Below are 72,089 nucleotides of genomic sequence, written 5' to 3'. Positions count from 1 at the left end.
ACTGCACACGTTTCTGTTGGTCATAGTATATGGACAATATGTGAGAAGTAGGGACTGTTAGTGTTTGCACATGTGTTGATAATTCAGCAAGGGACTGGATAACAGCATTGTTCGTTCTAAGGACAATTCCAAAAACTTTGTGAATGCACAAGTGGTGGTTATGGACTTGCTATATCATCCGCAAGACTCTTCAATGGTGATTGTGCACCTGCACAGTCACAACAGATGGCTGCTGGCTATCTCTACAAGGACTACAGTGGGTCTGCATCTTTGATGACCCACCAGTACCATTATCTCTACAAGGACTACAGTGGGTCTGCATCTATGATGACCCACCAACGCCATTATTTCTACAAGGACTACAGTGGGTCTGCATCTTTGATGACCCACCAATACCATTATCTCTACAAGGACTACAGTGGGTCTGCACCTCTGGTGGCCCACCAATACCATAATCTCTACCAGGACTCCAGTGGGTCTGCTCTGTGATGACCTAACTACCAATATTCTTCAAAACGTCGACTGACTCTGCTGTGGGTTTGCTCCATTGTGGCCCATTACCTGTCAGCATGTCAAGAGTCAGCACTGTCTTTCCGTTGGAAGGACAACACTACTTCTTCAAGACGGCATGGAAATCCACTACTTCTGTGTGCATTGTCTTTTACTGCTCAGACTTTGAGAAAAGAAACGGCAGTTTTACTGTGATGAATGATCAGGACTGTCTTTATAGACTGTGAGAAAATTTGAGCTTTTGACCAACATAATATCAATAAGTGTGTGCATTTGATTTCTTTGTTATTGTAATTATGAAAAATTTTATCAAATCATTATTGGCCACTGCCCAAAAAAAATTTGTAAAATTTTTTGTGGGGAGCATGGGGGCTATGTAAGTAGGCTGTTTATGTTTTCTCTATGTAAGTAGGCTGTTTATGTTTTCTTATTGGCAACATTACGTAGCGCTCAATATGAAAATCACTGGCTGTGCTGTGTGCAGTCTGTGGCTAGTTTGCATTGTTGTCTGCCATTGTAGTGTTGGGCAGCGGCAGCTGGATGTGAACAGCGCGTAGCGTTGCGCAGTTGGAGGTGAGCCGCCAGCAGTGGTGGATGTGGGGAGAGAGATGGCGGAGATTTGTAATTTGTCATGAACTGCTATATTTATACATGGTGATATCAAGGTAAATACATTGTTTGTTCTCTATTAATATCTTTCATTTGCTAACTATCCCTATCAGTAGTTAGTGCCTACCATAGTTTGAATCTTTTATTTAGCTGGCAGTAGTGGCGCTCGCTGTATTGCAGTAGCTTGAGCAGCGAAGATTTTTGTGAGGTAAGTGATTTGTGAAAGGTATAGTTTAATGTTAGTCAGGGCCATTCTTTTGTAGGGAATTTTGAAAGTCAGATTGCGTTGCGCTAACAAAATATTGTGTGTCAGTTTAAGGACAGTCGTGCACAATTGTTCAAAGGGGACGTTTCAATATTAATATTCAATGTTATCATTTTGGTAGTACATTAGGTACACCAAATAGTATAACCATAATAACATCTCCATTGTTCAAGGTGGTGGACAGCATGATGTGTCAACACCACACTCTTTCACCAACGTAGAATTAGTGCAAAAACCAAATATGGTGCTCCATGATCATAAGGATGGATAGGACAAACGGATATTGCAGTATTTTCTGGCAATTAGATCAGAAGGTGAAGGACATTAAATCTTATGCTAGTCATCATTGAGAATTACACTAGTCTATCAACCGATTTGAGTAATTGGTGGCACTCATTGCCTAGTTACTAGACATTTCTGTACTATGTATGAAGTATTACAGAATAATATCCATAAGCCATCTGATTACAGTGAACATTGGCACTCATTGGCCAGTTACAAACCATTTTTATGCATTATTCAAAAGTGATCATTCAAAACAAGAGTTAATTAATGGCATACCATTTACATAATCCATCTAGTTATAGTAATCATTGGCACTCATTGGCCAGTTACAAACCATCAGAAGTCATCATTCAAAACAGGAGCTAATGAGTGTAGCATCAAGCTACTGGTATTCATATACAATATCAAGTAAGTGACATAATACAAATTTAAAATATAAGAAACAGTGGCATTCATTGGCCAGTTACTAAACATATAGCAAGTAATGAATATTACAAAACATTTTTCATCATTCAAGTGACAAATGACATATTTAAAATAATTATTCACACTCATTGGCCAGTTACAAAGTATTCTTATATTTTTATAAAACATTATTCAGTATTATTCAGAAGTTATCATTCAAAATGAGAGTTAACTATTAGCATAGCATTTATAGAGTATAACAAAATATCATTTACAGAAATTATTGGCATAGTGTTTATGCATTATTACAAAACATCATTCAGTGTTACTCAGAACTCATCATTCAAGTGACATAGGACATATTTAAAATGTAACACACTGTAACTATTACTCAAGGTCTGTGGTTAGAAAACATCATTCAGTATTACTCATAACTCTCTTAAACTGGTAGCATTATTTGGGACTGGTAATACATTTATTTTTTTTGTGCTAGCAATGCATTGTGCTGGGATCGATAATTAATTGCTGGCGGATGAAAATATTTGCTTTTGACTTATTGCTGTAAATAACAATTAGTAACGTCATTCGTCATCAGTCAGCTGTAGCAAGGTTATGAAACGAGTAGAGTATATGTGATCACATTCATGAATGACACACATAAATGGGTAAAAAAAAAAGCAATTACTAGAACAGGTTTAATAATTAACTGCTTATAGCACATTAATTTCATGAATAGTTTCTCCTGGAAAAAAATACAAAATGGATTATTAAGCTGAAAGAAGAAACGCATATTATGCTGAAAAGTAGTGAACTTCGAATTAACAGGTAATGAAATGTGTACTCAATACGTATGTACTCTAGCTGTCCTTTCCGAAACATTCAGTCATTATACCATGCGATATAAGACATACTGTCAAAACGAACTGCAACAAATACTTAAGTAACTACATAGCATTTCTTAACTAACAGTAAATATATAAACTTCTCTCATCTGCAAAGAAAAACGTCATTATTCATATTGCCATAACTTCATTACTATCATCACCTGCAAAGAAAAACTTCATTATTCCTATTAGCATATTCTTCATATAACTATTCATCATCATTCATTATCATCTGCAAAAAAGACACTCCATTATTCATTATTCATATTACCATTTACTTCATACAACTATTCATAGTATAGAGTTTCTAATTTCTAGCATATTTCATCACTAAAACTAAGATGTGTAGTTCGGTCTGACAGCCTGCATCAATCGCCTCGTATTCTGAAAGACTGCTATCATACGATGTGTATCGTATGTTCTTGTTAGTGTTTGTTAATTCTGATCCATTTACTCTTCGTGACAAGGTATTGCATCTTCTTTCGTTCATTCCAAAGGCGAAATTCCCATTTCATAGTAATCCACTGTGGTTTGTTTAATTTATTTCTTTTACACATTATTGCTTTCTGAAAATGTTGAGTAAGGATTAATGTCTTGCATTTAAATCATATACCCATTAAATAAAAACTGGTTTCTAGTGATATAATTAAGCATACAGCATAGCATGACAGAAAAACGTATTATGTCAAAAAACATAGACAGTTTTCAAGTGCAAAAATGTACACAGAGTATCGTAATGTAGTAGTAAAAAAAATGTAAATTAGTCACGATGTTGAGGTATCATAAGGCAGAAATGTCAAAGTCAACTGGTGTTTGTTACATCTTAAACATTTCATAGTGCATACAAACAAACAGGAAAACAATCATACGTACATGAAAAATGGAAAATGTGCACGGTCTGATATATAACGACAAGAAATGACTTTCTTTGTGTTCAGCTTGTATGTTGTGTAGTTGACAGAGGCGAGAGTTGAAGACTTTAATGGAGAAAGAATTTGATAAAATTAATATGTCACTAGATAGAATTGCATAATTGGTCATAAAATATGTAAGTTTATGTGGAAAAATGTGCACGGTCTGATGTGTAACGACAAGAAAAGCGACCTGCTAACTTTACCTTGCCGGGCACTTGCCAAAAAAAATATGATAATCATCAGTAAGTAGTCATAAAAATATAATTGCATCATTGGTCATATAAAAATCAAAAAATGACATTACAGTGTGATAAATCGTAAAGTATGTTCATTCAATAAAGGGTTTAATGTTGGAGAGATTGCGATTGCCTTTACTTTTTCTGGTTCTCAGAGTTTCGACGTGTACTACATTGGGTTGAGGAATGCTGCGAATTCGATATGGACCTGCGTATAGAAGCTCAAATTTACTACATCTATTCTTTCCTCTGTTGGATAGATAGTGAGTACGTTACTAATATCTTCTGTCCAATGTGAAAGTCACGGCGTGTACAAACCTGTTTTTGCTGTCTTCTCCGGCGCTCTGCGGCACGTTTGATGTTGTTCAGCGCAATGTCAATTATTTCATGGTGTCGTAGTCGACGAGATGTAGGAAAGGATACTAATTCTTTAATTTTGTTAGGTGGTTCAACGTTTTTCATTATAACAGTCGGAGATAGCGTAGTAGATTCATTTGGTATCTAGTTAATTACATCCTGGAATGACAGTATGTATGTATGCCAATCAATATGTTTTTTTATGGCAGTATATTCTACACAGTTTACCAATTTCTTTCATTAGACGTTCACAAGGGTTTGAGGAAGCGTGATACTTGGATATATAGATCGGAGAAATGTTTCTTGCTCGTAACATACGTGTCCATATAGCAGATCGAAACTGCGGTCCATTGTCGGAAATTACTTTCAATACATGTCCTACATGAAATAGAAAATGTTTTATAAATGCTTTCGAAACAGATTTAGCAGTAGCTTTGCGTAATGGAGTGAAGGTAACAAATTTCGAAGAGAGTTCAACTGCGACAAAGATGTAGCAAAAACCTCTATTAGTTCTGGGAATCGGACCAGAAATGTCTACAGCGGCCATGTGTCTCAGTTTAACAGGTACAGTGGGATGTAATGGAGGAATATGTGAAGTCGTGTCTGACTTAGGTTTCTGGCAGATTTTACATGTCGCTAAAACTCGTCGAATACGTTTCTCCATGTTGGCAAAATAACAGTTCTGTCTCAGTATAAGAAAACATTTTCCAGCTCCGTAATGTGCGTAACTGAAATGAGTATACCAAATTAATTTGTTAACAAGCTCGTCAGGAATACATAATAACCAATTGTTGCTGTCAGGGTGAGAGCGGCGAAACAGAATATTATTGCGTACAGTGTAATGGTTTCTAATGGTGACATTATTCCTATCTTGCCAAAGGTGTTTAATTTCTTTCCACACGTTGTCTTTACTCTGCTCTTGTGCTATGTCTCGTAATGACGACGAAATGAAATTTTCAAATGCAACTTGTTGAATATACATGACGCTGAAATTTGCTTTCCAGAAGTTGGTTGCGATGTCTTGCTGATTGTTGCTGAGGGAACGGGATAGTGCGTCTGCTACAATATTTTGTGTACCGGGAATGTGAACAATTGTAAAATTAAATTCCTGTAAATAAAGTTTCCATCTGCTTAACCTGTCGTGTGTAAATTTTGCTGAAAGTAAAAACTGTATAGCTCTATGATCTGTGTAAATGGTAGTGTGTCTTCCATAAAGAAAATGCCAAAATCTCGTAAATGCCCATACAACACATAATGTTTCAAGTTCTGTAACAGAATAATTGCGTTCAGCAGGTGACAGAATGCGACTCGCAAAGGCGATGTTTTTAATTACTGTAGTACCATCTTCTTCAATTTCCTGAAAAATGTGTACGCCTAAAGCGGTGTTAGAACTGTCGGTGGCAATGGAAAAATTTCTAGTAAGATCTGGATGTGATAAAAGTGGTGCAGTCAACAAAGCTTCTTTCAGATTCACAAATTCAGAATGTGCTTGGCTATCCCAGGACCAAATCCTGTTTTTACCCGTCAATTGACATAATATAGGGGTGTCTAAAGCAGAATAATGAATAAATTTACGAAAAAAGTTAATTAAACTCAAAAAGCTGCGTAGTTGTTTCTTCGACGTAGGAACAGTAATGTCACGTAAAGATTGAAGTTTTTCCGGGTCAGGCGCAATGCCTTCTGCTGAAATTACATGTCCAAGAAATTTTACAGAAGTTTTGCCAAAGTGCGATTTGCTAAGATTAACTGTGAGTCCTTGTGCACGAAAAGTTCGTAACAGTTGTTCAAGAATCAGATTGTGTTCAGACCAGTTAGCATCTGCAATAAGAATGTCGTCTACATACGTTGTGATTCTGTCTTTAAGTTCTGTCGGAAGTATACAATTCAAACCGCGAATAAATGCTGCTGAAGAAATAGTTAAACCGAACGGTAATTTGCAAAACTGGTAACAGTCACCAAAACAGAGAAAAGCCGTGTACTTTTTGCAGTCCGGATGGAGCTGAATTTGCCAAAATCCCGATTTCAAATCTAATGTGGAATAAATAGCAGTATAAAGAAATTTCAGTAGAAGTTCTTCTAGTGTTTGAGGGCGATCAGTTTCATTAATAATAATGTCATTGATGTGACGCGAATCAAGTACGAGACGAAGTGAACCATCCTTTTTCTTAACAATATGGAGCGGGTTTATGTACGGACTAACTGCCGGTTCGATAATTCCTTGGTCAAGCATAGCTTGCAATTCTTTCTTAACTTGTTCTCTGTGAATATACGGAATGGGATAATATTTGGCTTTAAATGTGTCGTGCTGTTTAACTTGAAATTCATACATAAAACCGGACATAGTACCAGGGACGTTGTCAAAAACTGGAGCTTGCTGTAAAAGAATTTTGCGTAGCTCTGAACGTTCGTCGTTTGTATTTGCACTGCTCTGTTTAATTTTATCAGAAATCATCTGTATAACTCATAGTCGGTTTCGTCTGGAGTATTATAGTTGTGTACGTACGTATCTGTGAACAATGTGGAATGACAGTCTATGTTACGTGATGCGGAAATGACCTCTGTACGATTAATTGTTTGTTCTTCTGCAGATAAAGAGTGCTGAAATTCTAAAGCCAGTTGTACATTTTCATCCTTTAACATTAAATAGTAATTTTGAAAGTCAATAATTGCGACGTGTTGTATCAGAAAATTCGTACCTAAAATAACGTCTGTTGTCAATAAGGGAACAATCGAAAAATTTGAGTGAAATGTATGACCTGCAACACAAAATGATAAATGTGTCTGTAATTTTACATCTACTCCTTTACCAGATACTGCACCTTTTACTTTAGTTTTGCCTAATGGTAACGTAGGATAGGTATTCTCTTTGTTACATTCGTTGGAAGTTTCCTCATTTATAACTGACATAGGTGATCCAGAATCGATTACTGCTGAAAATTTGGATGATCCAATCTTTACTTCAATGACAGGGTGAGAAATGGTTTTTTGAATAACTGGTCTTTCCTGCAAAAGAGTGTCTCGGATGTCGTCAAAAGTAATAACATTTTCGTGAACAAGATTCTGCGTGTCCAAAGTATTCCTTGCGTTGCTGGAAGATGCAACCTGTACTGTATCTAATCAAATTCTATCTGACGTGCTATCATTTACGGGAGGATTCTGTGGCATTTCGACTATTTGAATTGTTCTGTTATTTCGTCCTGACGTACTACGTTCGGGATGATATCTACTGTCTGGTTCATTCATGATAATTTGTTGTTGCGGATGATTCTGCTGCTGGTAAGACCGACTGTTATTAAACGTACGCTGAAAATTATGCTCATTACTTTTACGTCTGTCATGATAGTCATTTCTATACGGTGCATTGCATTATGAGTTGAAATGGTGTGTTTTCTGTGCGTAGTTATTTCTTTGTTGCTGTGCGTTAATATTTGGCGGAGCCGATGCTATACGTGCAGGCGGCGATACATTGAAGCTTGGTTGACCTTGCACATTACATTGTTGGTTGGTATGCTAACTGGCTGGCTTTGATGCTGTTGCGGAGAAAAACCTGTATTGTTACCAAAATGTGTTTGCGACTGCTGAAAATTTTGTACATACTGATGATTAAAATTTTGTTTGTTATTAAAATTACGGCGGTACTTGTCATTTAGTGAGTGTCTAAAGAAAACTGTCACTTTCGGTAAAATTTTTCATATCAGATTTCTTTACACATACGTAATCCTAGATAGATCGATAGTTGAAGAGCTGTTTTGATAGATATAAAGGATAGTAGAAGAGAAGGCAGCAGTACAGAAAACTAAAGATGAAATAGCACTACTACGGCTCGGGGCCCTGTGCACGCTACGGCACATATTTATCGAAGTGTGATGAATCCCCTGAGGTCACTTACGCGCTGCAAATAAATTTTAGTTTCTGTGTTACAGGCAATGCCGGTGAAAATTCAAAACCAAATTGTTGTATCCAGTCTAATGCTAGTTTCTGCTTTACAGGCAATGCTGATGAAAATACAAAAGCAAATTGTTGTATACAGTCCAAAGCGTGTACCTGTGCTCTGTCATTTTTAAATACCTTAAATTTTCTCACGGATAGAAAGAGTTTGTAATAAAAATTATCGTCTCTGTATGTCTTACCAGGTTCAGGATTGCATGAGAATCTGTTTGTCTGTGTCTCTTCGGATTCTAAGTCGCGTGGTCTCTGTAAATTACTTAAGTTATACTGGCTGTGTGAGTGTGGCAAATGTTCGGAATGTGGCGTATGCTGTGACGTGTTAGTGACTGAAACATTTTTCATTTCTGTCACTTTAAAACGTTCGTCAATTTGACTGTTCTGTTGTTCAAATTTCTTATCGACTTTCACATCCGAAGTGCGTGAAAGTTCTGCTGACATTAATTTAAACTCGTCTCGTAACTAGGTTGCTTTTTCAGAACATTGTTCAGTCACTGCACTTCTTTCATCTCTAAGTAATTTCGTTGTGGATACACGTGTATCACGTAACTCTTCGCTACTATTCCTAGCACAAACCTTAATTTCCTCACGTAATTATTCTTTAGTATCATGACATTGCGCGGCAACGGCTGCAATCTGTTCACTAAGTTGTTTGTTCTGCTCATTTAGGTTGTCGTGTTTTTCATTCAACTGTTTGAAATTTTCATTAAAGTTGTCTTGTGTTTCATTCAACTGTTTGAAATTTTCATTAAGGTTGTCTTGTTTTTCATTAAGTTGTTTGTTCGATTCATTAAGTCGTTTGAAATTGTCGTCTTGTTCTTTCTTAGACTGTATCAATACTGCCATAATTTGATCCAAGCCAAAATTAGCGACTCTGTTTTCTGTGCTGTGTGATGGCGTACCTGCAATTGTCACGTTTTGTGTAACCATTTGGTCATTCTGTGATTCTCGAAAAGGTTTGCCAATCGGGTGTGCACTAGTGGTCACTAAATCGGAATCAAACAAATCTGGCATATTTTGACTACATTGTTCACCTTTGTTAGAAGTAATAATCTGTTCACTGTGTAAATTTTGCAAATCAGGTGTGTTAAACGGGGCAGCGTTCATTGTAACAGAACGTGCCGCGTCATCAATTGTCGTTAAATTAACAGCGGACACAATTGAATTTGTTTGCTCATCATCTGGAATAAAATCATTACTAGTGGCCGGTACACACTGATTATCTGTAATTAGGGGATTATCACTATTACACTGAGTGTCGCAAATATTATCGGTCAAATTATTCGAGTCGGCTATTTCACTCATTGCACATCGCGATGTACTGTTAACAGTTTTTCGCGGCATTTTTCACAAATCAAAATTAAGCACAAAATGAAACAAAGACAAAGTAAAAATGGAACAAACACAATTACAACAAAGAGCAATAAATTGCCGATGATCTGTGAAAGAAAGAGTGACACTTGTATGCGCTGCCTGCGATATGTAAGCTATAAGAGAATCAGAGACCAAAGAGCAGTGTTGTATGCAGCAGGAACTGTGTGGTAGTAGCAGTAAGTTGTTTCTAGCGAGCAGTCTGGTGTATCGTGTTGGCTGGGCAGGTCGTGGTGCAGCGATGGCGGAGCCTGAGCGTTATAGTATAAGGTAAAAGCAGCCTCGCGCATATCTAGTAATGTTATGTGAACTCCCATGTAAATATTTTAAAAATGTCCTAATAATAATCTTTGTGATATAAAGTAATTTTTAATAAGCATTCATTTCAATTTAAAGAATTTACTAATTTCTCCAATCCATGATCATTCCGATTGTTGCAAAACAAAAATCAGTTGCTTCGTTTCATAAATGACAAATCTATCGGCCAGCATTGCACAGAGCTGTGCCGGAAAAAGTTATTGTAAGAGCAGATAGTTGGCGACTTTTTTGAGGTAAGAATTTTTGCTTTTTATTCAGAATGATCTTACAGGACCATGACGCAGCACTGCTGTCGTCCAAAATTTACCAGGTTACTGAATTTATTTTTTATTATGAGGTTTAGGAATTTTTCTGTTTCGAGCTTACATTAAATGAGAGAAGAATTTAGTGGGTACATTAAATGGGAAACAAATTTTGTGTGGAGGTTAAATGTGAATGAATTTCTGTAGGGAGGTTATAAATGGGAACCAATTTTGTTCTGAGGTTACACTAAAATTAGAATCATTAACCAAATAATATTTATTTATATTTTAATTTTTTCCGGCACAGCTCTGTGCAATGCTGGCCGATAGATTTGTCATTTATGAAACGAAGCAACTGAATTTTCTTTTGCAACAATCGGAGTGATCATGGATTGGAGAAATTAGTAAATTCTTTAAATTGAAATGAATGCTTGTTAAAAATTACTTTATATCACAAAGATTATTATTAGGACATTTTTAAAAGATTTACATGGGAGTTCACATAACATTACTAGATATGCGCGAGGCTGCTTTTACCTTATACTATAACGCTCAGACTCCGCCATCGCTGCACCACGACCGGCCTAGCCAACACGATACACCAGACTGCTCGCTAGCAACAACTTACTGCTACTACCACACAGTTCCTACAGCATACAACACTGCTCTTTGGTCTCAGATTCTCTTATAACTTACATATCACAGGCAGCGCATACCTCCTACACCAGAACAACCACGTCTGACCCTAATAACGGCCTTGATTCGCCTGGGAATCGAGTAAAACAGAGCTTGGATGGCGAGTATAGGTCCAGCCGCCCATGCAGCACGATACCACAGTTCATCAAGAGTAGTAGCTGGCGTATTATGATGAGCCAGTTGCTCGGCCACCATCGACGAGACTTTTCAATTAGTGAGAGTTCTGGAGAATGCGCTGGCCAGGGCAGCAGGACCTGCAACATGCGATCGTGCATTATCCTGCTGAAATCTAGGGTTTCGCAGGGATTGAATGAAGGGTAGAGCCACGGGTCGTAACATATCTGAAATTTAACGTCCACTGTTCAAAGTGCCGACAATGCGAACAAGAGGTGACCGAGACGTGTAACCAATGGCACCCCATACCATCACGCTGGGTGACACGCCAGTATGGCGATGACGAATACACGCTTCCAATGTGCGTTCACTGCAATGTTGCCAAACACGGATGTGACCATCATGATGCTGTACACAGAACCAGGATTCATCCGAAACAATGACGTTTTGCCATTCGTGCACCCAGGTTCGTCGTTGAGTACACCATCGCAGGCGCTCCTGTCGGTGATGCAGCGTCAAGGGTAACCGCAGCCATGGTCTCCGAGCTGATAGCCCATGCTGCTGCAAACGTCGTCGAACTGTTGCCGCAGATGGTTGTTGTCTTGCAACCGTCCCCATCTGTTGACTCAGGGATCGAGACGTGGCTGCACGATCCGTTAAAGCCATGCGCATAAGATGCCTGTCATCTCGACTGCTAGTGATACGAGGCCGTTGGGATCCAGCACGGCGTTTCGTATTACCCTCCTGAACCCACCGATTCCATATTCTGCTAATCGTCATTGCATCTCGACCAACGCGAGCAGCAATGTCGCGATATAATAAACCGTAATCGCGATAGGCTACAATCCGACTTTTATCAAAGTCGGAAACGTGATGGCACGCATTTCTCCTCCTTACAGAAGGCATCACACAACGCCGGTCCACTGCTGTTTGTGTATGAGAAATCGGTTGGAAACTTTCCTCATGTCAGCACGTTGTATGTGTCGCCACCGGTGCCAACCTTGTGTGAATGTTCTGAAAAGCTAACCATTTGCACATCACAGCATCTTCTTCCTGTCGGTTAAATTTCGCGCCTGTAGCACATCATCTTCGTGGTGCAGCTATTTTAATGGCCAGTAGTGTATTACCGTCTTTAGCTGCTGGTAATATTATTTATACAACCAGTTTCAGTCGTCTGGCCATCATCAGGTTCTCATGCAAAAATTTTCACACCGTCACGTAGTCGGCTTACAGTTTTAACAGGAACGAATGCAGTCTCTAGCACAGATTTTGTAGACTGACGACGTAATTTATATCGCGATGTGACAACTGAGTATGATTCATCTAATATGATTGTGTTAAAACTTTTATATGAGAACCTGACGATGATGAGGTGTCTGAAACTGGATGTAAAAGTAAAGTATTTCACCAGCACGTCAAGGCGGTAATACGACATCTTTCAAATATGCAAGAACTATGGAGCGCAACCTCCAGAAAGAAATTTCAAACTAGATGGAAGTCCAGAATCAATCACTAGCGATGCAAATGCCCCTATAACAGTAAAACGTGATGCCGAGGCCATAAACCTGGACTGCAGAGCAACGGAAGGAAGTTGTTTGATCGGACAAGTCTTGTTTCGCACTGTTTACAACTTTTGGCCGAGTTTACGTCCCAAGAGTGGAATATGGCACGGATTCGGTCATGATTTGGATAGCCATATCGTGGTATTCCATGAGCTCCATGAATAACCTCCAGGGTCACACTACCGCCAAGAATTACGTGATCGTTTTGGCTGGCCAGATCCACTGCGTGTTAAAATGTTTGTTCCCCAATTCTGATGATGTGTTCCAAGACGATAGGGGTTCCTGTTCATACAGCGCGCATCGTCAGTACCAGTTTCGTGAGTTCGAGGTCCAAATGTCGCATCTCCACTGCCCACCACTGTCACCAGATATCTATATTATTGGACATTTGTGGTCTACTTTGAAGAGTGGTGCTTTGATGGTTATCCATGTCTATCATTGACCTGAATTTGCCAATATATTGCAGGAATCATGGCATAAGATTCCATTGGAAACCATATGTGACTTGTATTTGTCCATTCCGAGAGTACTGGAAGCTCTTTTTGGCTTCAGTTAATTAATAAGAGTAAGGGTGTATTGTTTACCAATCTTACAGGTCGAAACTCACTGCAATATTTCGTTTCTTATTCTATTTATGGTTGATTGATTATATCAATACTTTTTGAATGCAACCCTAATGTTATAGTTAACTACAACCCTCTATTCTGCTCATGGTAAAGCCCCGTCAAACCTCAACGGTTTTCCTGCACCGTGTTAGGCATGTTTGTGATCTTTTCTTAGTTTTATCCACCCCCTGTACGTTCTGTAAGCGACCTCAGACTCATTTAAAGCTTTCGTTAAAATGAAGTCTTAAAAAGGAAATAAATAATCAACCTAAAGCCCGTAAGTTAAAGTACGTATTCCTACGAATTGTGACACGTTAATGATGGATGCGGGAAGTAGAAGAGGGCGTTGAAATTGTGCAAGTGGACTGCACGTAACAACATTACAGAGGAGAACTATGTAATATTTCTGCCTCTCTGGCACACAGTAACTGGCAGAGTGTCCGCCATTTCCGCAGAGGGTATATTCGACATAAAGTTTAACAACCCATAAACGAAGATTTGTTGTAAACTAAATTCCACGGTCATTTATATCGCTTTACAGGCAGACGCTGGTGTTAAACCTACTTTACGGCTCTCCAGAAGGACGATAACGCGAATGGCTTGTCGGCCGGGGTGGAGGTCCGTCCTGGCCACGCATCCTGCGAGTGAGAGCCGCGATAACAGAGGAGAAGACTGTGTGTGTGTTTGGCAGAGGACTAGCAGCTCCTACCGCGGTACTGCAGGGTTGCCAACTTACATCCACTTGCAGCTACAACTAAAGACGTGTCTGATCAGGACCGTATTCTTCAAAAAATTTCCTCCAAAATTTAGGTGCGTTTTATACTGGAAATTAATATAAAAATGTCTAGTTTAGATTTAAAATTCCCACCAGTTATTAATTGCCATATATTCGATGCCGCGGCAATCATATCTCATTCTGGCAACAATGGATTCAACTGGCAGCAGCAGTGCAACGATGCGACGAACATGAGTTGCGGGGTTTCACAAGCTTGCTAATACTGTCTCCTCCCGCCCCGTCATTACAAACCCAGGACCCTGTCCAGCCTACGATGCGTCATTGCAGTCTACGGTGCCAATGAACTTGAATTGAAAGTGATTTGTCTCATCGGTAATAGTACAATATTTTTGTAAGTAGCTACGGGGTGTTCAAAAAGTCTCTCCGCAGTGCCGTATGATTGTTAGGCGCGCGTGCCGTATGATTGTTTGCCTGCCTGGGTTACTTCCCTTCAAGCGGACTATCCCAACACTTCACTGTTTCGTTTATCTCAGCCAACGTCATTAGTATCGTTGGTGTGTGTCGTTACGTGTTGACGTGAACGTTTAAGTTTAGTTCCCTCGTTCGTTTGTTCCGTTTTTGTCACAATTAAAATGCTACGCACTGAAGAACGTGTGTTTTTAGTCGAACAATTGTTCTAAGCTGGCAGTAAATAACAGTTCGTCAAACATTTAATTCAATTTTCCCGGAGACAACACCCCCACATCGCGATACTGTACGAGATTTGATTACCAAATTTCGAAGTACGGGTTCAGTGACAGATGCACCGAGAAATGGTCATCCTAGCATTGTGTCTGAGGATAAACTACTCGATATTTCCGATAAAATGCCCATGAGTCCGAACAAGTCAGTAAGAAAACTCGCCCAGGAAATTGATGTTAGTGTCAGAACGGCCCACACAGGTGTAAGGAAAAAAATTAGAACTTTTCCCATACAAAGTGACAGTCGCGCAAGAACTGAAACATACTGATCATGACAAGAGACTACATTATTGCCTATGGTTCAAAATTTCGTTCAACAAAATGGAAGGGATATTCCTAATTAAACGTTTTTCACTGATGAGGCGTGGTTTCATTTATCTGGGTACATGAACTCGCAAAATTCTCGTATGTGGACTTCTGCAAATCCATAGTGTATTCATGAGGAACCACTTCATTCTGTGAATTTAGGAGTTTGGATTGCAATTTCTAGACGTCGGATTGTGGGTCCCATATTTTTCAACGAAACAAGAAACGAATGGTAATGAGATAGGGAGCTATTAATATCAGTGGGGGCTACTCTGGCAAGAAGGTAGAGCTGACAGAGGCTGCAAGTAAGATGGGGCTGGACGTTTTAGCTGTTAGTGACATTCGGGTAAGGGGTGAGAAAGAAGAGGAAGTGGGAGAATACAAGGTCTACCTGTCAGGAGTCAAAGCAGGAATAGCACAATGGGATGTAGGGCTGTACATCAGGAAAGAAATGGAACCCAGCGTAGTTGCAATAAGGTATGTAAACGAACGACTGATGAGGATAGATTTCACAGTGTCTAGCAAGAAAATTAGGATTGAGTCAGTATATTCGCATTGTGTAGGGACAGATCAAGATGAGATGGATAGTATTTATGGGGCACTCAGTGATGTAGTTGTTAGAGTAAAGGACAAGGACAGTGTTCTACTCATGGGTGATTTTAATGCCAGGATTGGAAATCGAACAGAAGGGTATGAAAAGGTTATGAGTAAATTTGGAGAGGATATGGAGGCCAACAGGAACGGGAAACAACTCTTGGATTTCTGTGCCAGTATGGGCTTAGTAATCACAAACTCCTTTTTTAAACATAAGAACATTCACCGGTATACTTGGGAAGGCAGGGGAACCAGATCTGTCATTGACTATATAATAACAGATCAGGAATTCAGGAAGGCTGTGAGGGACATGCGTGTATTCAGGGGATTCTTTGATGACACTGATCATTACTTAATCGGCAGTGAAATTGGGATTGTGAGGCCGAAAGTGCAGGAGGTCAGGTCCATATGTAGGAGGATAAGAGTGGAGAAATTTCAGGATAAGGAAATCAGGCACAAGTACATAACAGCGATCTCAGAAAGGTACCAGTTAGTTGAATGTAGTCAATTACAGTCATTGGAAAAGGAATGGACAAGGTACAGGGGCACAGTACTAAAAGTGGCTAAACAATGTCTTGGAACAGTAGTGTGTAAAAGTAGGATGAAGCAAACAGCTTGGTGGAATGACACAGTCAAGGCGGCCTGTAAAAGAAATGGCTACATACTAGAACTCAGGTAGACAGAGAAAGTTATGTTGAAGAAAGAAACAAAGCCAAACAGATAATTGCAGCATCCAAGAAGAAATCTTGGGAAAACTTTGGAAACAGGTTGGAGATTATGGGTCAAGCTGCTGGAAAACCATTCTGGAGTGTAATTAGCAGTCTTCGAAAGGGAGGTAAGAAGGAAATGACAAGTATTTTGGACAGGTCAGGAAAACTGCTGGTGAATCCTGTGGATGCCTTGGGCAGATGGAGGGAATATTTTGAAGAGTTGCTCAATGTAGGTGAAAATACGATCAGCAATGTTTCAGACTTCGAGGTAGAATGGGATAGGAATGATGTTGAGAGTAGGATCACATTTGAGGAAATGGAGAAAATGGTCAATAGATTGCAGTGCAATAAAGAAGCTGGGGTGGATGAAATTAAGTCGGAACTCATCAAATACAGTGGAATGTCAGGTCTTAAATGCCTACACAGGATAATTGAAATGGCCTGGGAGTCGGGACAGGTTCCATCAGACTGGACAAAAGCAGTCATCACACCAATCTTTAAACATGGAAACAGAAAAGATTGTAACAACTACAGAGGTATCTCTTTAATCAGAATTGTGGGTAAAATCTTCTCAGGTATTGTTGAAAGGAAAGTGCGAGTATTAGTTGAGGATCAATTGGATGAAAATCAGTGTGGGTTTAGGCCTCTTAGAGATTGACAGGACCAGATCTTTAGCTTACGGCAAATAATGGAGGAGTGTTATGAGTGGAACAGGGAATTGTGTCTATGCTTTATAGATCTAGAAAAGGCATATGACCGGGTTCCTAGGAGGAAGTTATTGTCTGTTCTACGAGATTATGGAATAGGAGGCAAACTTTTGCAAGCAATTAAAGGTCTTTACATGGGTAGTCAGGCAGCAGTTAGAGTTGACGGTAAATTGAGTTCATGGTCCAGAGTAGATTCAGGAGTAAGACAAGGCTGCAACCTGTCTCCACTGTTGTTCATATTATTTATGGATCATATGTTGAAAACAATAGACTGGCTGGGTGAGATTAAGATATGTGAACACAAAATAAGCAGTCTTGCATATGCGGATGACTTAGTTGTCATGGCAGATTCGATTGAAAGTTTGCAAAGTAATATTTCAGAGCTACATCAGAAATGTAAGGACTATGGTATGAAGATTAGCATCTCCAAAACGGAAGTAATGTCAGTGGGAAAGAAATATAAACCGATAGAGTGCCAAATAGGAGGAACAAAGTTAGAACAGGTGGACGGTTTCAAGTACTTAGGGTGCATATTCTCACAGGATGGCAACTTAGTGAAAGAACTGGAAGCGAGGTGTAGCAAAGCTAATGCAGTGAGCGCTCAGCTACGATCTACTCTGTTCTGCAAGAAGGGAGTCATAAGTTATCTGTGCACCGTTCAATCTTTCGACCAACTTTGTTGTATGGGAGCGAAAGCTGGGTTGATTCAGGTTACCTTATCAACAAGGTTGAGGTTACGGATATGAAAGTAGCTAGGATGATTGCAGGTACTAGTAGATGGGAACAATGGCAGGAGGGTGTCCACAATGAGGAAATCAAAGAAAAACTGGGAATGAACTCTATAGGTGTAGCAGTCAGGGCGAACAGGCTTAGATGGAGGGGTCATGTTACACGCATGGGAGAAGCAAGGTTACCCAAGAGACTCATGGGTTCAGCAGTAGAGGGTAGGAGGAATCGGGGCAGACCAAGGAGAAGGTACCTGTATTCCGTTAAGAATGATTTTGAAGTAATAGGTTTAAGATCAGAAGAGGCACCAATGTTAACACTGAATAGGGGATCATGGAGGAATTTTATAAGGGGGCTGTGCTCCAGACTGAACGCTGAAAGGCATAATCAGTCTTAAATGAAGATGATGATTATGATGATGATGATGATGACAATAAACGCAGTATCCATTCATAGAACTTGTGTTAAGTGAAACACTGAACGGTTATTTTCAACAAGATGGTGCAACCACGTATGCAGCTCGCTTTTTAATGTCACTGCTCGCTGATGTTTTTCGTGATCGCATAATTTCACAGGGACTTTGGCCTCCATGACCGCCTGACCTAACACCACCTAACTTTTTTTTCTGGGGTGCAGCGAAAGCAACTGTCTATAAAACCGTCCAAAATCCATCGATGAATTGAAAACTGCAATATCCACTTTCACTGCTTCTATTACAGAAGAAATGTTACAGGTTGTGTTTGGAAACATGGTTAGACGAATAGAATTGTGTATTCAACAACAGGGGGATACTTCAATATTTAATGCGAAAATTTGTAAGTAAAAATGAATATTCAATACATTAATAACCTGTATTTCACTGAGTTGCACTTCGGTATATTCACTGTGGCATACGGCACGCGCGGCTAACAATCATACGGCACTGCGGAGAGACTTTTTGAATACCCCGTAGTTCCGAAATGAAAAAAACTGAAAAGTATTCATATGATGAATGCTATAAACAGGAAAATCCATTCGTGATTGGCGGGCTAGTAAAGAAGAAATGAAAAAAAAGAGAAGACTAAATGTGCAAATACAGGACGGAAAACAAAGTGACCAAAACTAGAAGATAACAAATTCAAGTGGATTCAGGGACACCATCAAAGTGGCACTGGAATTAATACAAATATGTTTCATATACACTTTCATAAGCTAGCGCTACAGTGGAACTTAACAACAGATTTTAAGGGTGTAGCTGGTTGGTGCAACATGATTATGAAGCGTCATCGACTAAGCGTGCGAACCAAACACAAAATTTCTCAGAAAGCAAGAAAGAACAAATAAGGATTTTCAGGGATTTTAAAGGTCCATTCGGTTTTATAAACCAAACATTTTTTGTAATCTGGCTTTGCAATCTGATAACAAAAATGGTAAAAATGCTATTTTTTTAAAAAATTTCTTAAAAATTAAGGTGGATCTTGTAGTTCGTAGTGTCTTATATTCCATAATAAACGGTATGTTCAATGTGTAACACATTTGCTCTACAGCGTTTTCATGTCTACTACCGCTTGAGCCTCAGCGTCGAACAACTAGTAGTAGTTCACAAGCTTGCAGCAAGAGACCGCCAGCGAGCATCGTGTAACACACCCTTCTCGCCCTCCCTGTTGGCTGGTCCTAGCCCGCAGTAGCGTTCAACACAATAATAATACGCGATCACCTTGCCTGAAGTCCGCAAATTTTCCTTTATATTCATTACTAAAAGTCATTCATCTAATGAATTATGACTTGACAACTAAGAATTTTCCTCATGCTTGGTTTGTTGCATTTCAGGAAGATTAATCCGAATTCACAATATCATCTACATGCGGGCGGATTGATTCTCGGGGGCGGATTTTAAATTTCTCTTAGGATTACAAGGACTTTATTTTCTAAAGACCCTTCTAATTTTACAAGGGTGTATCTTTTACATTCAGGAACATACCGCCCGTCAGTCAAAAAACTTTCAAGACTGGAATAGTAGGTAATAGTCTCCCACTACCTCAGTACGACATGCAAAACGTTCATACGACCATGTGAAATCGCCAAAAAAGCGCTTTCATCTCCTGCATCACAGTGGCTTAAATGGCGTTTATGTCACCAAAGCGTTGACGCTTCATGTAAATTTCTACATTTTTTTTTCTTTTTGTGGTAGGTTCGTATTTATAAAACCAAGTTTCGTCACCAGTGATAATTTTTTTACAGAGAACCTTCCGGGTTTTGCATTTAAGTCAAGACGCGGCAGGTGCCTTTGCGTCGATATTTTGTAGGGAGTGAAGGTATGTGGGACAAACTTTGCACGTACTTTTCTCTTCTTCATATCATTCTGTGGAATTTCTCGATTTTTGTCGGTAGTGAAGGTATGTGGGACAAACTTTGCACATACTTCTATCTTCTTCAGAACATTCTGGGGAATTTCTCGAACACCTGATTCGGAACTGTTTCTCCATGGATACTTGTGACACAACAATGCTGACGTACCACAGTAGCACGTCCACAGCTTAACACTGCCTGCTCACAACGGAGTGGTCGGCTGCATATATTTTGTATTAATCTGGCAGAACGAGCTGCCACCGTAGATACTGTTGTGCTGTGTATCGTGGCAGGGGAGCGGAGGGCTATGTTTTATTGACTAACAGTCGTCTGAGCTGAATGTTCCTTTTGTTTCAATCTTTAACTAAAAATAAGTTCTCCTGTGACCTCTTCTTCTTCTGCGCCGGAGCCAAGGAGCCAGCCAAGCCGCAACTGCAAAACTTCTGCTCATCGAATGCATCCAGACACGATAAACGCTTTAGTCTGAAAAATATTTCAAAATGTCACGCTCTTTATGGCAATGTTGCTATATTGGCAGGTGGAACTATCTCAAGCAATCAGTGGCACTATAAAACAAGAAAGCGTCTATAAAAAGCAACGATTTTAATAACTAACTGTTCTTTTAATATTTTTTTTTAAAACGAGCACGTTTCCCTAAAACACCAGAGCGAATGCCTTTAGTTGGTCGGATAACTCACAATGACTTTACCATGTCTCCAGGTCTTAAAGTTACTGGTAAACTAACACCTCTGCCACAATTATTTGCTACTCTATGTCATAAGTAGTGCATATTCTACTGCACACATCAAACTATTCTTAACTAAATGTCGCTAAGTAGACTTCTGTGGGGACTTTTACGTAAGGTATCCGGTATTTTCCAGTTTATCTGATGCGGCGCTATCCCTATACTAAATATACCTTTGTTAACGGTGTTGACTACTGCCTCTCTTCCCACACAGGTACTAGTACGAGTCAATTAATTCTCAAAATACAATCGTAATTTGTAACCAGGCAGTGGACTGTCGCTATTTGCCATAAGCAAATTAGGTATCCAGAGGCGAAAAACAGTATCAGTTCGGCGACAAAACGGTTCAAATGGCTCTGAGCACTATGGGACTTAACATCTGAGGTCATCAGTCCCCTAGAACTTAGGACTACTAAAATCTAACTAACCTAAGGATATCACACACATCCATGCCCGTGGCAAGATTCGAACCAGCAACCTAGCTGTCGCGCGGTTCCGGTTCGAAAATGGCTCTGAGCACTATGGGACTTAACATCTATGGTCATCAGTCCCCTAGAACTTAGAACTACTTAAACCTAACTAACCTAAGGACAGCACACAACACCCAGCCATCACGAGGCAGAGAAAATCCCTGACCCCGCCGGGAATCGAACCCGGGAACCCGGGCGTGGGAAGCGAGAACGCTACCGCGAGACCACGAGATGCTGGCGCGCGGTTCCGGACTGAAGCGTCTAGAAGCGCTCGGCCACAACGGCCGGCAGTTAGGCGAAAAACTAAAAGGATAAAAAGAAGAGTAAAATTCCTCTGGAGGAAAGTCTGAAGGGTATACTGGTGAGGTTTGAACGCTTTTCAAAAACGAATAAATATTTACAAGGTACTCGTGCTGCAGAGTGGTTTTTTCGTTAAAGGTAGATGAAGGGTTCTTCTTTAAACTGTCCAAAATTTCTATTTCTTTCAATAAATTAAGAATGCGGCCTTTATAATGACGATGAAACATACTTAAATTGGTATTTATGTCACCAATAAAGTATTCATTGGCTTTCAAATGACAAGATAAAGTGGATTTAGAATTATTATTGTCCAGATGTTCCTTGAATCGGATATTTAAAGAGAGTGCAGTGTGACTGATGTAGAGGTATTGCCATTCATTACATTAAATTTAATGAAGGCCTGAAACCATGTGGCTTCAAGGCGTCTATAATGGAGACCAATTCTGTTAGGAATAAAAGACGCCGGTGCGGCAGCAGCATCTTTGAGCCATCTGCCCACCTGATCTGAAATAGTTTTTAAATACGGCATTTTACTTTATGAGTTACACGAGATGTCCTCATCGATGTGTGTCAAGGCAATCCCAGGTTCATGACTATAAGTTGGTGTATTTGACAGATAAGGGTGTCCACAGCTTGAATTGTGTAGCCATTAGAACTCGCAACGTAACTGATAATTTCAAGTTGTACATCGATGGCAATCTGCACAGCTGCATGCAATGCAGCTGTGCAGATTAGCAACGGATTATACTGTCAGTGATAATCTATTTTTTTAAAAATATACAGGTACTTGCAAAATCATTTACAAATACACACATCAAAAAAAGGTTTACATCACCTGGGTTCCGAGAGTTCCGGAGCCTGTACAGAAAACTGGAATAGAGATCAACATCATTTCGACCTTTTTACTGCTCATGAAAACCACACATTGCATGTTCTACCACCATACAGCCAGACCTTCAGAGGTGGTGGTCCAGACTGCTGTTCACACCGGTACCTCTAATACCCAGTAGCACGTCCTCTTGCATTGATGCATGCCTGTATTCGTCGTGGCAGTCTGTCCACAAGTTCATCAAGGCACTATTGGTCCAGATTGTCTCACTCCTCAACGGCGATTCGGCGTAGATCCCTCAGAGTGGTTGGTGGGTCACGTCGTCCATAAACAGCCCATTTCAATTTATCCCAGGCATGTTCGATAGTGTTCATGTCTGGAGACCATACTGGGCACTCTAGTCGAGAAAGTCATTCACAAGCCATTCACAAGATCTGCATGATGGGAGCGCGAATTGTCCATGAAGACGAATGTCTCGCCGATATGCTGCCGATATGGTTGCACTATCGGTCGGAGGGTGGCATTCACGTATCGTACAGCCGTTACGGCGCCTTCCACCCCAAAACAGTAGGGAACCTCCACCGCTCTGCACTCGTTGGACAGTGTGTCTAAGGCGTTCAGCCTGACCGGGTTGCCTCCAAACACGTCACCGACGACTGTCTCGTTGAAGGCATATGCGACACTCATCGGTGAAGAGAACGTGATGCTTATTCTTAGCGGTCCAAGCGGAATGTTGTTGGATCCACCTATTCCGCGCTGCATGGTGTCGTGGTTGCAAAGATGGACCTTGCCATGATGTCGGGAGTGAAGTTGCGCATCATGAAACCTATTGCGTACAGTTTGAGTCGTAATACGACGTCCTGTGGCTGCACGAAAAGCATCATTCAACATGGTGGCGTTGCTGTCAGGGTTCCTCCGAGCCACAATCCGTAGGTAGTGGTCATCAGTAGTAGCACTTGGGCGGCCTGAGCGAGGCATGTCATCAACAGTTCCTGTCTCTCTGTATCTCCTCCATGTCCGAACAACGTCGCTTTGTTTCACTCCGAGACGCCTGGACACTTTCCTTGTTGAGAGCCCTGCCTGGCACAAAGTAACAATGCGGACGCCATCGAACCGCAGTATTGATCGTCTAGGCATGGTTGAACTACAGACAAAACGAGCCGTGTACCTCCTTCCTGGTGGAATGACTGGAGCTGATCGGCTGTCTAATAGGCGCTGCTCATGCATGGTTGTTTACATCTTTGGGCACGTTTAGTAACATCTCTGAACAGTCAAAGGAACTGTGTCTGTGATACGATATCCACAGTCAACATCTGTCCTCAGGAGTTCTGGGAACCGGCTCATGCAAAACTTTTTTTGATGTGTGTATAAAAGCGGTAATGTAAAATTATTGTTGTGCTCTAACGTAAATTTTATATTAGGCTGCATCGTGTTCTAATCTTGGTGGAACTGCTGTACTTGTTGGTACCACTGTGGAGTGGGAAGGGGGATCCCGTATACAGTCCTGCCATCTGTTGGTTGGTAACTTTATTAAATTTAAAGTAATTGTGATCTAGATATATCTTTAGGACAGCGAGGAATTCATCAATTTTTTGGTTATCCAAGAATGTGTGTTGCTTTAAACTGGGTTCTATCATCGAAATTACTTCCTTTGTCGGAATGTTCGCACACATGTTAAAAAATATTGTGTACATAGCATATAAGTGAACCTAAGATGGTGAAATGCACATCGCCACAATACAAATAGGTGAAAATTAGATAACTTTCCGACTAGTCCGTCACCTCTTACCTCACTCGCCACTAGACGGCATCATTTTCTCTTGTAAGACGATTGCTAGTTTTCGTGCGTGGCTGGCTTCTATCACCGCGTCATTCCGAATCTCGACTTCATGTGCGACATTCACCAGCCTGCAGCCTAGTGTTCAGAGTGTGCGGCGGTCACGGGCCTCACGGTAGAAGTTGTCTTACGGTGTTCGCCGTTGCTCTGTAAGTATTGCCCTCCCTTTTCCTTCCTTTGACCGCTCACTTTCCCTAGGTAATTTTTTGGTTATCTGGTACGAGACCCGTGTTTTCATTCTGACCAGTCAGAACAAACCAACCTTATTTTTATATTTGGCCTATGAATTCTCTGTGTTATTATAACAAAAAAGTGTTAAGTCTCATACACTCTCTTGTTATTGCTTCTACATCCGTTTTGCAGTCTCGTCCCTTCTTCTTGTCAGTGGTTTCCGTGTATTCTTTTCCAAGCCGATTCTGCGGGGAACCACCTCACCCTTGCGCTATCAGTTCACCTAATTTTCTATATTCTTTTACAGCAATATGTCTGAAATTCTTCGCTCCTCTTCTGTTCCAATCTTCCCACCCTATCATTCAATGCTGCACTCCAAACGTACTTTCTCAGAAATTTCTTCCTCAAGATAAGGCCTATTTGATACTAGTGGACTTCAAATGGTTCAAATGGCTCTGAGCTCTATGGGACTTAACATCTGTGGTCATCAGTCCCTTAGAACTACATAAACCTAACTAACCTGAGGACATCACATACATCCATACCCGAGGCAGGATTCGAACCTGCGACTGTAGTAGCCGCGTGGCTCCGGACTGAGGCCCCTAGACCAGAGGACTTCCCTTGCCCAGGAATGCCGTTTTCACTAGTGCTACTCTGCAATTTATCACCTCATAGCTTTGTCCGTCATGGGTTATTTTGCTGCAGAATCACTAACTTCGTAGATTTCGTCATCTCAAATTCTGGTATTACGTTTCTCGGCGTTCTCATTTGTGCTACTTCTCATTACATTCGTCTTCCTGTGGATTGCTCAAAGTTCATATTCTGTACTCATTACGCTGTCCATTCCTCTCAACAGATCCTATACTACTTCTTCACTTTCACTCAGTATAGCAACGTCATCAGCTACTGTTATCATTGATATCCTTTCACCCTGACTCGTAAGCCCATTCTTGAACCTCTGTTCATTTTCCGCCAGTGGTTCTCGATGTATAGGTTGAACAGTAGGAGCGAAATAATATATATCTTGTCTTACACCCTTTTCATTCTGAGCATTCCCTCTTCGGTTTACCAGTCTTATTTTTCCCTTTTGGTTCTTGTACATACTATATATCACCCGTCTTTCCCTGTAATTTACCCATATTTTTCTCAGAATTTCAAAAATCATGCACCACTTTACATTGTTGAACTCTTTTTCCAGGTCTACAAATCCCATGAGAGTGTTGATTTCTCTTGAGCCATGCTTGCATTACCAAGCGCAACGTCAGAAAACGTCCGAAAACCAGACTGGTCGTCATTTAATAGAGGCTCAATATTTTGTTGATTCTTCTGTGCATTATTCTTGTCAGTAACTTAGATGCATGGACTGTTAATTCGCGGACTTATCGGCTCTTGCTATCTTCGGAAGCGTGTGGATGATGTTTTTCCGAAAATATGATTGTATATTACCAGACTTATATATTCTACACACCAACGAGAATGGTCGATTTGTTGCCAGTTCCTCCAATGATTTTAGAAATTCCAATAGAACGATATCTATCCCTTATCCCTAACTTCATATTATTTTAGTACCGGTTCCCGTACTCTTCCCTTCCGCCACACACCGTTGGGTGGCTTGCGGAGTATAAATGCAGATGTAGATGTAGACTCCTGTTTCTTCGCCTATGACGTCATCAAACATGTCCTAACCCTCATAGAGGCCTTCTGAACTCTTTCCATCCATCCGCTCCCTCCTCTACATTTAACATAGGAATTCCTATTGCTCTTTTTATGTTGCCGCCCTTGCTTTTAATTTCACGACAGGTTCGCTAAGTCGGTTCTTCCGACAGTAATTTCTTTTTCGATTTCTTTGCATTTTGCATGCGGACATTTCGCCTTATATTCTCAACTCTTCTATCGTATTTCTCTATTCCTGAATTTCTCTGAACATTTTTGTACTTCCTCCTTTCTTCAATGAATTGAAGTATTTCTTCTGTTACCCATAGTTTGTTCACCGTTACCTTCCTTTTACTCACGTTTTTCTTTCCAGCTTAAGTAATTGGCCTTCTTAGATATGCCCATTCTTCAACCGAAATACCTACCGAGATGTTCATTATCGTAATATGTATATAGCCTCAAAGAAATTCACTCATAACTCTTCATTCCTCAGTACTTCCGTATCCCACTTCTTTCAGCATCGATTCTTCCTGACTAGTCTCTTAAGCTTCAGCCTACTCATCATCACTATTAAATTGTTATCTGCGTCTTCATCTGCTTCTGGATACGCCTTATAATCCGGTATGTGATTTGAGAATCTCTGCCTGTCTGTGATTTAACCTAACAGGAATCTTCCCGTGTCTCCTGGCCTTTCCAAGTATACCAAATCATCTTGTAGTTCTGAAACAGAGTATTCGCTGTTACTAACTCAAATTCGTTCACAACACAGACGGTTACGTTTGGAGTGGTGTCGCCACCGTGAAGCATAGACTGCTGAAGAGTGGAGTCGCATAATGTTCAGCGATGAACTGCGATTCAGCACAATCTAAGGTGACCATCTTTGGCGTGAATGGAGTAAACATTGTGAGAGGTCTCATTTTTCCAACGTTTTTAAGAAGCACGGTGGTTCTGACTTTTGGCGCCATGGTGTGGTCAGCTGTGGGTACGACTTGCTGTGACGGCTGTGATTGAGGTACCTCTGTGGGCACAAGAGTATGTCATGGACATTCTACGCCCTCATGTGTTACCTCACACGTGACGCTATCGAGATGGCATTTCTCGACAGGACAATATCTGTGTACACATGGCAAGTGTCTCTATGAGCTGTGTGCTTGATGTTGAGGTATTCCCATCGCCAGCAAGGTCCCCTAGTCTGTTGATTATGAACATGTATGGGACCAGCTCAGACCTCAACTTGGTCCCAGTGCGATTATCCAGGATACCAAGGACCAACTACAACAATTATGAGCCATCTTGCCTCAGGAGAGGATTCAGCGTCTTTATGATACCCTTTCCAACAGAATCAGTGCATGAGTCCAGGCCTGTAGAGTTCCAAAATCATACTGATACGTAGCCTTATAATGCCAAGAGTTTTTTGTAAACATTGCTTGATTTTGTAGTCATTGCAAGAGCATCACATACCTTTCAACCCAAGAAGTTTCCTGATTTTTCCACTCTACTTTTGGACTTGTTATTGTCAGGCAGTGTATGCTGCTGTTAGTTAGATGCAGTTAGCTGGAGCAGTTAGCGGGAATGTGTTAGCGATGACTGTGGTATCAACTTATCGATATCATTTCACAGTCGTTCTACAGTTGATAACTGAATGGTAAGTTCCCGCTGAACGTCGCTAGTGGTCGTGCAGAAACGGGTGGACGCAGTAGACTACGACCACAGAGCTACGCCTCCTGCGGCTTTGGACTACGAGCGCCCTCTGCTGCCACGATGTAAGATGGCCGGCGACAGCTCACTCGCGATCGGAGCCACGTCTCTAAAGCCGTCGGCACACGGACCGTGCTGTCGAACGTCAACGTTGAGCGTGCCAAATTCAACGTGCTGCTGAACGCTCAGGAACGATGCGACTTGTGCACACAGTACGTGGGCCCCAACGTGGTGTACGCGATCGCAACGCACTCCAGCGGCAGTTCACGGATGTTTCTAGTTCGCAAATCACACTGATTACTCAACGGGCGCGCGCAAAATTCCCACGTTAGCTCTATTAAAACGCACATTTCCTCCATCGTCCACGAAAAGGGAAGTATCATGTCCTATCAATAAGGACATAGGCTACTAAAAGTTCCATTGTAAACAGTGCGGTACAAATTTGGAATAGTACTCCGCATAAGATAAACATTATTTCATCATTCCCACATTTTAGTAAAATCCCAAGGACAGTCTTACTTGATCACTGTTCCTACCCAGTAGCAGAATCTTTGCAACATGTGAATCACGAAGCGTAAAAGAAAAAGGAGCAAAATATCTTCATACAAGTAGCGCAAGTTTTCCTGTAGATTAAGTCAATCGAACAAAGTCACCCCTCAAAAAGAGGTGAAATTGTATTTACAAAACGTCAAATATTATAGTATATATTTATATTAAACTATTAATAAAGTATGAGAACCTAATAAAAACGCCAATAACAGGGAAAAAAAATCTTGTAATTGTCAAGACGCGAACCGCCGCCTCAAAAAACAACTGCATACAGGACACACTACTCATTAAGCTAAACCAACTACTCACTCCTTATGTCTGATCATATTATCTTACCCTGTGCTGAAAACCTTAATCGTAGATATGTTACTAATTGAAATTTAATTATGGCAAATTGTACCAAGAACAATGTGTTTTGGGTGGATCTTCAGTGTGTTGCTGCCTTCGAATAGCCTACTCTCATAATACGCAAGTTACAGTAATTCTTTTGCGACGAATATGATGTTTCTCATTATTTTATTGGAACAAATCACAAGTTAACAACCGGTTTTCCAGTGATTCTCAATTTGCTGATGCTCAGAAACGGCATATATACGTATAGGCTTGAAACGAATGCCAATATGGGGCCTCACAACTCTGTACTGAAGGTAGACGGCGTGCGTGTGACGTAGGTGGTGTTGTGACATCTCATTGGTCAACGCTCAGAATATCTGACATGCCAGATACTGCTTTGCACGTTCGGAAAGACTTCCGAACGTGCTATTCCACGCTATGACGTCAGAAACTCAGCACGCTCAACGCTCAACGTTCGGATGCACGGTCCATGAGCCAACGGCTTAAGTGTTGCCACGCAGACGCCGCCTGGCTCCATCGCTCATGCTATTGGTCGGAGAGTCTTTTCCATGTGAACGTTGATAGTTGTACTTTATTTTATTGCTGCATAAGTTGTAATAAGTCTTCGTTCACTTGGAGCAATTCAAGTAAATCTTCTGTTTGTGGCGATAACTTGTTCACTAATCACTTCTGCTCCTGTCCAGATTTTCTGCGGTGACAGCTGCCGGCACCTCTCTCCAGCCAACATCTCGTTACCGCTGTGTGCGATGTCGTACACAGCAGTAACCAACCAGTTAATGCATTTATTCTGGTCTGTGACTCAGAAGAAGGTACGGTGTCGAAAAGTAGCCTCCGCAGGCAGTCGTGATTCGTCATCCGCCGAGAAGTCCACGGCTGCCCGACTTATCTGCCGCTCCTCTGATTGATGTTCGCCGCCGGCAGACTGGCGCCCGCTATCCATCAGCGTCTCAGCCGCACAAGACGCCGCGCCGCACCGCGGACCCTGCAGCCTAATGGAGACGGATGGCGCGCGCCGTGCCTTGGACAAAGTGGCGGCCTTCTCTCCGCCCTAACCCCCTCCCCTCCAACCACACAGCGCAACATTCACGCACAACAACCCTGCTCACGAGACCGTTTGACCGCTAGTCACCAGACGTCTGTCACCAGTGGCGTACTGGCCGCGGGACGTCTGACTTTGGAGATGCTCTTTGTGGACGCATGCAGAACAGATGCATTAAAGAAAACGAAGTAAGGCCAGGATTTAATGTCAAGTTAATGATGGTATCGTTAGAGGCGGAACACAAGCTGAGATTGGGGTTGGATGGAAAAGGACCTCGGGCTGTGGCCTACCTTGTTATAAACAGACCCTCTGTAAATTTTTTAGAAGTTTTTAAGGATTACTGAGAGGCAGATAGAGTAAAACTTTATCAAACCATACAACTATTTCGGTCCCAGATATTGAATACACTTTGATTTGATAATTTTTTTTGTATAAAGCAGGACGTTTCTAACGAAGAAACGGAATGCAAAGTGTAAGACATTCACTCCTGGAAATTGAAATAAGAACACCGTGAATTCATTGTCCCAGGAAGGGGAAACTTTAATGACACATTCCTGGGGTCAGATACATCACATGATCACACTGACAGAACAACAGGCACGTAGACACAGGCAACAGAGCATGCACAATGTCGGCACTAGTACAGTGTATATCCACCTTTCGCAGCAATGCAGGCTGCTATTCTCCCATGGAGACGATCGTAGAGATGCTGGATGTAGTCCTGTGGAACGGCTTGCCATGCCATTTCCACCTGGCGCCTCAGTTGGACCAGCGTTCGTGCTGGACGTGCAGACCGCGTGAGACGACGCTTCATCCAGTCCCAAACATCCTCAATGGGGGACAGATCCGGAGATCTTGCTGGCCAGGGTAGTTGACTTACACCTTCTAGAGCACGTTGGGTGGCACGGGATACATGCGGACGTGCATTGTCCTGTTGGAACAGCAAGTTACCTTGCCGGTCTATGAATGGTAGAACTATGGGTTCGATGACGGTTTGGATGTACCGTGTGTAACCTCCCCACCGAATTTTAAAAAGGAAAAGAAAGGATGATACTAATTAGAAATGCTGATCGACATTGCTCTATGCGTAACCTGCCCACAATGAAATGTACTGACAATGGCAACAAAAATGTGAAATACGCAATCTGACTCAAATCTAAATTCTTCACAAAATTTAAAGTCCGTTCAGTGACAAAAAAATACAATTAAACCGAAATATCGGTCTTTGGCCCTGTATAAAACAATCAGAATTAAAGCCTTACCTCAGAATACATGGATGTCACATATCTGCTCTTGTTGTTGCGCACCGCTTGGAGGAACTGCATTGCGAATAATAATATTCTCTTTTTTTTTTTGTGATTCTAGTGAAATTTTTCTTCAAAAGAAGTGGAATGAAATGGGAAGTGCAACGAAATCTTTACTTCGATAAAAAAATAAAATTTTTGAAAAATGCTTTGAAACCAAAATTATTATTGGGGGACTTGTTAGAGATTGATTACAATAAATAAAATTTTTAATTATCTAATGATTATATTAATTAACAGTATACCTTATTCACCATCTTGACCAGTGTTGCCGACCGCCTACATCACGCAACCGCACTGGGCTGCTACTACTGACCGACCGCTCTGCATGACGACTACAGACTGAGTACTGTTCTCAACTAAACCGAGCTACAGACTCGCAACGACTGCTACTGACGGACTGAGAACCGCTCGCAATACTCGGGCGGTCAAGCGCATACTCTCTGGTCACAGATGCTACAATGCCTCGCCATCGCTGCTGCGTTACATACGTGTTTCATAACCCTCCACTGGGGGGGGGCAAAAATTTGGCAGCGATGGTGAGTCATTTGGACTTGCCAATCGCGGCAAATTTTTTTTTTTTTTTTAATTAACAAAATCCTACAACTCACAGAATATTTAAATGTTGTGCACACGCACTAAGTACAAAGTATATCAGACAAAGGCAAAATGTGAATACAAAACATAGTAGCAAATCAGAAAAATATATACAAATTATTTGACAGATAATAAAGTGCACAGGCACTGAAAAAATTCTTTAGCATATGCAGAACAAATAAACAGACTGGCAAGAATAATTAGATGTAGTACATAAAGTAAATGTTGTGCACACGCACTAAGTACAAAATATATCAGACAAAGACAAAATGTGAGTACAAAACATAGTAGCAAATCAGAAAAATATATACAAATTATTTGACAGATAATAAAGTGCACAGGCACTGAAAAAATTCTTTAGCATATGCAGAACAAATAAACAGACTGGCAAGAATAATTAGATGTAGTACATAAAGTATATGTTGTGCACACGCACTAAGTACAAAATATATCAGACAAAGACAAAATGTGAGTACAAAACATAGTAGCAAATCAGAAAAGTATATACAAATTATTTGACAGATAAAGTGCACAGGCACTGAAAAAATTCTTTAGCATATTCAGAACAAATGAACAGACTGGCAAAAATATTATGTTGACAAGTGACATAAGTGATGTGGCAAGAATCAGGATAGGAAAGGGAAGGATTGCATCATGGTTGTAGCACTTTAGATTGCACACAGCTGCTCTGAAAGTCCATATCTTTCCACAGAAGTACAACACCAAGTGACACAACTTGAAGATCTTTTCCCATCAGAATTTATCAGTGTAGCAAAGACACTGAACTGTCGTAGTAATGTTCCATGTTTTCATTTTGGCAGTACATTACGTACACCAAACAGTGGGACCATAATAATGTCTTCATTGCTCACGGTGGTGGACAGCATGTCGTGTCAACACCACACTCTTACAAGGCACACCAACGTAGAATTAGTGCAAAACCAAAGATAGTGCTCCATGATCACTAGGATAAACAGGACAAATGGACATTGCAGTAATTCAGGGTAGTTAGCTCATAAGGTGAAGGACATTAAGTCACATAATATTGTCAATTACAGTAGTAGTGTGCGGCATTCATAGCCCAGTTATTGAACATTTCTGTACCATGTATGTAGTATTACAGAAAAATGTTCATTAATTGTTTTACATAGAATCAGTAATCTTCTTTTCCTAGTTACAAAGCATTATTAAATAATCGCATTCTTTTCCAGTTACAGAGTATAATTAAGAATCATTAGCCTTTTCCTAATTACAGTTAATTAATCATTTGTCATTAATTAATCATTTGTCTAATTACAGTTAATTAATCATTTGTATAATTACAGTTAATTAATTAATCATTTGTAGCCTTAATTAATTACAAAGCATTATTAAACAGTACCATAGTTAATTAATTATGTGTCATTCCAATCTATTAAGAATCATTAGTCTTTTCCTAATTACAAAGCATTATGAAACAGTCACATTCATTTCCAACAACAAAGTATGGCATCGTTAATTAATCATTTGAAATTCCAATATATTAAGAATTATTAGCCTTCTCCTAATTACAAAGCATTATTAAACAGTCACATTCATTTCAAATTACAAAGTATCAACATTGGAAACAAGAGCTAATCAATGGCATAATTAATAACAATTCGTGGAGTGACATTAATTATTGGCACTCAGTGGCCAGCAAGTATTGAATAAAATCATCATTCAGTATTATTCAGATTATTACGAAGTCATTATTAAAAATCAGTTAATTACAGTCATAGCATTAATAATCATGGGCATTACAAGTACTCATTACAATAAACAGTCTTCCTCATTCAGTAGTATTCAGATCATTACAAAGGCATTATTAAAATCAGTTAATTACAGTCAAATCATTAGTAATCACAAGCATTATAAGTGGTAACATTACAATAAACAGTGTTCCTCCTTCAGTAGTATTCAGGCCATTACAAAGTCATTATTAAAATCAGTTAATTACAGTCAAATCATTAATAATCACAGGCATTATAAGTGGTATCATTACAATAAACAGTGGCAGTTATTAGCTAGTGACAAAGCATCATTTTGAATATAGTCTCATTAAGAGGTCATTAATCAAGTGACATGCTATTCAGAGTTGATCAGTATTATTCAGAATTATCATAAACTAGTGACATTATGTGGGACTGGTAATACATGTTTTTTGTTAGCAATGCATTGCGTTGGGATCGATAATTAATTGCTGAAACATAACACTATTTGCTTTTGACCTATTGCTGCAAATGAGGATAGGTAACGTCATTCGTCATGAGTCAGCTGTAGCAAGATTATGTAACAAGGCAGTACATGTGATCACATTTAGAAGTGATAAACACAAATGGGTAAAAAATAAAAATGCAAGTACTAGAACAGGTATAATAAGTAACAGGTTTAGTAAGTGTCATGAAAAACTTCTCCTGGAAAAAATACAAAAACGGATTATTGACCTGAAAGAAGAAACGCACACTATGCTGAAAAGTAGTGAACTTCGAATTAACAGGTAGTGAAATGTGTATAAAAATGTGTTCCATAGCTGTCCTTTCCAAAACTTTCCGTCATCCTACTATGCAATATAACACCTGCTGTCAAAGCAAACTGCAACAAATACTTAAATAACTACGTAGCATAAATACATAACTTCAACATTATCCTCATCTGTAAAGAAAAAACTTCATTATCCATATCATCATAACTTCACCATTATCATCACCTGTAAAGAAAAACTTCATTATTCATAATACCATATCCTTCATCATTATTCATCAGTATTCATTATCATCTGCAAAAAATCACTTCATTACTCATTACATAACTATTCCTTATCTCTAGCATATTTCATCACTAAAACTAAGATGTGTAGTTCTCTCTGACAGCCTGCATCAATCACCTTGTATTCTGAAAGAAAAAATTAGTTAAGACTGCTATTCTGTGATGAGTATTGTATATTCTTGTTAATGCCTGCCAATCCTGATCCATTTACTCTTCCTCATAAAGTTATTGCATCTTCTTTTGTTTATTCCCTAGGTGAAATTCCCATTTATGGTAAATTTATTTCTTAGAATCATCATTCCTTTCTGAAATTCATGAACAAAGATTAATGTCTTGCATTTAAATCATATACCCCCTAGATAATGACTGGTTTATGGTAACATAATTAACCCTACAGCATAACATGACAGAAAACGTAATATGTCAAAAACATTGACAGTGTTCAAAAACAAAATTATACACAGAATAATACAATGCAGCAGCAAAAAAAAAAAAAAAAAAAAAATGTGAAACAGTCACGATGTTGAGATGTCATAAGGCAAAAAAAAAAAAATGTCAAAGTCGACTGGTGTGTGTTATATCTTAACTATTTCATAGTGCATACAAACAAAACTGGAGTACAATCATACACACAAAAAAGTAGAAAATGTGCACGGTCTGATGTGTAACGACAAGAAAAGCGACCTGCTAACCTTACCTTGCCGGGCACTTGCCAAGAAAAAACACGATAATCATCAATAAGTAGTCACATAAATATAATTGCAAAAATAGTCATAAATGTGTAAATTCATCTGGAAAAATATGCACGGTCTGATGTGTAACGACAAGAAGAGCGACCTGCTAACCTTACCTTGCCGGGCACTTGCCAAGAAAAAATACGATAATCATCAGTAATTAGTCACGTGAAATAATTGCATTAGTAAATGGCATCATAGTGTGTTGAATCATACAGTGGTTTCACTCAATAAATGGTTTAATGTTTGAGATATGGTGATTGCCTTTCGATTTTCTGGTTCTCAAAGTTTCGACGTGTACAACATTGGGGTGAGGGATACTGCGAATCCGATATGGACCTGCGTATAGAAGTTCAAATTTACTGCACTTACCTTTTAATTTGCTGGATAAATAGTGTGTACGTACTAATATTTTCTGTCCAACGTGAAAGTCTCGGCGTCTACAAACCTGTTTTTGCTGTCTTCTCCGGCGCTCTGCGGCACTTTTGATGTTGTTCAGCGCAATGTTAATTATTTCGTGGTGTCGTAGGCGACGACTTTTGGGAAATTCTATTAATTCTTTAATTTTGTTCGGTGGTTCAACGTTTTTCAGTATAACAGTCGGAGATAGCATAGTGGATTCATTTGGAATGGAATTAATTACATCTTGGAATGAGAGTATGTGTGTATCCCAATCAATATGTCTTTTGTGGCAGTATATTCTACACAGTTTACCAATTTCCTTCATTAATCTTTCACAGGGGTTCGAAGAAGCGTGGTACTTGGATATATAGATCGGAGAAATGTTTCTAGCTCGTAACATGCGTGTCCATACACTACTACGAAATTGTGATCCATTGTCAGAAATTACTTTCATTACATGCCCTACATGAGATAGAAAATGTTTTACAAATGCTTTCGAAACAGTTTTAGCAGTAGCTTTGCGTAATGGAGTGAAAGTAACAAATTTTGAAGTGAGCTCAACAGCGACAAATATGTAGCAAAAACCTCTGTTAGTTCTGGGAATCGGACCAAAAATATCTACTGCGGCCATGTGTCTTAATTTAACAGGTATAATGGGATATAAAGGAGGAATATGTGAAGTGGTGTCTGATTTAGCTTTCTGGCAAATTTTACAAGACGCTAAAACTCGTCGTATACGTTTTTCCATGTTAGTAAAATAACAGTTCTGTCTCAGTATAAGAAAACATTTTCTTGCTCCGTAATGTGCGTAACTTAAATGAGTGTACCAGATTAATTTGTTAACCAGTTCGTCAGGAATGCATAATAACCAATTGTTGCTGTCAGGATGAGAGCGGCGAAACAGAATGTCATTGCGTACAGTGTAGTGGTTTCTAATCGTAACATTATTCTTATCTAGCCAAAGGTGTTTAATTTCTTTCCACACATTGTCTTTATTTTGTTCTTGCGCTATGTCCTGTAATGACGATGAAATAAAGTTTTCAAATGCAACTTGCTGAATGTACATGACACTGAAATTTGTTTTGCAGAAGTTGGTTGCTACGTCTTGCTGATTGTTGCCGAGAGAACGCGATAGTGCGTCTGCTATAACATTTTGCGTACCGGGAATGTGAACTATTGTGAAATTAAATTCCTGTAAATATAGTTTCCATCTGCTTAATCTGTCGTGCGTGAATTTGGCCGAAAGTAAAAATTGTATCGCTCTGTGATCTGTGTAAACTGTGGTATGTCTGCCATAAAGAAAGTGCCTAAATCTCATAAAAGCCCATACAACACATAATGTTTCAAGTTCTGTAACGGAGTAATTTCGCTCAGCAGGTGACAGAATGCGGCTTGCAAATGCGATGTTTTTGATTACTATTGAACCATCTTCTTCAATTTCCTGGAAAATATGTACGCCTAAAGCGGTGTTGGAACTGTCGGTAGCAATGGAAAAATTTCTAGTAAGATCTGGGTGCGATAACAGTGGAGCATTCAACAAAGCATGTTTCAGGTTCATGAATTCAGAGTGTGCTTGCTTATCCCAAGACCAAATACTGTTTTTACCTGTTAATTGGCATAATCTGGGTGTGTCTAAAGCAGAATGATGAATAAATTTACGAAAAAAGTTAATTAAGCCCAAAAAACTGCGTAGTTGTTTCTTCGTCGTAGGAACACTAATGTCACGTAGAGCTTGAAGTTTTTCCGGATCAGGTGCAATGCCTTCTGCTGAAATTACGTGTCCAAGAAATTTTATGGAAGTTTTGCCAAAATGCGATTTACTGAGGTTAACTGTAAGTCCTTGTGCATGAAAAGTTTGTAACAGTTGTTCAAGAATCAGATTGTGTTCAGACCAGTTAGCTTCTGCGATAAGAATGTCGTCTACATACGTCGTAATTCTGTCTTTAAGTTCTGTCGGAAGTATTGTGTTCAAACCGCGAATAAAAGCTGCAGAAGAAATAGTTAAGCCGAACGGTAGTTTGCAAAATTGATAACAGTCGCCGAAACAGAGAAAAGCTGTATATTTTCTACAATTCGGATGAAGTTGAATTTGCCAAAATCCCGATTTCAAATCTAATGTAGAATAAATAGCTGTACCGTGAAATTTCTGTAAAAGTTCCTCTAATGTCTGTGGCCGATCTGTTTCATTAATAATAATGTCATTAATGTGACGTGAATCAAGTACAAGGCGAAGTGAGCCATCTTTTTTCTTAACAATATGTAGTGGGTTTATGTACGGACTAACTGCTGGTTCTATAATTCCTTGGTCGAGCATATCCTGCAATTCTTTTTTAACCTGTTCTCTGTGAATGTATGGAATAGGATAATGCTTTGCTTTAAATGTGTCGTGCGGTTTGACTTGAAATTCATACATAAAGCCGGACATAGTACCAGGAATGTTGTCAAAAACTGGCGCTTGCTGTAAAAGAATTTTGTGTAATTGCGTTCGTTCGTCGTCTGTAGTTGCACTGCTCTCTTTAACTTTATCAGAAATTAACTGCATAACGTCGTAGTCAGCTTCGTCTGGAGTATTATAGTTATGTACGTACGTATTTGTGAACAATGTGGGATTACAGTCTATGTCACGTGTTGCGGAAATGACCTCTGTGCGGTTGATTGTTTGTTCTTCCGCAGATAAAGAGTGCTGAAACTCTAAAGCCAATTGTACATTTTCATCCTTTAGCATTAAATAAGAATTCTGAAAGTCAATAACTGCGTCGTGTTGTACCAGAAAATTCGTGCCTAAAATAATGTCTGTTGTCAATAAAGGAACAATCCAAAAATTAGAGTGGAAAGTATGACCTCCAATACAAAATGATAAATGCGTCTGTAGTTTAACGTCTACACCTTTACTCGATACTGCTCCTTTCACTTTTGTTTTGCCTAAAGGTAGTGTCGGATAGGTATTCTCTTTGTTGCACTCGTTGAAAGTCTCCTCATTAATTACTGATATAGGTGATCCGGAATCGATTACTGCTGAAAATTTCGATGAACCAATTTTAATTTCGATAACAGGATGTGAAATGGTTTTCTGAATAACTGGTCTTTCCTGTAAAAGAGTGTCTCTGATGTCGTCAAAAGTAATTACATTTTCGTGAACAACATTTTGCGTGTCAAAGGTAGTGCTTGTGTTATTAGAAGATGCGTCCTGTGCAGTATTTAGTCAGATTCTATCTGACGTGTTATTATTACTAGGAGGATTCTGTGGCATTTCGACTATTTGAACTGTCCTATTACTTCTTCCAGGCGTGTTACGCTCTGGATGGTACCTACTGTCGGGTTCATTCATGAGAATATGTTCTTGCGTATGATTTTGCTGTTGGTATGACCGACTGTTGTTAGATGTTCGCTGAAAATTGTCCTCATTATTTTTACGTCTGTCGTAATAGTCATTCCTATACGGTGCATTACGATAGGAATTGAAATACTGTCTTCTCTGTACGTAGTTGTTTCCTTGCTGACGTACGTTACTATTTATTGGACCAGGGGCTATACGTCCACGCGGCGAAACATTAAAGCCTGGTTGACCTTGTGTATTCCATTGTTGGTTAGGTATGTTAACCGGCTGGTTTTGATGTTGTTGTTGTGAAACACCTCTATTGTTACTAAAGTGTTGTTCCTGTTGCTGAAAATTTTGACGGTATTGATAATTAGAATTTTGCCTGTTATTAAAGTTTTGGTAGTTGTCGTTCCTAAAACGTCTGTTATCTTTCCGATTGGAATTACGTCCCTGATCATAATTGCAGTACTGCTGTTGACCTTGGTTGTTACTCAAAAAGTTTTTGTTTACAAAAGAATAATCAGATTGCTGTACTTCCAAGAGCTGTAAAAGATCTCTGAATGCTGAAATGTTTTCTTTTTGCTGGCCCGTTAGAAGTGACACTCGTAATGACCGTGGTAATTTAGAGATGCATAGTTGTATAAGTGCGGATTCACTGTACGGTTCACTTAAGTACTGGTTTTGTTGAACCATATGCTCAAAAAATTGCGTTACACTGGGAAAATTTGAGTTCTCGTAGTTTGGCAAACTAATTAGTTGGTCTTTAATTCCGCGCTGTGTCGTCTTCGACCAGTACGCTGACAGAAAAGCATTCTGAAATTCCTCTACCGAGTAACACTGTCTCGCGATCGGTCTCATACGAGTTGCCGGTTCGCCTTCCAAAAAACTGCAAATAAATTCAAGTTTATGTGTTACAGGCCAAGTCGGTGGAAGAGCAAAGCTAAACTGTTGAATCCAATCCAGTGGGTGAATCTGCGTTCTATCGTTTTTAAATATTTTGAACTTTCTTACTGACAGAAAATGTTTATAGTCGAAATTATCATCTCTGTGTAATGGAACAGGTTCAGGATCGTAAGAGTATCTATTGAACTGTGGTTGTTCGGAATCTAAGTCCCGTACTCTCTGCAGATTACCCAAATTATACGCGCTGCGTGAATCTGACACATGTTCATAAAGTGGCGTCTGTTGTGATATGTTATTAACTGAAATGTTTTTCATTTCTGTTACTTCTTGTTGTAAATTTGATAACTTCCGACGTAACGTATTGTTAGATGAATCGATTTCATTAATTGTCTGCTGTAAATTTTGAAATTCAGGTGTTTGGATAAAAGAAACCGGTGCAGTATCGTCTGATTTATTGTCATTAGTATTTTCGATAACATCAATACGACTGGCCAATTCATCACATTTTTCAGTCAGTATTTTAACCTGATCATCGGTTTTAGAATCAGACGCATTAATCTGTTTTTGCAACTTGCGTGTAGTTTCGCTCAGTTTTTTAACATCAGCTTTGATGACATCGCAATCCTGTGTTAGATCTAGTTGTTCGAATCTATCTGTCACTGTTTGAATATTTACTGTGTGTGTATCTGTTTTTGCTTTAAGATCAGAAATTTCATCCTGTAATTCCGCGTTCAATTGTTCTATGGTATTAATTTTGTCGGACACTGTAGTAATATTATTGTCTACATACGTCTTCGCTTTCGCGAATATTTTACGTTTGTCCTCTTGTCTCTGTGCAGTGATTGTTTCCATGACTTGTCGTTTTACTTTGTTTTGATCTTGAATAAATCTGCGGAAACGCGTATTACTGTTCTGTATGTGCTGACTAAAGCGCTCGTTAATCTGAGTGTACTGCTGTTCGAATTTCGCGTCTATCTTTGCGTCCATAGTGCGCGAAAGTTCTACCGTCATTGCTTTAAACTCGTCCCGTAATTGTGCAGCTTTTTCAGAGCATTGTTTAGCGACTCCGCTAATTTCGTCTCTGAGTGTTTCTGTTGCGACTGTTTGCATTTCTCTTAATTCTTGCGCAACAGATTTAATTTCTTCGCTATTTTTTTGTGAACACGCCTCAATTTCCGCGCGCAACTGTTCCTTAGTGTCATGACACTGCGCGGCAACAGCTTTAATTTGTTCACTAAGCTGCCTCGAATTGTCGTCAAATTTTTCATTTTGTTGTCTGACCTGTTCACTAAGTTGCTTGAGGTTTTCATTCTGTTGTTTGTTATCTTCCCTAAGTTGTTTGACCTCTTCATTAAGTTTGTCTTGTTTTTCGTCATTTTTATCAAATCTTTCATTTAAGTGTTTGTTATCTTCCCTAAGTTGTTTGAAATTTTCGTCATTTTTGTTCTTAGACTGTAGCATTATTGTCATAAATTGTTCCAAAGTAACATTACCTACTTTATTCTCACTACTGTTTGATTGTGTATCTACAATTGTCGCGTTTTGTGTGACCATTTGGTCATTCTGTAATTTACAAAAACGTTTATCAGTCGGATGTACATTGTCAGACACTGTTCCGGAATTAAATAAATCCGTCGTACTTTGTGTATCCTGATCACTTTCTTTAGACAAATTTGCCTGTACGTTACTTGAATTTTCCAAATCGGGTGTGTTAAGCTCTGCAGCGCTCATTACCATAGAGCATTCTGCGTCATCAATTGTCGTCAAGTTAACAGACGAGACAATTGAGTTCGTTTGTTCATCATTAAGGTGAAAGTCATCATTAGTGGTTGGAATGCACTGATTGTTAGTGAACGCAGGATTGTCATCATTACGTTGCGTATCACAATTACTATCGGTCACGTTGTTTAAGTCGGTAATTTCATTCACAATACTTCGCGATACACTATTCACAGTCTTTCGCGGCATTTTTACAATAGTCAAAATTTTTCACAAAACAAATAAGCACAATGCAAAAGCAACACAAAAATACAACAAAGCAACAAATTGCCGTTGACCTGTAGAGAGAAAGTCACAATCTTATTAAAAGCGTTGCGCTAAATCCTAATTATATCTAAGCAAACAAGAGCAGATATCTGACTGTCGCTCAAAAGACTCTCAACGAAATACGATCCTGGACTGGGTGTCGCCAAGTGTAACCTCCCCACCGAATTTTAAAAAGGAAAAGAAAGGATGATACTAATTAGAAATGCTGATCGACATTGCTCTATGCGTAACCTGCCCACAATGAAATGTACTGACAATGGCAACAAAAATGTGAAATACGCAATCTGACTCAAATCTAAATTCTTCACAAAATTTAAAGTCCGTTCAGTGACAAGAAAATACAATTAAACCGAAATATCGGTCTTTGGCCCTGTATAAAACAATCAGAATTAAAGCCTTACCTCAGAATACATGGATGTCACATATCTGCTCTTGTTGTTGCGCACCGCTTGGAGGAACTGCATTGCGAATAATAATATTCTCTTTTTTTGTTTTTTGTGATTCTAGTGAAATTTTTCTTCAAAAGAAGTGGAATGAAATGGGAAGTGCAACGAAATCTTTACTTCGATAAAAAAATAAAATTTTTGAAAAATGCTTTGAAACCAAAATTATTATTGGGGGACTTGTTAGAGATTGATTACAATAAATAAAATTTTTAATTATCTAATGATTATATTAATTAACAGTATACCTTATTCACCATCTTGACCAGTGTTGCCGACCGCCTACATCACGCAACCGCACTGGGCTGCTACTACTGACCGACCGCTCTGCATGACGACTACAGACTGAGTACTGTTCTCAACTAAACCGAGCTACAGACTCGCAACGACTGCTACTGACGGACTGAGAACCGCTCGCAATACTCGGGCGGTCAAGCGCATACTCTCTGGTCACAGATGCTACAATGCCTCGCCATCGCTGCTGCGTTACATACGTGTTTCGACTGACTGACTGAGAACCGCTCGCAACACTCGCGCGGTCAAGCGCATACTCTCTGGTCACAGATGCTACAATGCCTCGCCATCGCTGCTGCGTTACATACGTGTTTCATAACCCTCCACTGGGGGGGCAAAAATTTGGCAGCGATGGTGAGTCATTTGGACTTGCCAAGCGCGGCAAAATTTTTCTTTAATTAACAAAATTCTACAACTTACAGAATATTTAAATGTTGTGCACACGCACTAAGTACAAAATATATCAGACAAAGACAAAATGTGAGTACAAAACATAGTAGCAAATCAGAAAAGTATATACAAATTATTTGACAGATAATAAAGTGCACAGGCACTGAAAAAATTCTTTAGCATATTCAGAACAAATGAACAGACTGGCAAAAATATTATATTGACAAGTAACATAAGTGTATTCGCATTGGAGTTCAGCGAATCGAAAAATGTATAACCTATGAACTATGTGGCAAGAATCAGGATAGGAAAGGGAAGGATTGCATCATGGTTGTAGCACTTTAGATTGCACACAGCTGCTCTGAAAGTCCATATCTTTCCACAGAAGTACAACACCAAGTGACACAACTTGAAGTTCTTTTCCCATCAGAATTTATCAGTGTAGCCAAGACACTGAACTGTCGTAGTAATGTTCCATGTTTTCATTTTGGCAGTACATTACGTACACCAAACAGTGGGACCATAATAATGTCTTCATTGCTCACGGTGGTGGACAGCATGTCGTGTCAACACCACACTCTTACAAGGCACACCAACGTAGAATTAGTGCAAAACCAAATATAGTGCTCCATGATCACTGGGATAAACAGGACAAATGGACATTGCAGTAATTCAGGGTAGTCAGCTTATGAGGTGAAGGACATCAAGTCACATAATATTGACAATTACAGACTTAATTAGTAGTTTGTGGCATTCATAGCCCAGTTATTGAACATTTCTGTACCAAGTATGTAGTATTACAGAAAAATGTTCATTAATTGTTTTACATAGAATCAGTAGCCTTCTTTTCCTAGTTACAAAGCATTATTAAATAATCGCATTCTTTTCCAGTGACAGAGTATAATTAAGAATCATTAGCCTTTTCCTAATTACAGTTAATTAATCATTTGTCATTAATTAATCATTTGTCTAATTACAGTTAATTAATCATTTGTATAATTACAGGTAATTAATCATTTGTCGTTAATTAATCATTTGTCTAATTACAGTTAATTAATCATTTGTCGTTAATTAATCATTTGTCTAATTACAGTTAATTAATTAATCATTTGTCATTTCAATATACTAAGAATTATTAGCCTTAATTAATTACAAAGCATTATTAAACAGTACCATAGTTAATTAATTATGTCATTCCAATCTATTAAGAATCATTAGTCTTTTCCTAATTACAAAGCATTATGAAACAGTCACATTCATTTCCAACAACAAAGTATCAACATTGGAAACAAGAGCTAATCAATGGCATAATTAATAACAATTCGTGGAGTGACATTAATTATTGGCACTCAGTGGCCAGCAAGTATTGAATAAAATCATCATTCAGTATTATTCAGATTATTACGAAGTCATTATTAAAAATCAATTAATTACAGTCATAGCATTAATAATCATGGGCATTACAAGTACTCATTACAATAAACAGTGTTCCTCATTCAGTAGTATTCAGATCATTACAAAGGCATTATTAAAATCAGTTAATTACAGTCAAATCATTAGTAATCACAAGCATTATAAGTGGTAACATTACAATAAACAGTGTTCCTCCTTCAGTAGTATTCAGACCATTACAAAGTCATTATTAAAATCAGTTAATTACAGGCAAATCATTAATAATCACAGGCATTATACGTAGTATCATTATAATAGACAGTGGCAGTTATTAGCTAGTGACAAAGCATTATTTTGAATATAGTCTCATTAAGAGGTCATTACTCAAGTGACATGCTATTCAGAGTTGATCAGTATTATTCAGAATTTTCTCAAACTGGTATCACTATTTGGGACTGTTAATACATTTTATATTTTTTTTTTTTTTTTGTTAGCAATGCATTGCGTTGGGATCGATAATTAATTGCTGAAACATAACACTATTTGCTTTTGACCTATTGCAGCAAATGAGGATAGGTAACGTCATTCGTCATGAGTCAGCTGTAGCAAGATTATGTAACAAGGCAGTACATGTGATCACATTTAGAAGTGATAAACACAAATAGGTAAAATATAAAAATGCAAGTACTAGAACAGGTATAATAAGTAACAGGTTTAGTAAGTGTCATGAAAAACTTCTCCTGGAAAAAATACAAAAACGGATTATTGACCTGAAAGAAGAAACACACACTATGCTGAAAAGTAGTGAACTTCGAATTAACAAGTAGTGAAATGTGTATAAAATGTGTTCCATAGCTGTCCTTTCCAAAACTTTCCGTCATCCTACTATGCAATGTAACACCTGCTGTCAAAGCAAACTGCAACAAATACTTAAATAACTACGTAGCATAAATACATTACTTCAATATTATCCTCATCTGTAAAGAAAAAAAACTTCATTATCCATATCATCATAACTTCACCATTATCATCACCTGTAAAGAAAAACTTCATTATTCATAATACCATTTCCTTCATCATTATTCATCAGTATTCACTATCATCTGCAAAAAATCACTTCATTACTCATTACATAACTATTCCTTATCTCTAGCATATTTCATCACTAAAACTAAGATGTGTAGTTCAGTCTGACAGCCTGCATCAATCACCTTGTATTCTGAAAGAAAAAATTAGTTAAGACTGCTATTCTTCGATGAGTATAGTATATTCTTGTTAATGTTTGTTAATCCTGATCCATTTACTCTTCCTCATAAAGTTATTGCATCTCCTTTCGTTTATTCCGTAGGTGAAATTCCATTTATGTTAAATTTATTTCTTAGAATCATCATTCCTTTCTGAAATTGATGAACAAAGATTAATGTCCTGCATTTAAATCATATACCCACTAGATAATGACTGGTTTATGGTAACATAATTAACCCTACAGCATAACATGACAGAAAACGTAATATGTCAAAAACATTGACAGTGTTCAAAAACAAAGATATACACAGAATAATACAATGCAGCAGCAAAAAAAAAAAAAAAATGTGAAACAGTCACGATGTTGAGATGTCATAAGGCAAAAAAAAATGTCAAAGTCGACTGGTGTGTGTTATATCTTAACTATTTCATAGTCCATACAAACAAAACTGGAGTACAATCATATACACAAAAAAATGGAAAATGTGCACGGTCTGATGTGTAACGACAAGAAAAGCGACCTGCTAACCTTACCTTGCCGGGCACTTGCCAAGAAAAAATACGATAATCATCAATAAGTAGTCACATAAATATAATTGCAGAAATAGTCATAAATGTGTAAATTCATCTGGAAAATATGCATGGTCTGATGTGTGACGACAAGGAAAGCGACCTGCTAACCTTACCTTGCCGGGCACTTGCCAAGAAAAAATACGATAATCATCAATAATTAGTCACGTGAAATAATTGCATTAGTAAATGGCATCATAGTGTGTTGAATCATACAGTGGTTTCACTCAATAAACGGTTTAATGTTTGAGATATGGTGATTGCCTTTCGATTTTCTGGTTCTCAAAGTTTCGACGTGTACAACATTGGGGTGAGGGATGCTGCGAATCCGATATGGACCTGCGTATAGAAGTTCAAATTTACTGCACTTACCTTTTAATTTGCTGGATAAATAGTGTGTACGCACTAATATTTTCTGTCCAACGTGAAAGTCTCGGCGTTTACAAACCTGTTTTTGCTGTCTTCTCCGGCGCTCTGCGGCACGTTTGAGGTTGTTCAGCGCAATGTCAATTATTTCGTGGTGTCGTAGGCGACGACTTTTGGGAAATTCTATTAATTCTTTAATTTTGTTCGGTGGTTCAACGTTTTTCAGTATAACAGTCGGAGATAGCATAGTGGACTCATTTGGAATGGAATTAATTACATCTTGGAATGAGAGTATGTGTGTATCCCAATCAATATGTCTTTTGTGGCAGTATATTCTACACAGTTTACCAATTTCCTTCATTAATCTTTCACAAGGGTTCGAAGAAGCGTGGTACTTGGATATATAGATCGGAGAAATGTTTCTGGCTCGTAACATGCGTGTCCATACGCTACTACGAAATTGAGATCCATTGTCAGAAATTACTTTCATTACATGCCCTACATGAGATAGAAAATGTTTTACAAATGCTTTCGAAACAGTTTTAGCAGTAGCTTTGCGTAACGGAGTGAAAGTAACAAATTTTGAAGTGAGCTCAACAGCGACAAAAATGTAGCAAAAACCTCTGTTAGTTCTCGGAATCGGACCAAAAATGTCTACTGCGGCCATGTGTCTTAATTTAACACGTATAATGGGATATAATGGAGGAATATGTGAAGTGGTGTCTGATTTAGCTTTCTGGCAAATTTTACAAGACGCTAAAACTCGTCGTATACGTTTTTCCATGTTAGTAAAATAACAGTTGTGTCTCAGTATAAGAAAACATTTTCTTGCTCCGTAATGTGCGTAACTTAAATGAGTGTACCAAATTAGTTTGTTGACCAGTTCGTCAGGTATGCATAATAACCAATTGTTGCTATCAGGATGAGAGCGGCGAAACAGAATGTCATTGCGTACAGTGTAGTGGTTTCTAATCGTAACATTATTCTTATCTAGCCAAAGGTGTTTAATTTCTTTCCACACATTGTCTTTATTTTCCTCCTTTGCTATGTCCTGTAATGACGATGAAATAAAGTTTTCAAATGCAACTTGCTGAATGTACATGACACTGAAATTTGTTTTGCAGAAGTTGGTTGCTACGTCTTGCTGATTGTTGCCGAGAGAACGCGATAGTGCGTCTGCTATAACATTTTGTGTACCGGGAATGTGAACAATCGTAAAATTAAATTCTTGTAAATAAAGTTTCCATCTGCTTAATCTGTCATGAGTAAATTTAGCTGAAAGTAAAAATTGTATAGCTCTATGGTCTGTGTAAACGGTGGTATGTCTGCCATAAAGAAAGTGCCTAAATCTCATAAAAGCCCATACAACACATAATGTTTCAAGTTCTGTAACGGAGTAATTTCGTTCAGCAGGTGACAAAATGCGACTTGCAAATGCGATGTTTTTAATTACTGTAGAACCATCTTCTTCAATTTCCTGGAAAATATGTACGCCTAAAGCGGTATTGGAACTGTCGGTGGCAATGGAAAAATTTCTAGTAAGATCTGGGTGCGATAAAAGTGGTGCATTCAACAAAGCATGTTTCAAATAACATTCTCGTGAGCAAAATTCTGCGTGTCAAAAGTAATGTTTGCGTTAGTGTAATATGCAATCTGTGCTGTATCTGGTTAAAATTTATCGTACGTGTTATTCTTTACGGGAGAATGTTGTGGCATATCCATTATATGAACTGTTCTGTTATTTCTTACTGACGTGTTACGCTATAGATGACACCTATTGTCTGTTTCATTCATGATTATCCGTTGTTGCTGATGTTGTTGCTGCTCATAAAATCGACTGTTATTAAATGTACGCTGAAAATTGTGCTCATCATTTTTTTTTTACGCCTGTCATGATAGTAATTTCTATACGGCGCATTGTGATACGAGTTGAAATAGTGTGTTATCTGTACGTAGTTATTTCTTTGCTGCCATGCGTTACTATTTGTTGGAGCTGGGACTATACATGCACGCGGCGAAACATTAAAGTTTGGTTGACCTTGTAGACTGCATTGTTGGTTACGTATGCTAAGCGGCTGACTTTCATGCTGTTGTGGTGAAAAGGTCTATTGTTACCAAAAAATGTGGTTCCTGTTACTGATAATTTTACACATACTGATGATTACGATTTTATCTGTTATTAAAATTACGGCGGTAGTTGTCATTACGGGAGTGCCTACTGAAAATTGTCACATTCGGTAAAATATTTGTCATATCCGGTTTTCATTACATGTTTCTTAATACTAGGTAGAGCAATAGTTAAAGAGCAGTTTCGATAGATATAAAGGATAGTAGAAGAAAAGGCCGCAGTACAGAAAACTAAAGATGAAACAGCACTACTACAGCTCGGGGCCCTATGCTCGCTACGGCACATATTCATTAAAGCGTAATGAATCCCCTGAGGTCATTTACGCACTGCAAATAAATTTTAGCTTTTGCGTTGCAGGCAATGGCGGTAAAATTCCAAAAGTAAATCGCTGTATTCTTGCTAATTCCAGTTTCTGCCTTATAGGCAATGCTGATGAAAATGCAAAAATAAATTGTCGCATCTGGTTCAAAGCTAGTTTCTGCATTACACGCAATAGCGGTGAATGTACAAAGATAAATTGTCGTATACAGCTCAAAGCGTGTACCTGTACGCTGTCATTATTAAATTCCTTACATTTTCTTACAAATGCAAATTGCTCGAAATCTACGTTCTCGTCACTGAATTTGATAACACGCTCAGGCTTGGGTGTGAATCCGCTCGTCTGTGTCATTTCGTACTTTAAGTTGTGTAGCTTTTCAGATTTTAATTCGCGTGGCTTTTCGGATTTTAAGTCGCGTAGTTGCTGTAAATTGCTCACATTATACACGCTGCGTGACTCTGATAAATACTCGCAACGTGGCGAATTCTGTGACGTATTGGTGACTGAAATAATTGTTAATTCTGTTACTTTAATACTTTCGTCAATCTGGTTGTCGTGTCGTGCAAATTTCTCGTCATGTTCCGTATTCGGAGTGTGTGAAACTTCCACTGACTCTAAATTAATTTCGTCGCGAATCTGTACTGCGTTTTTAGGGCATTGTTCAGTGATTGCATTAATTTCGTGTATCTGTGTTTCGTTTGCTGAACATTGTTCGGTGACTGCAATAATCTCGTCTTTATGTGATTCTGTTGTGCCTACACGTGTACTACTTAATTCTTGTGCAACAGTGCCAACTTCTTCATTACTGTTATTAGCACAAGTCTTAGTATCTACACGTAATTGTACTTTATTGTCCCGACACTGCACGGTAATAGCTGTATTCCGTTCACTAACTTGTCTGCTCCGTTCGTTAAGGTTGACTTGTTTTTCGTTCGTCAGTTTGAAACTTTCCTTAATTGTTTCGCTAAGTTGTTTGTAATAGTTGTCAATTTTCTCACTTTGCTGTTGTAGCAATCTTGTCACAATTCGTACCAAGTCAGAGTTAACGTATATTGGTGGTGGATCTGGAATTGTCTCGCTTTCCGTGACCATTTGGTCATTCTGTAATTTACAAAAAGGATTATCAGTCGGCCCTACACTGTCACTCACTATTTCAGAATTAAATAAACCCGTCGTACTTTGTGTATCCTGTTCATTTTCATTAGACAAATTTGTCTGTTCGTTACTTGAGTTTTCCAAATCGGGTGTGCTAATCCGGGCAGCGCTCATTACAATAGAGCGTTCCGCGTCATCAATTGTCGTCAAATTAACAGATGAGACAATTGAGTTCGTTTGTTCATTATCAAGGTAAAAGTCATCACTAGTGGTTGGAATGCACTGATTGTTAGTGAACGCAGGATTGTCATCATTACACTGCGTGTCACAATTACTATCGGTCACGCTGTTTAAGTCGGTAATTTCATTCAAAATACCTCGCGATACACTATTCACAGTCTTTCGCGGCATTTTAACAATAGTCACAATATTCACAAAACAATAAGCACAAATGCAAAAGCAACACACATACAATAGAGCAACGAATTGCCGTTGACCTGTAGAAAAAAAAATTACAAGTTAATAAAAGCGTTGCGCCAAATCCTAATTATATCTAAGCAAACAAGAGCAGATATTTGACTGTTGTTCAAAAGACTCTCAACGAAATACGATCCTGGACTGGGTGTCGCCATATTTCGGTCTAGTTGAATTTTCTTGTCACTGAATGGACTTTAATTTTTTGAAGGATTTATATTTGAGTCAGATTGCGTATTTCACATTTTTGTTGCCATTGTCAGTACATTTCATTGTGGGCAGGTTACGCATAGAGCCATGTCCATCAGCATTTCTAATTAGTATCGTCTTTTCTTTAAAAATTTTGTGGGGAGGTTATACTTGGCTCCCATTTCTATTAAGTATTGTCTTTTCTTTCTTTAAAAAATTTCGGTGGGGAGGTTACACTTGGCGACCCTGCCAGGATCGTATTTCGTTGAGAGTCTTTTGAACAACAGTCAAATATCTGCTCTTGTTTGCTTAGATATAATTAGGATTTGGCGCAACGCTTTTATTAACTTGTAATTTTTTTTTCTACAGGTCAACGGCAATTCGTTGCTCTATTGTATGTGTGTTGCTTTTGCATTTGTGCTTATTGTTTTGTGAATATTGTGACTATTGTTAAAATGCCGCGAAAGACTGTGAATAGTGTATCGCGAGGTATTTTGAATGAAATTACCGACTTAAACAGCGTGACCGATAGTAATTGTGACACGCAGTGTAATGATGACAATCCTGCGTTCACTAACAATCAGTGCATTCCAACCACTAGTGATGACTTTTACCTTGATAATGAACAAACGAACTCAATTGTCTCATCTGTTAATTTGACGACAATTGATGACGCGGAACGCTCTATTGTAATGAGCGCTGCCCGGATTAGCACACCCGATTTGGAAAACTCAAGTAACGAACAGACAAATTTGTCTAATGAAAATGAACAGGATACACAAAGTACGACGGGTTTATTTAATTCTGAAATAGTGAGTGACAGTGTAGGGCCGACTGATAATCCTTTTTGTAAATTACAGAATGCCCAAATGGTCACGGAAAGCGAGACAATTCCAGATCCACCACCAATATACGTTAACTCTGACTTGGTACGAATTGTGACAAGATTGCTACAACAGCAAAGTGAGAAAATTGACAACTATTACAAACAACTTAGCGAAACAATTAAGGAAAGTTTCAAACTGACGAACGAAAAACAAGTCAACCTTAACGAACGGAGCAGACAAGTTAGTGAACAGAATACAGCTATTACCGTGCAGTGTCGGGACAATAAAGTACAATTACGTGTAGATACTAAGACTTGTGCTAATAACAGTAATGAAGAAGTTGGCACTGTTGCACAAGAATTAAGTAGTACACGTGTAGGCACAACAGAATCACATAAAGACGAGATTATTGCAGTCACCGAACAATGTTCAGCAAACGAAACACAGATACACGAAATTAATGCAATCACTGAACAATGCCCTAAAAACGCAGTACAGATTCGCGACGAAATTAATTTAGAGTCAGTGGAAGTTTCACACACTCCGAATACGGAAGATGACGAGAAATTTGCACGACACGACAACCAGATTGACGAAAGTATTAAAGTAACAGAATTAACAATTATTTCAGTCACCAATACGTCACAGAATTCGCCACGTTGCGAGTATTTATCAGAGTCACGCAGCGTGTATAATGTGAGCAATTTACAGCAACTACGCGACTTAAAATCCGAAAAGCCACGCGAATTAAAATCTGAAAAGCTACACAACTTAAAGTACGAAATGACACAGACGAGCGGATTCACACCCAAGCCTGAGCGTGTTATCAAATTCAGTGACGAGAACGTAGATTTCGAGCAATTTGCATTTGTAAGAAAATGTAAGGAATTTAATAATGACAGCGTACAGGTACACGCTTTGAGCTGTATACGACAATTTATCTTTGTACATTCACCGCTATTGCGTGTAATGCAGAAACTAGCTTTGAACCAGATGCGACAATTTATTTTTGCATTTTCATCAGCATTGCCTATAAGGCAGAAACTGGAATTAGCAAGAATACAGCGATTTACTTTTGGAATTTTACCGCCATTGCCTGCAACGCAAAAGCTAAAATTTATTTGCAGTGCGTAAATGACCTCAGGGGATTCATTACGCTTTAATGAATATGTGCCGTAGCGAGCATAGGGCCCCGAGCTGTAGTAGTGCTGTTTCATCTTTAGTTTTCTGCACTGCTGCCTTTTCTTCTACTATCCTTTATATCTATCGAAACTGCTTTTTAACTATTGCTCTACCTAGTATTAAGAAACATGTAATGAAAACCGGATATGACAAATATTTTACCGAATGTGACAATTTTCAGTAGGCACTCCCGTAATGACAACTACCGCCGTAATTTTAATAACAGATAAAATCGTAATCATCAGTATGTGTAAAATTATCAGTAACAGGAACCACATTTTTTGGTAACAATAGACCTTTTCACCACAACAGCATGAAAGTCAGCCGCTTAGCATACGTAACCAACAATGCAGTCTACAAGGTCAACCAAACTTTAATGTTTCGCCGCGTGCATGTATAGTCCCAGCTCCAACAAATAGTAACGCATGGCAGCAAAGAAATAACTACGTACAGATAACACACTATTTCAACTCGTATCACAATGCGCCGTATAGAAATTACTATCATGACAGGCGTAAAAAAAAAATGATGAGCACAATTTTCAGCGTACATTTAATAACAGTCGATTTTATGAGCAGCAACAACATCAGCAACAACGGATAATCATGAATGAAACAGACAATAGGTGTCATCTATAGCGTAACACGTCAGTAAGAAATAACAGAACAGTTCATATAATGGATATGCCACAACATTCTCCCGTAAAGAATAACACGTACGATAAATTTTAACCAGATACAGCACAGATTGCATATTACACTAACGCAAACATTACTTTTGACACGCAGAATTTTGCTCACGAGAATGTTATTTGAAACATGCTTTGTTGAATGCACCACTTTTATCGCACCCAGATCTTACTAGAAATTTTTCCATTGCCACCGACAGTTCCAATACCGCTTTAGGCGTACATATTTTCCAGGAAATTGAAGAAGATGGTTCTACAGTAATTAAAAACATCGCATTTGCAAGTCGCATTTTGTCACCTGCTGAACGAAATTACTCCGTTACAGAACTTGAAACATTATGTGTTGTATGGGCTTTTATGAGATTTAGGCACTTTCTTTATGGCAGACATACCACCGTTTACACAGACCATAGAGCTATACAATTTTTACTTTCAGCTAAATTTACTCATGACAGATTAAGCAGATGGAAACTTTATTTACAAGAATTTAATTTTACGATTGTTCACATTCCCGGTACACAAAATGTTATAGCAGACGCACTATCGCGTTCTCTCGGCAACAATCAGCAAGACGTAGCAACCAACTTCTGCAAAACAAATTTCAGTGTCATGTACATTCAGCAAGTTGCATTTGAAAACTTTATTTCATCGTCATTACAGGACATAGCAAAGGAGCAAAATAAAGACAATGTGTGGAAAGAAATTAAACACCTTTGGCTAGATAAGAATAATGTTACGATTAGAAACCACTACACTGTACGCAATGACATTCTGTTTCGCCGCTCTCATCCTGATAGCAACAATTGGTTATTATGCATACCTGACGAACTGGTCAACAAACTAATTTGGTACACTCATTTAAGTTACGCACATTACGGAGCAAGAAAATGTTTTCTTATACTGAGACAGAACTGTTATTTTACTAACATGGAAAAACGTATACGACGAGTTTTAGCGTCTTGTAAAATTTGCCAGAAAGCTAAATCAGACACCACTTCACATATTCCTCCTTTATATCCCATTATACCTGTTAAATTAAGACACATGGCCGCTGTAGATATTTTTGGTCCGATTCCGAGAACTAACAGAGGTTTTTGCTACATCTTTGTCGCTGTTGAGCTCACTTCAAAATTTGTTACTTTCACTCCATTACGCAAAGCTACTGCTAAAACTGTTTCGAAAGCATTTGTAAAACATTTTCTATCTCATGTAGGGCATGTAATGAAAGTAATTTCCGACAATGGATCACAATTTCGTAGTAGTGTATGGACACGCATGTTACGAGCCAGAAACATTTCTCCGATCTATATATCCAAGTACCACGCTTCTTCGAACCCTTGTGAAAGATTAATGAAAGAAATTGGTAAGCTGTGCCGAATATACTGCCACAAAAGACATATTGATTGGGATACACACACACTCTCATTCCAAGATGTAATTAATTCCATTCCAAATGAATCCACTATGCTATCTCCGACTGTTATACTGAAAAACGTTGAACCACCGAACAAAATTAAAGAATTAATAGAATTTCCCAAAAGTCGTCGCCTACGACACCACGAAATAATTGACATTGCGCTGAACAACATCAAACGTGCCGCAGAGCGCCGGAGAAGACAGCAAAAACAGGTTTGTAAACGCCGAGACTTTCACGTTGGACAGAAAATATTAGTGCGTACACACTATTTATCCAGCAAATTAAAAGGTAAGTGCAGTAAATTTGAACTTCTATACGCAGGTCCATATCGGATTCGCAGCATCCCTCACCCCAATGTTGTACACGTCGGAACTTTGAGAACCAGAAAATCGAAAGGCAATCACCATATATCAAACATTAAACCGTTTATTGAGTGAAACCACTGTATGATTCAACACACTATGATGCCATTTACTAATGCAATTATTTCACGTGACTAATTATTGATGATTATCGTATTTTTTCTTGGCAAGTGCCCGGCAAGGTAAGGTTAGCAGGTCGCTTTTCTTGTCGTTACACATCAGACCGTACATATTTTTCCAGATGAATTTACACATTTACGACTATTTCAGCAGTTATATTTATGTGACTACTTATTGATGATTATCGTATTTTTTCTTGGCAAGTGCCCGGCAAGGTAAGGTTAGCAGGTCGCTTTTCTTGTCGTTACACATCAGACCGTGCACATTTTCCATTTTTTTGTGTATATGATTGTACTCCAGTTTTGTTTGTATGGACTATGAAATAGTTAAGATATAACACACACCAGTCGACTTTGACATTTTTTTTTGCCTTATGACATCTCAACATCGTGACTGTTTCACATTTTTTTTTTTTTTTTTGCTGCTGCATTGTATTATTCTGTGTATATCTTTGTTTTTGAACACTGTCAATGTTTTTGACATATTACGTTTTCTGTCATGTTATGCTGTAGGGTTAATTATGTTACCATAAACCAGTCATTATCTAGTGGGTATATGATTTAAATGCAGGACATTAATCTTTGTTCATCAATTTCAGAAAGGAATGATGATTCTAAGAAATAAATTTAACATAAATGGAATTTCACCTACGGAATAAACGAAAGGAGATGCAATAACTTTATGAGGAAGAGTAAATGGATCAGGATTAACAAACATTAACAAGAATATACTATACTCATCGAAGAATAGCAGTCTTAACTAATTTTTTCTTTCAGAATACAAGGTGATTGATGCAGGCTGTCAGACTGAACTACACATCTTAGTTTTAGTGATGAAATATGCTAGAGATAAGGAATAGTTATGTAATGAGTAATGAAGTGATTTTTTGCAGATGATAGTGAATACTGATGAATAATGATGAAGGAAATGGTATTATGAATAATGAAGTTTTTCTTTACAGGTGATGATAATGGTGAAGTTATGATGATATGGATAATGAAGTTTTTTTTTCTTTACAGATGAGGATAATATTGAAGTAATGTATTTATGCTACGTAGTTATTTAAGTATTTGTTGCAGTTTGCTTTGACAGCAGGTGTTACATTGCATAGTAGGATGACGGAAAGTTTTGGAAAGGACAGCTATGGAACACATTTTATACACATTTCACTACTTGTTAATTCGAAGTTCACTACTTTTCAGCATAGTGTGCGTTTCTTCTTTCAGGTCAATAATCCGTTTTTGTATTTTTTCCAGGAGAAGTTTTTCATGACACTTACTAAACCTGTTACTTATTATACCTGTTCTAGTACTTGCATTTTTATATTTTACCTATTTGTGTTTATCACTTCTAAATGTGATCACATGTACTGCCTTGTTACATAATCTTGCTACAGCTGACTCATGACGAATGACGTTACCTATCCTCATTTGCTGCAATAGGTCAAAAGCAAATAGTGTTATGTTTCAGCAATTAATTATCGATCCCAACGCAATGCATTGCTAACAAAAAAAAAAAAATATAAAATGTATTAACAGTCCCAAATAGTGATACCAGTTTGAGAAAATTCTGAATAATACTGATCAACTCTGAATAGCATGTCACTTGAGTAATGACCTCTTAATGAGACTATATTCAAAATAATGCTTTGTCACTAGCTAATAACTGCCACTGTCTATTATAATGATACTATGTATAATGCCTGTGATTATTAATGATTTGCCTGTAATTAACTGATTTTAATAATGACTTTGTAATGGTCTGAATACTACTGAAGGAGGAACACTGTTTATTGTAATGTTACCACTTATAATGCTTGTGATTACTAATGATTTGACTGTAATTAACTGATTTTAATAATGCCTTTGTAATGATCTGAATACTACTGAATGAGGAACACTGTTTATTGTAATGAGTACTTGTAATGCCCATGATTATTAATGCTATGACTGTAATTAACTGATTTTTAATAATGACTTCGTAATAATCTGAATAATACTGAATGATGATTTTATTCAATACTTGCTGGCCACTGAGTGCCAATAATTAATGTCACTCCACAAATTGTTATTAATTATGCCATTGATTAGCTCTTGTTTCCAATGTTGATACTTTGTTGTTGGAAATGAATGTGACTGTTTCATAATGCTTTGTAATTAGGAAAAGACTAATGATTCTTAATAGATTGGAATGACATAATTAATTAACTATGGTACTGTTTAATAATGCTTTGTAATTAATTAAGGCTAATAATTCTTAGTATATTGAAATGACAAATGATTAATTAATTAACTGTAATTAGACAAATAATTAATTAACGACAAATGATTAATTAACTGTAATTAGACAAATGATTAATTAACGACAAATGATTAATTACCTGTAATTATACAAAGTGTAACCTCCCCACCGAAATTTTTTAAAGAAAGAAAAGACAATACTTAATAGAAATGGGAGCCAAGTATAACCTCCCCACAAAATTTTTAAAGAAAAGACGATACTAATTAGAAATGCTGATGGACATGGCTCTATGCGTAACCTGCCCACAATGAAATGTACTGACAATGGCAACAAAAATGTGAAATACGCAATCTGACTCAAATATAAATCCTTCAAAAAATTAAAGTCCATTCAGTGACAAGAAAATTCAACTAGACCGAAATATTGGTCTTTGGCCCTGTGTAAAACAATCAGAATTAAAGTCTTACCTCAGACTAAATGGATGTCACATATCTGCTCTTGTTGTAGCGCACCGCTTGGAGGAACTGCATTGCAAATAATACTATTCTCTTTTTTTGTGATTTTAGTGGAATTTTTCTTCAAAAGAAGTGGAATGAAATGGGAAGTGCAACGAAATCTTGAGTTCAATAAAAAATTAAATTTTTGAGAAAATGCTTTTGAAATAAAAAATTATTATTGAGAGACATGTTGGAGAATAATTACAATAAATAAAATTTTTATTATCTAATGATTATATTAATTAATAGTATACCTTATTCCTCATCTTGACCAGTGTTGCCGACCGCCTACATCACACAACCGCACTGGGCTGCTACTACTGACCGACCGCTCTGCATGACGACTACAGACTGAGTACTGCTCTCAACTAGACAGAGCTACAGACTCGCAACGACTACTGTACTGCACTGGCCTACAGCTACTAACAGACTGAACTACGACAACTGACTGAGAACCGCTCGCAACACTCGCGCGGTCAAGCGCATACTCTCTGGTCACAGATGCTACAATGCCTCGCCATCGCTGCTGCGTTACATACGTGTTTCATAACCCTCCACTGGGGGGGCAAAAATTTGGCAGCGATGGTGAGTCATTTGGACTTGCCAAGCGCGGCAAAATTTTTCTTTAATTAACAAAATTCTACAACTTACAGAATATTTAAATGTTGTGCACACGCACTAAGTACAAAATATATCAGACAAAGACAAAATGTGAGTACAAAACATAGTAGCAAATCAGAAAAGTATATACAAATTATTTGACAGATAATAAAGTGCACATGCACTGAAAAAATTCTTTAGCATATGCAGAACAAATAAACAGAATGGCAAGAATAATTAGATGTAGTACATAAAGTAAATGTTGTGCACACGCACTAAGTACAAAATATATCACGCGGTTCCTGGTGTGTCCGCTGTGCCGTGCGTGTGATCATTGCTTGTACAGCCCTCTCGCAGTGTCCGGAGCAAGTATGGTGGGTCTGACACACCGGTGTCAATGTGTTCTTTTTTCCATTTCCAGGAGTGTAGTTAATAATTCATGGTACAGGGTGGTCCATTGATCGTGACCGGGCCAAAATATCTCACGAAATAAGCATCAAACCAAAAAACTACAAAGAACGAAACTCGTCTAGCTTGAAGGGGGAAACCAGATGGCGCTGTGGTTGGACCGCTAAATGGCGCTGCCATAGGTCAAACGGATACCAACTGTGTTTTTTAAAAAACGAAACCCCATTTTCATAACATATTCGTGTACTGCAGACTTCAAGAAGAATATAATAATTCCAATCCCAAAGAAAGCAGGTGTTGACAGATGTGAAAATTACCGAACTATCAGTTTAATAAGTCACAGCTGCAAAATACTAACCCGAATTCCTTACAGACGAATGGAAAAAGTGGTAGAAGCCGACCTCGGGGAAGATCAGTTTGGATTCCGTAGAAATGTTGGAACACGTAAGGCAATACTGACTCTACGACTTATCTTAGAAGGAAGATTAAGGAAAGGCAAAACTACGTTTCTAGCATTTTTAGACTTAGAGAAAGCTTTTGATAATGTTGATTAGAATACTCTCTTTCAAATTCTGAAGGTGGCAGGGGTAAAATACAGGGAACGAAACGCTATTTACAATTTTTACAGAAAGCAGATGGTAGTTATAAGAGTCGAAGGACATGAAAAGGAAGCAGTGGTTGGGAAGGGAGTGAGACAGGGTTGTAGCCTCTCCCCAATGCTATTCAATCTGTAAATTGAGCAAGCAGTAAAGGAATCAAAAGAAAAGTTCGGAGTAGGTATTGAAATCCATGGAGAAGAAATAAAAACTTTGAGGTTCGCCGATGGCATTGTAATTTTGTCAGAGACAGCAAAGGGCTTGGAAGAGCAGTTGAACGGAATGGACAGTGACTTGAAAGGAGGCTATAAGATGAACGTCGACAAAAGCAAAACAAGGGTAATGGAATGTAGTCGAATTAAGTCGGGTGATGCTGAGGGAATTAGATTAGAAAATGAGACACTTTAAGTAGTAAAGCAGTTTTGCTATTTGGGGAGCAAAATAACTGATGATGGTCGAAGTAGAGAGGATATAAAACGTAGACTGGCAATGGCAAGGAAAGCGTTTCTGAAGAAGAAAAATTTGTTAACATCGAGTATTGATTTAAGTGTCAGGAAGTCGTTTCCGAAAGTATTTGTATGGGTGTAGCCACGTATGGAAGTGAAACATGGACGATAAATAGTTTAGACAAGAGGAGAACAGAAGCTTTCAAAATGTGGTGCTTCAGAAGAATGTTGAAGATTACATGGGTAGATCATATAACTAATGAGGTGGTATTTAATAGAATTGGAGAAAAGAGAAGTATGTGGCACAACTTGACCAAAAGAAGGGATCGGATGGTAGGACATGTTCTGAGGCATCAAAGGATCACCAATTTAGTACTGGAGAGTAGCGTGGAGGGTAAAAATCGTAGAGGGAGACCAAGAGATGAATACACTAAGCAGATTCAGAAGGATGTAGGCTGCAGTAGGTACTGGGAGATGAAGAAGCCTGCACAGGGTAGAGTAGCATTGAGAGCTGCATCAAACCAGTCACAAGACTGAAGACCACAACATCAACATTCGTGTAGCACGTAAAGAAATATGAATGTTTTACATGGACTACTTTTTTCGCTTTGTGATAGATGGCGCTGTAATAGTCACAAACGTATAAGTACGTGGAATCACGTAACATTCCGCCAGTGCGGTCGGTATTTGCTTCGTGATACATTACCCGTGTTAAAATGGAACGTTTACCAATTTCGGAAACGGTAGATATCGTGTTGATGTATGGCTATTGTGATCAAAATGCCCAACGGGCGTGTGCTATGTATGCTGCTCCGTATCCTGGACATCATCCAAGTGTCCGGACCGTTTGCCGGATAATTACGTTATTTAAGGAAACAGGAAGTGTTCAGCCAGATGAGAAACGTCAACCACGACCTGCAACAAATGATGATGCCCAAGTAGGTATTTTTAGCTGCTGTCGCGGCTAATTCGCACATCAGTAGCAGACAAATTGCGCGAGAATCAGGAACCTCAAAAACGTCGGTGTTAAGAATGCTACATCAACATCGATTGCACCCGTACCATATTTCTATGCACCAGAAATTGCATGGCGACGGCTTTGAACGTCGGGTACAGTTCTGCCACCTGGCACAAGAGAAATTATGGGACGATGACAGATCTTTTGCACGCGTTCTATTTAGCGACGAAGCGTCATTCACCAACAGCGGTAATGTAAACCGATGTAATATGCACTATTGGGCAACGGAAAATCCACGATGGCTGCGACAAGTGGAACATCAGCGACCTTGGCGGGTTAATATATGGTGCGGCATTATGGGAGGAAGGATAATTGCCCCCGTTTTATCGATGGCAGTCTAATGGTTCAAATGGCTCTGAGCACTATGGGACTTAACAGCTATGGTCATCAGTCCCCTAGAACATAGAACTACTTAAACCTAACTAACCTAAGGACAGCACACAACACCCAGTCATCACGAGGCAGAGAAAATCCCTGACCCCGCCGGGAATCGAACCCGGGAACCCGGGCGTGGGAAGCGAGAAAGCTACCGCACGACCACGAGCTGCGGACGATGGCAGTCTAAATCGTGCGATGTGTGCTGATTTCCTACGTAATGTTCTACCGATGTTACTACAAGATGTTTCACTGCATGACAGAATGGCGACGTACTTTCAACATGGTGGATGTCCGGCACATAGCTCGCGTGCAGTTGAAGCGGTACTGAATAGCATATTTCATGGCAGGTGGATTGGTCGTCGAAGCACCATACCATGGCCCGCACTTTCACCGGATCTGACGTCCCCGGATTTCTTTCTGTGGGGAAAGTTGAAGGATATTTGTTATCGTGATCCACCGACAACGCCTGACAACATGCGTCAGCGCATTGTCAATGCATGTGCGGAACATTACGGAATGTGAACTACTCGCTGTTGAGCGGAATGTCGTTACACGTATTGCCAAATGTACTGAAATTAACGGACATAATTCTGAGCATTTATTGCATTAATGTGGTATCTACAGGTAATCACGCTGTTACAGCATGCGTTCTGAGAAATATTCATAACGGCACATGTATCACGTTGGAACAACCGAAATAAAATGTTCAAACGTACATACATTCTGTATTTTAATTTAAAAAACCTACCTGTTACCAACTGTCCGTCTAAAACTATGAGCAATATGTTTATGACTATTACAGCGCCATCTATCAAAAGCGAAAAATGTGGTCCAACTAAACATTCATATACCTTTACGGGCTACACGAATATGTAATAAAAATTCATGTTCCTGCTTTAAAAAAAGCAGTTGATATCCGTTTGACCGATGGCAGCGCCATCTAGCGGGCCAACCATAGCGCCATCTGGTTTCCCCCTTCAAACTGGACAAGTTTCGTTCTTTGTAGTTTTTTCGTTTGACGCTTATTTCGTGAGATATTTGGCCCGGTCACGATCAATGGACCACCCTGTATAATGCGGACAAGAGCTTACCAGTACAACTGTATTACACAGAACACCTTAGTTGTTTACAACCCTACAAGGCCGCAACTTTAAATGCAGAGACTATACAGCCCTGGCACTACTGCTGAGCGACGCAAAAACAGGAAATGAGTTTCGGTGCAGCGCGGCCTTGCAACTTGTTCGTTGTTGCCGCTCTGGGCAACAACGAATAAGTTACGCGCAATGTCAGAACATCAAAGGAAATGGTTCGTTCGTGTCCGCGCTGTTAGCCGGCGCTTCTCGTTTTCCGGGAGCACCCTGGAAATTGTTGCGCATCTACGAACACTGTGCTGCAAACTGCGCAGTAAGGGGGTGTTGCTCCATTAACCAATGTTTTTTCCGGTAAAGTCAAGTATTCAAAAGAAATGCACTACCTACTAATTTTCTTCCAGTTTCAGTTAAATAATAGCACTTTAACTGACAATGATGTTGAACAAAAAAGTGAGTGTTACTAACACTCAACGAAAAGATTAAGGTAATCGAAGTGTATGAGGAAGACAAAGTCTTTGTACAAGAAATAATATTATGTTTCAAATGCGGTAAAAAACAAATTTATAATACTTTAAGAAACAAGGATAAGATGCAGGATGAACGGTTGAAAGGGAACGGGCAAATGAAATTAATGGCAAAGAAAGCAGGAATTGAAGAAATTAACGAGATAACTACGACTCAGTACATAGAGCATGGTAAACCTTTAGTGGCACGCAGGTTTGACACACACACTTACTTAAGCTCGCGCGCCGCCTCTTAACGTGAGAGGATAGCAGCGCTCTTGGCGCATGAAGTCAAAACTATAACGTTCGGGACGTTAATGTCTATGGGGTAAAGCATCCATATAAATAGCGTCCCTTTCCTGAAACCGCACGCCAACTAATTATACCTCAAAACACGTTTTGGAGAGTACATTCATTTTGTGTTCACAATACCTTTAGATGCCTATATTTATTTTATTTACGCGTCGTGAATATTATTTCTTTACTTTTGGTGGTTTGTGATAGGCAGCACATGTACCAAATAAACATATTTTAACAGTAACTTTCGTTAGTATTTACTAAAATTATGTTTTCATTACCTCACGTATGACGCTACACTGGTGCGTAGGTTCCAGCGAGTTCAGCTCCTACACGTCCCTGACTAGCTGACTGTGCACTACATAGAGCGGTACAATGTTTGATGTACGAGAAGAGTTCAATAAGTTACGCAACAATTTTTTTTCTAAAATCAGGTTGGTTTTAGTCAGGATTCCAAAACGCCATATTGTTCCCCTCTCTTCTGGCTACAAAACCCTATTTTTCAACGTAATCTCCGTTGAATGCAATGGCCTTACGCCGGCCTGTATGCCCGCATTTTACCACTCTACTAATCGACTTCAGAGGTAACGTCTTGCTGCAGTCAATAAATTGCCCATCTTGCAAGCACTGCTTTCTCAGAATGCATCCCTAATTGAGTCACACAGAAGACAGTCGGAAGGTACGAGATACGGGATGTAGAGTGGATGAGGAAGAGCAATCCAGTGAAGTTTAGTGAGCTTGTGCATGACTGTGTCCAGTTGAGCAGCAAGGTGTTTGATTGTTACCCGTCCATCACCTCGAATGAGAGTGTGCGTAGGCTCCAACAATGAAGGAGTCACAGCTGTGTGAGCCGTTCGGCATGCGAGAGATCGGACATGTTTGTGCAAACTTGTTGCGATCGTAACAGGAGCCTCACCCAACTACTCATTGTGTTGTTGTTCACTGCCAGGTCTCCGTACACATTCTACTAGCGCCTGTGAACATGTGAGGCATTCTGGTTTAACGCAAAAGAAACTCTATGACAGCCCCTTGCTTGGAACGGACCTACGTTAAAGATATCATTTGGAAGGCTGTGTGTGGCCTCGCCATACATCGGAACTTTATGAAACTACAGGAGCTGAAGTGGGTATATTCCACGATCTTCCACAAAAAATTCCGCATTTCTATAACGAAATTGTCCGAGATGTGTTGCATTACCTACTGAACGTCCCTCCTGAGGCAGGTGATCTGAAGAGGGGAATAAAATTTTGTCGAAGCCAGTAGCCCAGGTACCTAATTACTGTGATTTGAGCAAATAAAACTTCTCTAACAAGAAGATTATATTTTTCTTGGAAAGTGCCGTTGCAAAATTCTGCAGCGCCTCACATTTCCTGCCATAGATTTCTTCCGCGGGCTAGACTGAAACCAATTGCGGGCCCGATCCGTCTGCGGGCATCCGGTTGGCCACCTCCTAGAGGCTACGAACTGCAGATTTGTACTTCAGGAGAAAAACATGAAACGTCCCCTCAGAAAAATTATGAATGCCTGTGCTGGTAAATTTCTACGTTACTTGATTTACAAACAGCTGAGCAAAACTGAACGTACTCAGACATTTCTCTCTTTACTTATTCTGATCATCACTAAACTGACACACAATATTTTTAGCGCAACGCAATCTGACTTTCAATAACCCCTACAAGAGAATGGCCCTGACTCACAACAACCTATACCTTTCATGAATCGCTTACTTCATAAAAATCTTCGTTACTCGAACTACTGCAATACAGCGAGCGCCAATACTGCCAGCTAAATGAAAGATTCTAACTACTGAAGGCACTACCTACTGACAGGCATAGTTAGCAAATGAAAGATTTTGATAGAGAACAAACAATGTATTTACCTTAATAATGTTCAAAAGTCATCATATATATCTAGCAATTAATGACAACTATATGTACAAATTTCCTTTTCCTGGTGGACACACGTCCAGATCGTCCGCTTATAGTAACCTTTCAAAACTCTGGCATCTGTCTCTCCACATCCACCACTGCTGGCGGCTCACCTCCAACTGCACAACGCTGCGTGCTGTTCAGATCCAACTGCCCAACACCACACAAGAGAATATTCCAACAATACGTCCAACCAGCCACAGACTGCACACAGCACAGTCAGAGATTTTCACACAGAGCGCTACTTGGCGTTACTAACATAAAAACCTAAACAGCCTACTTACTTAAAACCGGTCATGTGAAGGCATGTTTCGATACAGCTCCTTGCTACTTGAGTTGCCTATCCGTAGATGCGAACTACTTCGATGAAAATACAGAGACGAGGGTTAGCAATGAAGCTTGAGGACGGGACAATATAGAAGCAGTCTGTAATTATAAGAATTCCGCTAACCATTAAAATGCTTCCCTTTCCTGTGGGATTGATAGTAATAATATGCACCAATTTCCAGCTGGGCTCTGACAACCTATGGTGGGATACATACATCCCGATTGTAGTCGGAGGGTTAAAGGGTTTCATCTAGCTAGCAAAAGAAAATAAAGGTCACACTAAAGTTTAATTTATTAAAAAATAAAAATACTTGGTAATAATGATGGACTGAATTTAGAATCAGAATTGATTGAGTGGCGTAAACAAAGGCACTTGTTAAGACCTTGGCACGAGTGGGTGGAAATGGGAGTGCGAATAAAATGACTAAAAGTCCCCACATAAACGCTAATGGTAGTGAATGCAACTAATGAATGGAACTGAAGGCCAGATCACAACAAAGACCCAGAATATTATATGCAAGTATTATATGCAAGCGCCAGTTACCTGGCCTAAGCGCATAGTAAGTCATAAGAGCTGCCAGTGTGAATTCACTTAAACCAAACCTATCTCAAAATAAGCAAATTCGTGGTCCCCTCGTCACCTTGTGTGCTGTTATTTCAGATGCTCACTATACTCACGTATTTCTGCTACAGTGGATGACTGAAATGTTGGCTATGGACTCTTGAGTCTGGCCAGAGCATCTGCGTCCGTTTTGTGCCGAGTTCAAAGATTGCAAGGTGGAGGCAAAGGTGGTTGCTGATCTCGTGAAGTCGAAGAGTTCTCTTTGCCTTCCTGCCTACAATGAAGATTGTCCCCTCTGCCTGCACCAGATGAAGTGTTCTCCGCTTACTATTACAGATAGTGTCCTGGATGTTCCAGCGTTGGAAGCTCTCCAGTCAATTACAGTACGAATTTTGAGTGCCAACCAATGCAAAATTGAGAACTATGTGACAAAAATTTCTTCCCTTTTGTATTTTGACTTAATTAATTAATAACATTAACTCCCTCAAAAAGTGGGGGCAGAAGTTCTGAGTTCTCTCTCGACAAGGGCGTGAATTTTTTGTCCTGGCCAGTGACAGAAAAGGTACATACACACAAGTGCACTCTTCCTCGAGCTACCAAAGTAATTTTCATTAAGCAAAGCAGAAAGAAAAACCCTATTCAATGATCAAATAAACTTGCCAAACAATTCATTGGTTACACTGATAGATAAAATAATAGAATAACATTCCCAAAGAGGATTATTATCATAATAATAATACCACCCAACACCTTTTCACTCTCTCTCTCTCTCTCTCTCTCTCTCTCTCTCTATATATATATATATATATATATATATATATATATATATATATAGGGTGAGTCACCTAACATTACCACTGGATATATTTCGTAAACCACATCAAATACTGACGAATCGATTCCACAGACCGAACGTGAGGAGAGGGGCTAGTGTAATTGGTTAATACAAACCACAAAAAAATGCACGGAAGGATGTTTTTTAACAGAAACCTACGTTTTTTTTTTAAATGGGACCCCGTTAGTTTTGTTAGCACATCTGAATATATAAACAAGTACATAATCAGTGCCGTTTGTTGCATGGTAAAATGTTAATTACATCCGGAGATATTGTAACCTAAAGTTGACGCTTGAGTACCACTCCTCTGCTGTTCGATCGTGTGTATCGGAGAGCAACAAATTACGTAGGGATCCAAAGGGAACGGTGATGGACCTTAGGTATAGAAGAGACTGGAACAGCACATTACGCACCATGCTAACACCTTTTACTTCGTCTTTTTCACTGACGAACATGTACATTACCATGAGGGGTGAGGTACACGTACACACGTGGTTTCCGTTTTCAATTACGGAGTGGAATAGAGTGTGTCCCGACATGTCAGGCCAATAGATGTTCATTGTGGTGGCCATCATTTGCTGCACACAATTATAATCTCTGCGTAATGAATGTCGTACACGCCGCAGTATACATCTGGTGTAATCTCGCCACAGGCTGCCACAATACGTTGTTTCATATCCTCTGGGGTTGTAGGCACATCACGGTACACATTCTCCTTTAACGTACCCCACAGAAAGAAGTCCAGAGGTGTAAGATCAGGAGAAGAGCTGGCCAATTTATGCGTCCTCCACGTCCTATGAAACGCACGTCGAACATCCTGTCAGGGGTCAGCCTAGTGTTAATTGCGGAATGTGCAGGTGCACCATCATGCTGACACCACATACGTCGACGCGTTTCCAGTGGGACATTTTCGAGCAACATTGGCAGATCATTCTGTAGAAACGCGATGTATGTTGCAGCTGTTTGGGCCCCTGCAATGAAGTGAGGACCAATGAGGTGGTCGCCAATGATTCTGCACCATACATTTACAGTCCACGGTCGCTGTCGCTCTACCTGTCTGAGCCAGCGAGGATTGTCCACGGACCAGTAATGCATGTACCGTAGATTCACTGCCCCGTGGTTTGTGAAACCCGCTTCATCGGCAAACAGGTAGAACAGCAACGCATTCTCTGTTAATGCCCATTGACAGAATTGCACTCTATGACTAAAGTCATCACCATGTAATTGCTGATGTAGCGACACATGAAACGTTACAGCAAGAAAAGGCGGTTTTATTTACAAAACAAGTACTTGGTTTTAAAAGTCTGATTGAGAACAGACTTGGCTGCCTTCTTTCTCTCTACGTCGTTGTTCCACGATATCAAGGTATGTCTTGTTCCTTTTTTCCACCCCACGGTTCTTATCTGTCTAAAAAGCATTCCTAAGGCTCCAGGCAATCCTTAAGTTCTACTATCTGCTTATTTTGCAATGGCAAGCAACCTCTGTTGTTATGGCGTCTAGACGCTTCTGGCATCCTCCAGCACCCAGCTACAGCGACCATTTCTTCGCTCAGTGCTTTCAGAAAGAAACTCATTTGTGACCTCGAATCATATCTCTGGCTGGAAATGTCCCACGGTGTACCGCCATAATACTGGTAAGATCTGTAACTGGTGATCTAATCACGAAACGGATCACCTTCCCATGAAAAGTGGAATTAATTAATAAAAATTCACGAAACGAAAACTACTGCAATTTAGTGTGATAATATGGGTCCATAGCTCACATAGATATATATGTACTCTGTGATTACCAATTTTATTTAAAAAAAGGTTAATGTATTGTAATTTAAATATACTCAGAAAATATACTCAGAAAATAGTCAAAAACTTCCAAAATTATGTCGCTGGAATTCCGTCACTATCTCACCTTTCATTTTACTTTACTCTCACTTCTCGAGTCTTGTATCAAATTATTGCCCCTCCTCTCATTTTGATACTTAGCAGTTGTGAGTTCCCTTCCAGAGATCTTAACGCCACTCATTTCGTATCTGACTAGCAACCATCCTGCCATACTGCGTCTATACCCAACACCCACATAACATTAGACCTGCAAATTGTCCACAGCCTTTCGAATCTTTGACCACCTTCTCTCAGTTTAAAATAAAAGTAGTCGGGAGATTTGCCTTTCTTTCCAGGTTTAACAGAACATTCCCTTTCCTTTCTCTGACAGGGCTCCTGTTACTTCTACTGTACTTTCTTCAGTTCCATTGTCACGTCTCGCGGCCTTTAAGACCACCATTCCACTCCTTTCCAGAACACTTTCCCACAAACAGTCCATTATCTAATGCTCACTAATTTTGTAAAATCAATTTATCATCTATGCTTATTCTCTAACAGTGGAAAACGGTTTGTGGACATCAGCACCAGCCGGCCGCGGTCGTCTAGCGGTTCTAGGCGCTCAGTCAGGAACCGCACGGCTGCTACAGTCGCAGGTTCGAATCCTGCCTCGGGCATGGATGTGTGTGATGTCCTTAGGTTACTTAGGTTTAATTAGTTCTAAGTTCTAGGAGACTTATGACCACAGATGTTGAGTCCCGTAGTGCTCAGAGCCATTTGAACCATTTTTTTGACATCAGCACCAACAATATACAACCACGATGGAAGATATCAGTCTTATTATGTAACCATGGAAAACGAGTAATAGGTCATATAACTCTCATTCCCCCTCCCGCCTACACCCATATGGTACGAGAAGGATGATGGAAAATATGTTGGGAATGCTTTACATATGTAAAAATCAAGCTGAAGTTTTAGTTAGGATATTACGTTAACTTGTTGGTTGGCGCGAATTTAACACCACACCCTGTCCAGTAGGAACAATGGATAATAAAACAATGAGGTGTATGCTACGTAGTACCTATACCTCGCCTATGTGGCTGGTACCTTATAGCACTTCCATTTTCTGTCTTCTCAAGTGAGGGGAACAAACCTATTAAATCCTTTTATGTTACTTGGAATTAGAAACTGAAATGGGACTGCCTTCCCATCCCTACCTGAAATTCAATCCTCTTGTCAACATCCTCTGAAGAAGTCTGTTTCGCTCGAATTTTTAACTTCCTGGACTTTATACTCTTACGTCTGTACCCAGCTCCAGTAGTAAAACGCCTTGTAAAAGTTTGTACAAATGAGTTTACTATCGCAGATTAAATTTCACATTAATATGTTATATGGTTTAAATTACCGATTCAGCGGAGTAAACCGTTTGTTTAGTCCTACCTTGCAATTTCGTGACATGAAACGTGCAGCCATGTTGCACCACATATTCTTGAAAATTGACTTCTCCCCTATTTGTTAAAAGCGACGATGTTTATTCATTATGGCCGGCCGGTGTGGCCTATCGGTTCTAGGCGCTTCAGTCTGGAACCGCGTGACCGCTACGACCGCAGGTTAGAATCCTGCCTCGGGCATGGATGTGTGTGATGTCCTTAGTTCAGTTATGTTTAAGTAGTTCTAAGTTCTAGGGGAGTGATGACCTCAGATGTTAAGTCCCATAGTGCTCAGAGCCATTTGAACCATATACTCATTATGATTTTTTAAAATAATAGCTCTACTTAAGAGCAAACCAAAAGACCGATACCAATATCTTATTAAAAGTAATTTGTCTATAACTAACTAAAACGTAATTTAAATTGTTGTATTCTAAAATTCATAGAAATTGTGTATGAAATTAAATAAACTCTTCCAAATTACACAATATAACATGTAGGGCAATATGAGGCTCATTTATTTATGTAAGTAACGAAAATCATTTAATAATGTATTCAGTTGTTTAGTTTTATACAAAAGGAAGCGGCGCATGAGTCACGTCAATCAGTAAGGAAGAGGCATGTAAGAGAGAGACAGTGAGAGAACCAATCAGCGAGTCTGCATTATTGTCTTTGGGCTGTTTGTGTGAGACTCTTTCGGAGGTTGTCAGACAAGAAATGTGTATATTATCAATGTACATCCATGCCTGTGACAATACAACACACGAAAAATGATATACTCTGAGTTTTATTGAAAAATTAGTACATCAGCAACGTCGAACGCTGGGACTCTCGTAAGCAACAACCACCGAAGATACCAAAGTTGATTGCTTCTTCAGACGGAGCAGCTAAATTATTATGTGAACTTTTATTAACTGTATTGGATTTTTATCGTTTTCACTCGTCATCGTACTTGCGAATGGTGGAGGTCCAAACTGTTAGGTTGATCCTGGTACAATTGAAAATTCACTATTATCATGGTCCAGTTGCAGATAGAACTTCAGAAACTGTGTATTTTATTCTCACTCAGCGTCAGTCATAATTAAAATGCTTTCCTCCTCTAAAGCATTTAAGGGAGGCATTTTAAAATGAGAAAAGGAAGCTGTTTTCATGTTCTATGTTATCAGCAATCAAATACACACAAGCTACGCTCTGGCAGACAGTTTTAGGGATTGCAGTCTACTTCAGTCGTCGCACTGACCATATTAACGGAGCTGTATAACTCGACCGATGAGTAATCACGCACATGGGTAAGACGAACATGCTGTTCCACAGGCATGCAAACAGATTTTTTCTACATATTATGGCTAAATAGTTTGTAGATTAATTATCATATCTGAAGATGGTAATTATTTGCCGAAACCGGTTATGTGAATGTTTATAGCAATTAGGCGATGTAGAGGTAACTGGTTGCCTTGCTGGCTAATTAACAAGAATGTAATCGTACGACTCATATGTTACCTCGCCCATAACTGACAAATAAGTCAGCCGGCAGCTGTGGCCGAGCGGTTCTAGGCACTTCAGTCCGGAGCCGCGCTGCTGCTACGGTCGCAGGTTCGAATCCTGCCTCGGGCGTGGATGTGTGTGATGTCTAAAATGGCTCTGAGCACTATGGGACTTAACGTCTGAGGTCACCAGTCCCCTAGAACTTAGAATTACATAAACCTAACTAACAA

This window comes from Schistocerca piceifrons, chromosome 6 (assembly GCF_021461385.2).
Source record: "Schistocerca piceifrons isolate TAMUIC-IGC-003096 chromosome 6, iqSchPice1.1, whole genome shotgun sequence".
Taxonomy (NCBI): domain Eukaryota; kingdom Metazoa; phylum Arthropoda; class Insecta; order Orthoptera; family Acrididae; genus Schistocerca; species Schistocerca piceifrons.
The sequence above is the reverse complement of the archived record's forward strand: the minus strand, read 5'-3'. Positions refer to the sequence as shown.